This window comes from Aristolochia californica, unplaced genomic scaffold (genome assembly GCF_029961685.1).
Source record: "Aristolochia californica isolate CCGP_79_NKW_82.1479 unplaced genomic scaffold, dmAriCali1.0.hap1 SCAF_10, whole genome shotgun sequence".
Taxonomy (NCBI): Eukaryota; Viridiplantae; Streptophyta; class Magnoliopsida; order Piperales; family Aristolochiaceae; genus Aristolochia; species Aristolochia californica.
The window spans coordinates 6,782,117-6,854,205 of record NW_027181771.1 but is presented as its reverse complement, the minus strand read 5'-3'; the positions used below and the strand labels follow the sequence as shown (position 1 = coordinate 6,854,205).

At 37.8% G+C, this 72,089-nt stretch overlaps 1 protein-coding gene and 1 non-coding gene across 2 annotated transcripts; one reads left to right on the top strand and one right to left on the bottom strand.

Annotated features, from left to right (window-relative positions):
* Positions 1-25,741: 25,741 nt before the first annotated feature.
* LOC137941076 (uncharacterized) lies at positions 25,742-40,192 on the top strand. The gene is made up of 11 exons (XM_068786331.1): positions 25,742-26,160; positions 26,291-26,371; positions 26,762-26,857; positions 26,980-27,063; positions 27,145-27,214; positions 27,584-27,666; positions 32,606-32,685; positions 32,859-32,957; positions 39,047-39,152; positions 39,538-39,627; positions 39,707-40,192. Exons 1-11 carry the CDS (start codon positions 25,948-25,950, stop codon positions 39,743-39,745), a joined length of 1,041 nt encoding a protein of 346 aa, XP_068642432.1. The 5' UTR covers positions 25,742-25,947; the 3' UTR covers positions 39,746-40,192.
* An 8,549-nt stretch (positions 40,193-48,741) lies between these two features.
* Positions 48,742-48,846, bottom strand: LOC137943307 (small nucleolar RNA R71). Its single transcript, XR_011110643.1, has one exon. It is a non-coding gene; the product is annotated as a small nucleolar RNA R71 (small nucleolar RNA).
* Positions 48,847-72,089: the final 23,243 nt, after the last annotated feature.

The window sequence follows — 72,089 nt, the reverse complement described above, 5'->3', positions numbered from 1 at the left end:
TAGATCATATTGATATAAAAAAAATTTCTTCTGAAATTAGACTTAAATACCTTTCATCCAAGTCTAACTTATCTTCATAAAATATAGTTATCAGAAGATAAATAATTTGATATATTTCGGTATCTGTTATCTGGCCGAACAAAGCATTGTTTTTCCTTTTTTCCAGAATGACCATTGATTCTTCAAAGATCAATATATCCTTATAAAAAAATCAGGCCGAGAATTGGTTGAATAGGTAAGAAAATAGACTTACAGATATTTCTTTTGATATATAATTCTCCATATAAAGTCTCTTTCTTGATAGCATAAAATATCTCGAAATTTGAGGCTTTCTGCTGTCGCTCGAACCTCTTTTTAAATATGACCTTTGATGCTTCAAATATCAATTTCTCTTCGTAGATAACTCAAATAAAAAATTGGTTGAATAGTTAAAAGAATAGACTTAAATATATTTCTTTTGATATATATCTCTCCATATAAAGTCTAGTTTTTGATAGAAAAACATACCTCGGAAGTTGAAGCTTTCTGCAGCTACTGGAACCACTTTTTTAATCTGACCTTTGCTCATTCAAACATCAATATCTCTTTGTATATAACTCCAATTGGAACAAATAGGTTTTCATTGAAAAGTAGACTCAAATATATTTCCGTAAATATATAATTTATAATATAAAAAACTATGTATAGTATCAAAAAAATCAAAGAAATCTATGGGTGTAGGGATTAAAAAAAGATAACTACGAACCTAGACCTAAAGTTTAGGGTTTAGAGAAAAGGATCACATGACCTTGGTGAGTTGACCAAGTCAACTCATAGAACCTGCTCTGATACCATGTTGAATTTATGGAAAAGTGAAATACTTCATTGAGATCAATAACTTGTTGTAATCAAAGTACATGAACCTCTATTTATAATAGAGGAAGGTAGTAGAGTCCAATTACAATAAAACTACCCTTGTCCCAATTACACCCAAACTCTAACAGTTAAGGTAAGTCCTAACATAATTAGGTAACTCAATATTGATAAAAGACAAATATAACTTAAACGAAAACTCTTCTTGGTCGTGACCTTAAGATAAAGATACTTTTGTGAGTCCTTCTTGATCTTCCATCTGATGTGATAAGGATGCCAGCTCTTGGTAATCATTGTGGGTCCTACATCTTATGGGCTTGGGCCCATCTTGTGGGCCTTCCTTGGTCATGTGGCCCATCTTATAATAATCTTACATATGTGGGCCTTCCTTGGTCGTTTGGGCTTGATCTTATCTTCCAACACTCTCATTAGTTTGGAATTAGGGTATCTAATTCCTAACACATTAAAGATAGTAAATATGTCAGTTGTTTCTTTAAATAGATATAACCAAGTAATCCAGATAAAATCATCAACAAAAGAAACAAAATATTTAACTTGAGAAATATTGGAGACACTCAAGGATCCCCATACATCGGAATCTACTTGAGAAAGGAAACAACACTTTCAAAATTTAAAGTAGAAAAAGATTTTAAAGAAAAAAATAAATGTTGAAGAGAAGATGTAGAAGGACGAGCATGCCTGTTGTGCCAAAGTTGTGCCTCAAATGGAGAGGTTGAAAGTGTAGCTAACAGAGGCAGGTCTAAGTAGAGTTAAGTTTAATGGGAATTGAGGAATAAATAGGACATCTCGAAGTGGGATAAAGGGTGTAATAGTAGATGATCCCATGCCAAATACTTTGGTTTGGGTACCATTAGCTATAGTAACAAACTTATCGACAATACATGGAGATAAAAAAATTAGCATATGTTTGTTACCTGAGAGATGTTTGAGGCCCTCTAGTCTATTATCCAAGATGAAGAGGAGGAAGTGGAAGAAAGCATACCTAAAGCAATAGTGGTAGCAGCCATAGGTAAAGATGTAAGTGAATGACTTCATTTTCTGATATATTCCATAGTCTTCATGAGTGAGAGTCATTTTCCCGGTTTGTGATTCTGCCTTTACTTCCAATTTATCATTGGTAACAGAGGCTGGAGCAGTTCGTGGCCCATTCCGGTTTTCCATGAAGCTTCCAACAAGTTTCCACAAGGCGGTTTTGACCACCACAATAAGTGCATATTTGAGGTTATGTGCTAAAGTAGCTAGGACCGGTTCTACCATCTCTTGTTCATCCTCTTAGAGAATTTATGTCATGGCCCCAGTTGGAGGATAATGTATCTCTATTACCTGAACACATAGCAGATGAAGCATCATTATTTGAATTAAGAGATGGATCAGGAATTCGTGTGCGAGCTTCAAATAAACCACATATCATATCATAAGTGGAGTAGATAAATTGCTCACTCAATACCAATTCAAATCTTCCTTTTGGTCTTCAAAAACTCAAGAACTTGTGGTTGGTTCTTAACCCAAGCATGGCTTAACTTTTTCTTATGATAGGTATCATATTTATCACTTAAAAAGACATATTTCCTTTACTCATTTCCAAAAATCCTTTAGGCATTGAAATTGCTCATAAGTCTTAAAGGGTCAGAAAAGGAATTAACAATTCCAAAAAATCACAAATCACCAAAAACCAACTACACTTTGAACTCAGAAAAGTCCCTCAAACAATTTCTATATGCTCGGAGAATCCGAGTACCATAAATCATAAACCAACATGATTTAATCCAAAAAAATCAAGTAAACTACTGGTCTTGATTAATGAGAGATCAAGCTAAGTCTCACACAAGTCTCATATTATTCTTTCATCATATGACCATCAACTTCATAATTAATAGGTCTTCATAACCTTGTTGGCAACCGATCTTGATCAAACTTGCAATATTTGAAAGCAAGAATATCATGGTCGTAATATTCTTTAAACACCAAGTATTAGCTTGCAAAAATTCTCATATGAAATCCATTTGTTTTTTTATTTAATATAGAGATTAAGGGTTCGGTACATTGTTACAAAGTGGGACCCACAAAGATACCACGAGCTGGTATCCTTATCACATGAGATAGAAGATCACATGGGATCCACAATGATAACCACGAGCTGGCATCTCTATCTTATGGTCACATCCTCATAGAAGAGGTTGAATTTGAGTTATGTTAGTCTTCTAATTACGTTGAGTTATTTTATTATGATAGACTTGTCTTTAAGAGTTATAGTTTGAATGTAATTAGGAGAATGATAGTTCAATTGTACTTGGACTCTACTACTTTCGTTTACTATAAATAGAGGTGCTTGTACTCAGATTATGAATAAGAAAGAAGTGGTTCTCCACTTATCTTCACGAAGCTTTCCGCTCTAGTCTAAACTCTTCTCCCTTTTTTTCTCTCTTCTCTCTTCTCTACCCGAGAGCCCTCTCTCTTTCCTTTTCTTTCTCCTTCTCTCACATTGCTCGAAATATCAATAAAGGGGTCCTAAATTTAACATACATAGTATAAATGTAAGGAAATATATAACCAGAAATCACTTATCTTTCCATGGTTGAATCTCTTCCTTCAAGAGCACCTTGAATGAAGCCTTCAAAGGTACTTAAGCATCACTTCAACGTGGGAGTCCTAAATACTTAGTTCTAATACCATGTAGAATTTAGGACCCCTTCATAAAGATCTCGAGCCAAAGAGGGAGACAAGAAAAAGAAGAAGGAGAAGAAGAAGAGAAGAAGAGAGAAAGGAGAGAGAATTTAGAGATCGACTTCCAAGAGAAGAGAGAGCAGAATTTGGACGAATTTGAGAAGAAATGAGAGAACTTAATGCTCTACCTCTTAGCCAATGGCCTCTATTTATAGTTTTTACAATGCTCTTAGGGCTACAACATTACAAGAGAAGAGACATAAATAGACATGTAATTACATCTTCATGCCATCTTTATGAGAAGTCTTCTTATTTACCAATATGCCACCTCTTGGATGTGAGGGCTTTCTTCCTTGGACGTGTGGGCTTGAGCCCATCTTCTAACACTAAGAAAACATTCCAAAATTCCTATTCCTTAAATACATTTGTGGAATCAGAGCATGAGGTTATAAATTGCATATAGACATGTTTAGGGTCACAATAAACATCATTTAGAAAAATGTTAGAGCACTTGAGAGAAAACTTCCCATGCTTTAAAAATTCTACATTGTTAAACTAGCATTGGAATGATCATTCAACCACTGATAATGATCGACCATCTAGAACTGTGCAGGCTTGAAATATAAAGCATGATTGATCAACCATAGTTGATTGATCGATCATCTTGGACATGACCATTTCATGCTATTACAAATGATCAATCATCCCACTTGGATTGATCGATGTTTACTATCCAGGTTAGTAGAATTTTCATGGAATGATCTATCATTCAGAACCATGCTAGTAATATAAAACATGATTGATCATACTTGAATTGCACAACTAGTAGGAAATTCGATTGATCAATCATCCACTGATCATGATCGATCAACTTGACTTTTCTGGACCAATGGTAACATAATGATTGATCAATCCATCAATCAATAAGTCACCGTTTTGGTAAAAAAGTAGTTGTTATGATCGATTGATCAATCAATTACTTAATAGTGATCGATCAATCAAAGTACTAATTTTTTCAAACACGAAAATAACGACTAGTTTGAGTTGGGGAAGCTATGAATACCCCACCAAAGTATGAGTAAATGAGTAAATGAGCATTTATTGACATATCTTCAAGCCACTATTCTTTATCTTGCAAATTTCAATTCAATGTACTTAGAAAGAAAGAGATAGAGCCACAAAGAAATTCCATGATGTAATATTTGTTGAATATGAAACCATGCCGCCAGATGTGAAATTAGCTTTGTTGCATACATATTTAGTGTTGCAAACGAATGAGATATATTTGGCCTAAATCGAGTATGTACTTACAAGTAGGATGTTGAGTCAACTTGTTGCCACATCATTTCAATATTTTTAATATTATGCACTTAATTTTTTTCAGTCGATTAGAACCCCACTATAATTCACATGTAGTTCCTTAATTCCATTCTACCAGCAAATTTAGGCTAGTTACAAAGTTCTTATTCAACAATTTATGAGTCTCTCTTTTTTCTTTTTAAGCGAACAGTTGTGCTCTAAAACTCTTATATGTACCTATTCATGTGGCTAAGACACACTAATATTAGGTCAAATAAGATTTCACACAAATTTTATCATTTCTAACGAAGGAATAAAAGTACGTTGCAAGAAATTAAACTTTTAGGTAGAAATTTTTTCAACTTTCATTATTATAAAATACCTTATTGAGTGATAGTAATTTTTTTTGGAATGGCAATAACTTTTATTGAAAAATAAACACCAAAAACTCCCAAGAAATGCTTCTTTCAATAGAATCAATTTTTTGTCAGGTAACCAAGAAAAAGAATTTCAAAAACTTTTATTATCAAAGAAATTAATTTCACCTACAATTGTTAACTTTTTTACATATAAATTCATTTCTAATAGGGAAGATATCTAATTATTTATATTTTAGTTAAATAAGAAATTATGTATAAAATTTATTATACTGAGGATGTGACCTTCTTCGATGGAAGTCATTTCTATCGAGGAGCGTCTTTTATTTATTTATTATTATTATTTAATGATTTAATTTGTATCTTTATTAAATTTTTATAAAGTAAGTGAGAGAAGTTTTAGCATTAATTAAAATTTGATGTGTTTAAATAATTTATTTAGCATTAATTAAAGATTTATTATTTAAAATATTTTTTTGTAATTTAAATAAATATATTTTATATAATTGAAGTTTAACCTGAGTCCTAAAATAGCTAATGTTGGTAGGCTACCCGTGTACAGCTTATAAGGTGTTTTCTTCACAATAGGTCTAATACTAACTCGGTTAACAATATAACAAGTTATGTTTACGACTTCAACCAAAATCTATAATGGAAGTTGTATGCATGAAACATACTTATTACCATTTCAATTAAAGTTATAATATTTCTCCCAAGAACACCATTTTTTTTAGGAGTTCTAGGAGCTAAGAATGCATGAATCATACCATTTTGGATGCAATAATTCTCAAAGAGAGAATTATAAAATTCCCTTCTATGGCTACTTCTAATTTCGATTGTGCTATAGCTTTGTTCTTTTTTCGATTTTTTACATACCTTAGTGATGAGAATGCAAAATGTCATATTTTCCTCCCTTAATTCTTAGGGTTTTATAATTATTTGGTGCCTAGGTTCCTAAATATATTCATTATTCTTATATTTTGATTTAGGATGCAAATGGAGGCGTTAAGTGTAAAAGGAAGTTAATTGGGCGATTTTGGATATTTTCAATATTACTTCGTAATTTGGGCATAACTCTCTCATCAGAGCTCTGATTGAGATGATTCAAGATGATATGGAACGCCAAGAAAAATTTATACAACTTTAATGTTTTGAATTTTGAGATATACTGGCTGGATCCAGGTCAAAATCGAGCTTGAAACCGCAGCATGACGTCCTATAATGGGAAAAATGGGGGAAATAAAAAGAGGAAAACCCTAAACCTTAAGGGACTAAGAAGAGAAGAGAAGGAAGCACAAGGAGATTTTACCCCCACAACCCCCCCTCCCCCCTTCTAGCCCTCTTTTTCCCTTCTCCAGCTTTTCCTTCAATTTTCTTCATGGCCCTGCGTGCCTAAAATTTCAGACTTGGTCTAAGGAAACTTAAGCCATCAGAATCAATAAAACTGTGAGATCTGATTTATTTTCATTGTTCAATTTATGTTTTGAGTATCAGATGTTCTTCTGTAATTTTTTTTTATGATTGTCTCATTTAATCAATAGGAGGCCTACTAGTTTATTACTGTTTGCAATCTACTGTTTGGTTAGATGTCAAATATGTAATTGTTTGATCCCTCTAACATGTAAAGCAATTGAAATTTGATGATTTTTTGCGTTAGGAATTATTAGATCTTTAGGAGAATGTTGGACTAAATTAAATGCAGCCGCGTGTGCTTGTGTTGTTTAGTTTCATCGATCTCTCTAATTCTTAAGGATGCTTCTAGATTAAACTTTTAGCGCTTGTCTTGGGTTGTTTAGTAGTTAGAGTTAATTGGTTTGCTTGTTTTCTCATTAACTACGACTAAAAAGAGATAGGAAGATAGTTCCAACGGTGAATACTCAAGTGCAAATTGATACATTCTTTCATCGATGATTTGTTGTAAAATTCCGATGGTGGATGTTGACTTAGACCAAGGTTTGTTCTTTTGATTGATTTTGATCCTTTAATTTGAATTGTTTCTTAGTTTTTTTATTAAAAGTGTTTTCGTTATACTCAAACCCCCCTTCCTTGTTAACAGAACATAAAATTAGACTAATCACTCTTCGTGGGAGTGATCCTTACTCTCACTGCTACATATATTTTTAGGAGTACAGGTTTTATTTTTGGTTGCCTGCGACAGGACACCAAATTTTGGCACCGTTACCGGGGAGTGATTCTAGTTGAATTTTTTGCTTCTTGTGATCCTTATTTTGTTATTGAAATTTAAAAAAAAAATCATGTTTTTTTTTCATGTTTTGTTAGAGTTCCCTTGATTGTTTATGATTGCATCTTGATCTTTTAGTCAAGGTGATTTGCAGTGCGAACTAGAAATAGAGAGAACTTGGCACATGTTAAGGAGAAAAACTCTGAGGAATTCTTAAGAGAATGATCTAGCTCTTGATTCCCCATTTGATAGAGAATCTGATTTAGAGGAGGAGGAAGTCATGGCTGGAAATCGAACTTTGAAAGAGCTTGCAACCCCTAATTTGAATCAACAACCCTTATGCATAATGTTCCCTACTTTAGATGCTACTACTATATTTGAATTAAAATATGGACTAATACCTCTCTTGCCCACTTTTCATGGTCTTTCAGGTGAAGATCCTCACAAGCATCTAAAGGAGTTTCATGTGGTATACACGAGTATGAAACCCACGGGGGGTAACTGAAGAGCAAATTAAATTACGAGCCTTTCCATTTTCTTTGAAGGATTCGGCTAAGGATTGGCTCTATTATCTACGGGAGTATTACCACATGGGACGAGATGAAGAGATTGTTTTTGGACAAATATTTCCCAACTTCAAGGGCAGCCAACATTCGGAAAGAAATTTGTGGTGTAAGGCAGCATAACGGAGAGTCCCTACACGAATACTAGTAATGTTTCAAGAAACTATGTACAAGCTGCCCCCATCATCATATTAACGAGCAGCTTCTTATCCAGTATTTCTATGAGGGCCAACTACCCACTAATAGGAGCATAATTGATGTTGCTGGTGAAGGAGCTTTGGTGGATAAAATTCCCGAGCTATCGAGAAACTTGATTGCAAATATGGGGGGGCCAATTCTCAACAATTTGGCACTAGGCTTGACCTTCCATCTAAGAATGTTAATGAGGTAAATATTTCCTCCCTTGAACAACAAATTGCAAGTCTAACTTCTCTTGTTCGTCAAATGGCTATAGGTAATACGCAAACTGTGAAGGCCTGTGGGATTTGTTCAGTAGTATGGTGTTACAATGTGGGACCCACCATGAGCTCTAGAAGTGTCAACAAGAGTCCTCATACAAAGTGGCTCTAGCTAAGAGATAAGGAACATGTGCTGGAATTAAATAGAAGATTTGAAGATCAAGTGGGACCCACAAAGATATCACGAGCTAGTATCTCTATCTACATGAGCTGGAAGATCATGTGGGACCCACAAGATAAGACCAAGAGCAGGCTCTCTAGCTTGATTCACTTCCTTAAAGAAGGTGTTTGTAGTTGAGTTAAATTAGTCTCTTAAATAGATAATGTAATCTTATCATGATAGTTTAGTTGTACATGGACTATATCACCTCCTCAACTATAAATAGGGGTGATTTTAACTCAGAAATATCAAACAAATTTCTAAATTTTTTTCTTCTCTCTCATGTGAAGTGTTTTCTCTCTATTCTCTTTTATTTTCCTTCTCTTCTCTCCCTACCCGAGAGCTCTTCTCTTTTTTCTTTTTTCATTTCTCTCTTCCCTTGCTTGAGGTATTATTCATGAGATCCTAAATTCAATATGGTATTAGAGCTACCAATTTAGGATCCCTATTATGCTCTATGAAGATATGATTAAAAGCTGCTCATAGAAGGCTCCTTATGAAGCAAGATTGAAGCTCAAGAGATAAGTATTTATTTCTGAAATTATTAATTTTATGCTACTAGTTTTTGGTATTAAGCGGTGGTTTAGAGATGTCCTTATGCATGTTTTCATCTTATAAAGTTATGAGAATATATGCATCTTTGATTATCTTTGATTAGAAGAGATTAACAAGGCAGTTTTTTTCGGTTTGCACAATACTTTGACCGAGACCAATGCATATTGGATTTTTTTTTATAAATCTGTGGGAACAAGATTCCCGGATAAATAAGGATGATTTTGAGCCTTTTATGAGTCATCACCCATTAAAATTAATTACTTAGCATTTAAGCTAAGTATCTCCTTTAACCAAGTTGATTAAAGCCTTCCACTGGTCATATTTTGATTACTTTATTGGAGAACTATTTTACTTGATTGCCTAAAATAGCTAAAGATAATATGAGTCACAATAGTGACATACTCAGAATCACCACTGTACCCTTATGGGGTATCAAATTTTTTGTACTGGTCCACATCAGTTCATCGGTTTATTATCACAAAGGACCTAGTTAGTCATCTCACCAACCGTGGACCATATATTGATGAAGATGATATAGTCGATACCAAATGGTTAAAGGAGGATACATTGGTTGTTAGTTAGTTTATCAATAGTATGGAAGAACATGTCTCCAGTAATGTCATTCATTTAGAGACGGCTAAAAAAATTTGAGAGACATGCGCCAAGTTGTATTCAAGCTCCGACAACTTACAAAGGCCATATGATATTTCATAACGGATGCTTACCACCAAACAAGGAGATAATATACATGAATATTTGGCCCGCTTTCAAGGCTTTCTTCAAGAATGGAAACTTGCCTAGCCAACCTCTATAGATATCTTTGTCCAAGATAAACAAAAAGAGGCCTTGATAACTGCCATATGCCTTGCTAACATTAAACCGCATCTTGAAGTTGATAAGACTCACCTTTTTAGCTCTTCCACGGTTCCCACTTTTGATGATGTATGTGCTACACTTCTCCGTATTTTAGACGCTTCTCCCTGTACTACTGAAATATCATCCGCTATGTACTCTGGACATAGGAGAACACCATCTGACCAAGGCCGAGGCCGAGGCAGAATTTATAGAGGAAGAGGAAGAGGTGGAAGGACTGGTTTTGACCGAACAGATGGGAAGGAATGCACCCATTGTAAGGGATATGGCCACACTAGAGACATGTGCTTTCACCTGAAAGAATGCTCTATATGCGGTAGATTAGGCCACTCTCGCCAATGATGTTATAAAGCTAATGAGAATAAGGCTAACCAAGCCTTAGTGAGTGATACAAAGGTAGAACAATCTACCACAACAACTCCAAAGCATACTTTTACTAATGAAGACTATAGACTATTCCAGAAAATGAAGTCCATGATGGGTCCTCCCCATGTACTTCTTCACCAACCGCTGCCACAACCGCTTTAGGAATGTTTTCTGCCTCCTCTTCATCCTGGATAATTGACTCAGGAGCCTCCGAGCATCTTACAGGTAACAAACATCTTCTATACTTAGTTTCTCCATGTCTTTCATATAAATTTGTACCATTGCTGATGGGTCACAAAATAAAGTTCAAGGGAAATGATCCACTTCTGTTACACCATCACTTCCACTCACTGATATCCTTTTCGTTCCTACTGTCCCTTTGAATCTTTTATCGGTTAGTCAGCTCACCAAAAATTTTAATTTCTCTATCACTTTCTCACCCACTTCATGAGTGTTTCAAGATCTTACAATGAAGCGAGTGATTGGTGGAGGCCATGAACAAGGGGAACTCTACTACCTGGATGTACCACAAATAAATATTGCATCCACTTGTGACACTGAAACCAGGTTATAGCACAACCTGTTGGGACATTCGTCCACCCAATCTCTTCCCCATTTTTTCCTAAAGTGCGATCGGACCTTCATTGTGAAGCATGTCGAATGAGTAAACATTAGAGGTCTAAATACTCACCTCATCTAGAAATTAAAAGTGTCTCTCCTTTTTTGTTAATTCATAGTGATGTATGGGGACCCCTGAGTGTCTCCAACATTTCTCACGTGAAATATTTTATTACATTCATTGATGACATCACTCGTATCACTTGGTTATTTTTGTTTAAAGAGCGTTCTGAAATACCATTGATATTTAAATCTTTTCATGCAATGGTACTCACTCAGTTTGGGTAGAAAATAAAAGTCTTTCAGTCGGATAATGCCAAAGAATACACATCCAAAGATCTTGACTTGTTTTGTCAAGAAAATGGCATTATTCATCAAACATCATGTGCCTACACCCCTCAACAAAATGGTGTAGCCGAATGGAAGAACCGTCATATTTTTTAGGTAGCTCACGTTTTACTATATGCCATGAAAGTTCCATATTTTTATTGGCCACTTGCAGTTTTTGCCGCATGTTTTCTTATAAACCAGTTACCCTCTTCCATTCTTGGTAAAAAATCTTCATACTCTCTATTATTACCTGATGATAATCCTTGTTCACTGCCTTTGAGAGTCTTCATTTGTCAATGTTTTGTCCATAATTCCTCCCAAAAACACAGTAAACTTGATCCCAAATCTGTTAAGTGTATCTTCTTAGGATACTCTCGCACACAAAAGGGTTACGTTTGCTATAATCCTTCTCTCTTGCATTTACTTGTGTCTCTGGATGTCACATTTTTTGAAGACTCTCCATATTATTCTGATAACGCTCCTCCAGGTTTATCTTCTGTACCAGGTTCTCCTCGATTGGTTGTGCCCCATGCTGCAGAAACTACTCAGCCCCCAAAAACACTGGCTGACACCACACCTACTGAGTTTTCGGATCCTGTCGAGGTTAGTCCATCTTCTCCGATTATTTTTGGCCCAGAATATGATACTCATCCTATTGCTGTTAGCAAAGAGCCCAAATCATGCACCATGCCTTCTACTTCTCATTCCATAACAAACTTTGTGTCTCATCATCATCTATCATCTGTTTGTTGTCAATTTCTATCGGTTATTTCCTCTGTACATGTACCCCAGTCCTATCGGGAGGCTCTCAAACATCCATGGTGGAAGGCACCTATGGATGAAGAAATACTGGCTCTTTATGAAAATCAAACATGGGCTCTAGTTCCCCTTCCTTCAGATAAAAAACTCGTCGGTTGCAAATGGGTATTTACGGTGAAACACAATTCGGATGGGTCCGCTGGTCGGTTGAAAGCTCGCCTTGTTGCTAAAGGTTATACACAATGATATGGCATTGATTATGAAGAAACCTTCTCTCTAGTGGCTAAATTAAACTCGGTACGTTTGTTATTATCTCTTGTAACTAACTCTTCCTATCAGGTCTATCAACTTGTTGTAAAAAATAATTTTCTAAATGGGGATATAAAGGAGGACATTTATATGCAACAACCACCTAGGTATGTGGTTGAGGGGGAGTCCGTATGTCGACTAAAAAATTCTATTTATGGTCTCAAATAGTCACCTCGTGAATGATTTAAAGAATTTAGCCAAGCACTCATACAAGCCGGATTTCACATATGCTCGGAGATCACTCCGTCTTTATTAAAGACACATTGAAGTGTAAGATAATTCTAGCCGTATATGTTGATGACATTATTATAACTGGTAGTGATCTCGAGGGCATCCAAAAGACAAAAGAAAGGATATGTACTGAATTCAAGACAAAGGATCTCATACTGCTCAAATAATTTTTTGGTATTGAAGTACTACAATCCAGATATGAAATTATATTATCTCAAAGGAAGTATGTCCTTGACCTACTGGAGGAGACCGGAATGCTGGGATGTAGACCAGCAGAAACTCCTATGGACTGGAATACAATATTATGTGCAAGTAATGGAAAAGAAGTAGATGTCATAAAATATCAAAGATTGGAGTGAATACTTATTTATCTCTTAATGAGGCCAGATATTTCATATGCGGTCAGTGTGGTAAGTAAATATATGCACAAACCACAACTCAATCAATTGCAAGCACTAGAAAGGATATTACGATATCTAAAAGGAGCACCAGGAAGAGGGCTCCTCTATAAAAATTGTTGGTGTTGAATTTATGGAAAAGTGAATTACTTAATTGACATTAATAACTTGTTGTAATCAGAGTACACGAACCTCTATTTATAATGGAGGAAGATAGTAGAGTCCAATTACAATAAAACTACCAATTACACCCAAACTCTAACTCTTAAAGATAAGTCCAAGCATAATTAAATAACTCGATATTGATAAAAAACAGACATAACTCAAACTAAAACTCTTCTTGGTCGTGAGCCTAAGATAAAGATACTTTTGTAAGTCCTTCTTGATTTTCCAAATGATGTGATAAGGATGCCAGCTCTTGGTAATCATTTTGGGTCCTACTTCTTATGGGCTTAGGCCCATCTTGTGTGATCTTACATATATGGGCCTTCCTTGGTCTTTTGGGCTTGAGCTTATCTTCCAACACTCCCCCTCAAGTAGGGGGTGAGAGAACAACATGAACTCCCAACTTGCTGTAAATGATGTATAAAATATTTTTGTATAAAATGGCACATCTTCTAATATGCCTTCATCTTCCAACATTCCCCCTCACGCTGTTGTATCCTTCCATGAGGCCCTACGGCATTATATAAGATAGAGTAAAAATCACTCCTAGCCGGTAAGCCATTGCTTCATAATCCAGTCTTAATGCTGGATGTAGTGTGACTATCGGCATTGCTCTGAAGTGTCCACCACCATGTCCCTCCACAGGACAACGACTCTCAAGTGTTCTCAACCTATCTTTATACAAGACACTTTCGTTGAAGATCACATCCTTTCTCTTGATAACCTTTCGACTTTGGTCATCCCAAAAGCGATAACCAAACTCGATACCACCATAGCCAATAAATAAACATATTTTAGATTTAGCATCAAGTTTGCTTCTAGCAACATAATCAATATGAATATAAAAAACACAACCAAATGCTTTCAAGAAAGAAAGGCTTACCTCTTTGTCGCTCCAAACCTCTTCTGGTATTTTGCAATCCAATGATGTTGAGGGACCTCTGTTGATCAAATACGAGGCGGTGCTAATAGCCTCAAACTAGAACTTCTTGGGAAGTCCTGCATATAATCTCATGCTCCTTGCATGCTCGTTCAAAGTTTTGTTCATCCTCTCAGCCACATCATTTTGTTGAGATTTTTCAGGAATAGTCTTCTTCATCTTGATTCTATTATCAACACAGTATCACTTGAAATCATTATCTGTGTATTCTCCCCCATTATTTGACTATAGACACTTCACTTTAAAATCAGTCTCATTCTCAACCATTGCTCTCCATCTCTTGAAGGTATCAAAGACATCAGATTTCTTTTTAAGGAAATAAACCCATACCTTTATGCTTGCATCATCAATAAATGTCACATAGTAGTTAGTACCACCAAGGGAGGTAACAGTTGAAAGCCCCCACACATCTGTGTGAACCAACTCCAACTTTGTTGTGTTTTGATCCTTTCCAGCATTAGAAAAGCTAACCCTTTTTTGTTTGCCAAAGATATAGCCTTCACACAAACTGTTATTTACAGTTTTCAACCCTGGTAGCTTCCCTTTGGACTGAAGCACTTTCATTCCCTTCTCACTCATGTGACCGAGCCTACAATGCCACAAATCAGAATCAGTAATAGCATCACCAATTGCAACTATGTCTTTGCAACTGGAAGTGATGTACAGAATTCCAATTTTAACTCCTCGTGCAACAACCATGGATCCATTTGTGACTTTCCAGGGAGCACCATTAAAAGACACATTATGACCTTCATCATCAAGTTATCCTACTGAGATCAGATTACACATCAGTTTTGGTACATGTCTCACCTTGTGAATTTTCCACACTGACATGTTTGACATCCTCAAACTGACATTACCAATACCGACAATATCCAAAGGTTCTCCATCAGTAAGATACACCTTCCCATTATCTTCAGCAACATAGCTCTCCATGATCTCACGATGTGCGATGGTGTGAAAAGAAGCTCCTGAATCTAACACCCAAGAGTCAATAGGGCTATCAATCGATAAAAGTAAAGCATCTTGTACCTCTTCAATCACCGTATTTGCAGCATCGCCTTTCTTTTCATCCTTCTGTGGTGCTCTGCAGTTCTTCTTTATGTGACCAGACTTGCCACATTTTCAGCACTCTACATTCCTTCTGAATTTGGACTTGCTTCTTCCATTCCTAGACTTCCCTCTACCACTGCCCTTGTTGGAATTCCTTTTGAAGTTCCTGCCCCTAGTATCAACACTTAGGGTAGAATTAGATGATGATGATTCTCTGGAGTCCTTTTTATGAACTTCCTCTGCAAGAATGGTATCCCGAACATCATTAAAAATCAATTTCTTGTTGTCTACAGAGTTGTTGACGGCAGCCCTCATCCGCTCCCAACAATTTGGCAGAGACCCCAAAAGAATTAAAGCATAAACCTCATCATCAAATTTAATTTGAATAGAGGTCAATTGATTGACAATCGTGCTAAACTTATTCAAATGTGATGTCACTGATGTATTTTCTGTCATCTTTAAATTGAAGAGTTTTTTTCATGAGATGTACCTTATTATTTGTCGAAGGCTTCTCAGACATGTCGGATAGAATCTTCATCATCCCCATTATGTTTTTCTTCGTTGTGAGTATACTCCTAACACCTATCTATTGAGTAGATTCCACTCATCATCTTTCATACCTTCTAATTTCATATTTAGAAGTGGTGCGTGCAACTTTTAATATTACGGATAATCTTTCATTTGTATCCTTCAAAACGCAAAATCCATTCCATCAAACTTATTGATTCCAAGTGTCGATCCTTCTTCACCAGCCATTGCTCTGAATCATGAACCATAGCTCTGATACTAGTTGTTAGGAATTAGATACCCTAATTCCAAACAAATGAGAGCAATAATAATAAACGTGGAAGAAAGAAAAGCAAGCAAAAGAACAATCAACAAGATATATACAGTTTCGCCTCAAGATGAGATATGTCCTGTCTTTCATCATTGTAATAATCCACTATGAAGATGAAATAGTTTACAAGAGAAATCACGCACTTACAAGTGTTTCTCCCTAATCTCTCGGGTTGCAACTTGAGATGCTCATCAGATTTCCAAACTGTCCTGAATGAAACGATAGTCAATATATCGAGGACCGAACGGGGGCTCCACACCCGTACCCCCGGGAGGGTGGCTTCCAACCTCCATGGCGACCTTACCGTGAAGGTCGATCCGCAACCAACTCAGTGTAAGACATTAATTAGGCTCCACAACTTAACGGTTACCTCCAACTAAGGCACAGTACCCAAAAGTGGACTTCCTGTCATCAAGCGATCCAACCCAATCTGCATTAGAAAAACCTTCTATGTTGAAGTGGCCATCATTCTTATAGAATATCTTAGTATCTTCTCCAAGACTTACCAATGGGTAAGTTGTGGTTTGTGCATATACTGACTCGCTACATTTATTGCATATGATATATCTAGTCTGGTCACTATGAGGTAAATAAGTTTTCCCACAAGCCTCTGATATTTACCTAGATCAATATCTTCTCTAGAGTTTGCACATAGCTTTGTATTGGCATCCATAGGAGTGTCTCCTAGTAGATCCAAAATATACTTCCTCTAAGATAATACAATCCTATGTTTTGACAAGAATACCTCAATTCCTATAAAATATTTTAGAAGTCAAAGATTCTTCGTTTTAAATTCTTTGCATAACTTCTCTTTGACTTCTTTTATGTTGTTTGCATCACTACAATTAAGACGATGTTATCCATATAAATTTCTAGTAATATTTTTCCCTTTAAGGTATTCTTGACAAAGATAAAATGATCTATTGAGCACCGGTTGAATCCAAACCACTTACTTGGCTAAATTTGTCAAACCAAACCTGAGGAGATTGTTTAAGCTCATATAACTTTTTCAATTTGCATATTGACTCCCCCTCAACCACAAAACCAGGTGGTTGATGTATATATATCTCTTATTTAATGTACCCATTCAAAAAGGCTTTGTTACGTCCAATTGATACACTGGCCAAGAGGAATTAGCGGCAAGAGATAATAAGATGCCTGACGAGTTTAATTTAGCCATTAGGTAGAATGTGTCCTCACAATCCACTCCATAACATTGAGTATACCCCTTTGCATTGAGTCAAGCTTTGAGGCGAGCAATAGAACTATCTGGATTGTGCTTGTTATTGAAAACCCATTTACAACCCACATGCTTCTTGTTAGGAGGAAGAGAAACTAGAGCCCAAGTTTGATTCGCATATAATGCATGCATTTCTTCTTCTATTGCTGACTTCCATCTTGGATGTCTCATAGCCTCCTGATACAAATGTGAAACAGTGATGGGAGAAATAAATGCAAAAAAAATTGACAACATAAAGAAGACAATAGATTGTGGGAAACAAATTGGATATATGATGAGAAGTGGAGGGCCTAGTGCAAGTTTTGGGCTCCTTCTGTAGAGCTATGGGTCGAGTATCAAATGGTGGGCCAAATACAACATGGGGAGACAAGCTGACCTCAAATAGATTTGGAAAATCCATTGGTGTTGTGTTGGCCGATGCTTTAGGGGACTGAAGTAGATCCGCATCAAGTGACACTATGGGCGTCAGAGCTTATTGAAATGATGAAAGACTCAGAGGAACATATTTTGAGGAATAAAAATATGTGTTCTAAAAAAAGGTGACATTCGTAGAAACAATTAACTTCCAAAGAGAAGGATTATAATAGACATAACTTTTTTTGGTACGAGAATAACCCAAAAAAATACATTTAAGAGACTTAGAGTCAAGCTTACTCTTCTGAGGGGATGTGACATGAACAAAACATGTGCAACTAAAGACCTTCAATGGAAGGGAGAAGGGGTCTTCATCCGGAAATAACAATGAGTATTAGAATTTATGACTAAGTACTGAAAATGGTAGCCTATTAATAAGGAAACATGTAATAAGAATGGCATGAGGCCAATAGAAATATGGCACCTTCATAGAGTTGAGTAGGCCACGACCTACCTCAAGGAGATGTCAATTTTTTTCTTTTGGCTACACCATTTTGTTGAGGTTTGTAGGCACAAGATTTTTGATGGATAATATCATTATCCTGATTAAAGGATTAAAATTCACCAGATAGGCATTCTTTGGCATTATCTTATTAAACCACTTGTATATTTTCCCCAAACTGAGTGTTCACCATGACATGAAAGGATTTAAATATGGAAAAAATTGTAAAGCGGTCTTTGAATAGAAATAGCCATATGACTCGAATGAAGTCATCAACAAATGTACCAAATACTTAATTTGAGATATGTTTGAGACACTTAAGAGTTCTCATACGTCTGAGTGAATTAAGGAATATGAAGCAACACCTTTAAATTCAGGTCAAGGAGAATATGTTGTTCTCTGGTCTTTGATCAACTAACAAACTTCACGATTTAAATCAGACAAGGTTTTCAAAGATGGAAATAAGTGTTGAAGTGATGTTGTTAATAGATGTCCAAACCGGTTATGCCATAATCTTGGCTCTATCTGAGAACTAGAAACCACAGTCACTAGAGGTACGCCCAAATAATAAAGGCCCCCTTGTTCATGGCCTCCACCAATCACTTGTTTCATTGTTAGATCCTAGAAAACACAAGAAGAAGGTGAGAAGGTGTTGGAGTAATTAAACCATTTTGTTAACTGGCTAATATACAATAAATTTAGGGGAGATTGGGAGACAAATAAGACATTTGTAAGTAGAAGTGAGGGTGTAAGAGAGGAGGATCCTTTCCCTGAATTTTTGGTTTGGAATCCGTCGGCTATGGTAACAAACTTGTCTGGTTAACTTGGAGACATGGTAACAAACTTGTCTGGTTAACTTGGAGACATGGTAACAAACTCTTATTACCTGTAAGATGTTCGGAGACCCCTGAGTCAATGATCTAGGGTAAAGAGATCATACCTGAAGCAGTGGTGGCAGCAACAGTTGTAAAAGATGTAGGAGAAGATACCATTCGTGTCTTCATCCATTGCAATAACTCATAATCATCATCAGTTATAGTCTTCTTGCCTTTTTGTAACTCAAATTTGTCTTTTTTCTCATTATTATTAACTAAGGCCTAGTTGGCAATGACCCAGTCTAGTTTGTCATGAAACTTCCAATAGGTGTCTACTAGATGGTTTAATCCACCACAATGAGTGCAAACCCGGTTATCTAACCTTGAAGAATTAGAGCTAGTTCTACCACCTCTCTATCGGACTCCTCTATAATTTCTACCGCGTCCTCGGGTGATAGAAGATGTACCCCTATTACCTGAGTACATAGCATATGATACTTCAATTTGAGAGGTGGAAGAAGGATTTGGTATTTGAATTAATGTTAAACTTATGTCATCTAATGATGGAAATGCAGAGGAGATGAGAAGTTGAGTTTTGGACACTTCAAGATATGGTTTGATATTTGACAAACAAATAGTAGCTTCTAAGGCCCCCCACTGCTTTTCTTGAATTGAGATGTTAGTGGAATAAGGCTGCGCAATCCTCCACTCTTAAATCAGTCCTCTCAATCGAGCCAAATATTCATGTAGATTGTCCCATTGCTTTGTATTGAACATGTTTTGGAACACTTCATATAAATTTTGTAAGTTTTTCATACTAGAGTACAATTTAGCACAAGTATCCCAAATTTGTTTTGCAGCCTCAAGCTGAGCAACATTGTTGGCTACATGCTCCTCCATGCTATTAATTAGCTATCTTCTTCATCAATCAATGGAGCTGGTTTGGTTAAGTTACCTAAGAGGTCTCGAGTAATGATAAACCTCCTAACTGATTGTGACTAACTTAGGTAATTGGACAACCCTCTCAAGGGTATGGTAGTAATTTTGAGGAGGTCACTCTTACTTCCCATGTGGTCTTCGACCATTAAGTTTCACAAAAACACTACTCTTATTCAATGTATGTAAGAAGGAGTTGCAATAATCCAAGTCTTAATGTTCGAGCCTTAGAAAGTCTTAATCAAGCATCAATGCACTCCTTATATGAATAAGTGAAATAACTCCAACAAGCTGACCCAAATATGAAGTAAGCCAAAGGAAGAATAAAACCAATCCGAGATCTCAATCAATTATGCATTATGTAAGGAAACCTTATGCTGGCCGAGATCAAATATGCAACACATGTCTTTCTTAATCAAGAAGGAGTAATATTCAAGGACATAATCAAATCTACTCATACCCTATATCAAATCATGGAAGATCTTCCACTAAATCAGCCACTTCCAAAAATAACCAAGGAAACTTTCCTTTTGAGTTATGGTGCCACTTGACAAAAATATCTCAATTGACTTGCCTTAATTATGTTAGGCAAGAAGATTATTAATCAAGGCAAGTAATAATCATGCCAAAAACAAGGGATCTTGAGCAAGCTAGAGAATTTTTCAAGAGAGGAAACTTTCGTTCTATGATTTAGGTGCCAACTATCATCCAAAAGACGTCCTTTTATTTCTTTTTTTCCCTTGAAACTTTGGGTAAGTCAATCGACCCTTTATCTCAATGTGGAATACTTCCCAATGAGAGTAAAAATACCAACATGTATCCTCTATTAATCAAAACAAATTCAGTACTTCCAAAAAAAAAAACTTTACAAGTTCAATTTTGAATATAAAGTTATTATCATCAAACAATGAAACTTCAAGAGATCTTAATCACGTATGCATGACTTCTTTAAATCATATATTCATGAAACCATTGATAAAAAAGCCTAACTTCAATCAAATATCATTCAGCATTCCATAATCATGAAACAAAAAATGATATCAACCTTTGAAGATGTTGACATCCTCATTTTTTAGCAAACCGAGTTCTTCATGGATGAGCAACATATAACAAAATCAACAATCCAAAAACACACCAGATCAATGAGATTTGATTATGTTAATCATAAGAGCTCGTTCACATGTATTTTCCAAGCAACCAAATCAAATTTTCATGCACAAAAACAACAACATAACTGAGTTTGATCAATTGAACCAAATTTTGCATACCAAGTATGAAAAAGCCAAGAAATAGTTACCATCAAAGAAAGAGATGTAACTTTCAAGGTTTATGTCTAGATTAAACGAGAATCATCATCCCTTGCTCAAATTTTAGAGATCAAAGCCTAGGTGCCAATGATATTAGAGAAAAAAAATAACAAGGATGAAAAACTTATCTCTGCCGCTGCCTAATCCTTGCTTCTTCAAAGAACTTTACAGGAAACTTGATAATCTTAATCACCATCTTAATGTTGGGATCATAAATCCACTACTCTGATACCATGTTGGATTTAGAATCCCATGACAAGGTCCTCGACCAAGGTGATGAGAGATGAGAGGAAGAAGAAGAGGAGAAGAAAGGAAGAGGAAGAAAGAAGAAGAGAAGTAAAGGGAAGAGAGTGCTAGAGAGATGGAGAGAGAGGTTGGGAGAAGAGAGAAAGGGACAAATTTGAGAGAAATGGGAGAAACTTAATGATCTACCCCATGCCTTAAGCCTCTATTTATAGTTGTGTAAGGAGGTTCACAATGACTTTAATGTCTTTAGGGCTACACGTTTTGAAAAAGAAAAGACACAAGTAGACATACATCATCTTCCTTAATTATACCCTTGTCATTCATATGAGAGACCTTTTAATTACCTCCTTTGTCATCTCTTTGACGTGGAAGAGGTATTTAATTTAATGCTACTTTGAGATGTCTTCCAACAATAAACATCATTTAAAAATAAGTTAGAACACTTAGAGAAAAAATTTCATGCTTTAAAAAGTCTACCTTTTAACTGACGTTGGAATGATCAATAAACCATTGGCAATGATCAGTTATCTAGAATTGTTCATGCTAGGAATATAAAGCAAGGTTGATCAACCATAATTGATGCATCGATCATCCAGGACATGGCCATTTCATGCTATAATGTGTGATCAATCATCCCACTTAGATTGATCAATCATTACTATCTGTAGGAAGATGGGCTCAAGCCCATACAACCAAGGAAGACCCACATATCTAAGAGTGTTGGAAGATAGGCCCAAACCCAGAAGATATGGACTCACAGAAGAGTTTCAGTTTAAAGGTGTTTTAGTTATGTTAATCTTCTATTTATTTTGAGTTATTTAATTATGCTAAGACTTATCTTTAAATGTTAGATTTTGGGTATAATTGGGATAAAAGTAGTTTATTCTAATTGGACTCTACAACCTTCCTCTATTATAAATAGAGGTTCATGTACTCTGATTATAATAAGTCAATAAAGTATTTATCTTTTTCATAAATTCAACATGGTATTAGAGCAAGTTCCATGAGTTGACTTGGTCAATCCACAGAGATAATGAGATCCTTTTCTCTAAACCCTAAGTCTAGTTCGTATTTTTTTTCTTTTTAATCCCTACACTTGTTAGTTTTCTTTGCGTTTTCACCTCTATACTAAGATTTTCATATTACAAATTACATATTGACAAAAATATATTCGAGTCTACTTTCCAAGAAAGAATGATTTTTTCCAATCGGAGTTATCTACAAAGATAAATCATATTTGAAGCAGTGAAGGTCAAATTGCAAAAGAGGCTCAAGTAGCAACAAAAAACTTCAACTTCCGAGGTATTTTATGCTATCAAGAATGAGACTTTATATGGAGAATTATATATCAAAAGAAATATTTGTAACTTTATTTTCTTACCTATTTAACCAATTCTCTATTTGGGTTTTTTATAAGGAGATATTGATATTGGAAGAGTCAATGGTCATGCTGGCAAAAGGAGAAACAATACTTAGTTCGGCTAGATGACGGAGACCAAAATCTATCAGATTATTTATCTTCTGATAATTATATTTTATGAAGAGAAGTTATACTTGGTTGAAAGAAATTTAAGTATAGTTTCAGAAGGAGAAAATTTCATATCATTCTAATCTATATTTAAAGATATATTCGCATTGGAAGAATCAAAGGTCATGTTGATATTATGTTGCATTGGAAAATCCGAATTTAAGCTCATTGTTTTGCGTCACTTTTTGAGTTGCTATATCAGCAAAATATCTCACTTCTCCCTGGCTTGAGGGTTTATTTATACATCTCTGTTATTTTGGCTTATTGCTACATCTATGATATTCAGTTCAAGCTAGGATCACTGCCATTACCTCCAAACTTGAGGGGGAGAAGTAGAAGAAAGATGTATTTTATTCCATATGTTGTGAATAAGTTTTATGTGACCAAAATATTCCAGAAAGGGGGGGGCGGGGGGGGGGGGGGGGGGGGGGGGGGGGGGGGGGGGGAGGGCACAAATGAAGCTTAAGCATCTAAGAAAAAAAATTTATATCAGATTATTTCATGTGTCCTTTTACAAGGTTTATTATTTTGGTTCGTGTTATATGTTGAAAAATGGTCATGTTATATTCACCTGCAGCTATTGTGTCTCTTTGGATGAGACATTATTATTGAATAAGAGGTGGCCTCAGTATATGTTACATCACCGTGATGGAGGAGTTTATTACTACATCCACTACCTGTAAGGACATCTATGTTATTTCACCGTGATGGAAGAGTTTATTACTAACTCTATGTTATACCCTCATGAATTGGCATTTTTTACTCTTACGACTTGAGAGTCATTGTCCTGTGAAGGGACACGGTGATGGATGAGTTTTTTTTATTACACTTCCGAATAACGTATAGACCCACTACCTACATTAATCGGAGTGACACTACCTATAGAAGATAGGAGTATGCCAAACATCTAGCATGAGTTATTTGACTGGATTATGGAGCAATGTCATACGGCTTGAAGTGATTTTACTCTCACTTATCTTATGCGAGTTGGACCTCATGAACGAGAGCACCAACGTGAGGGGGAGTGTTGGAAGATATGGAGGACTGCCATTTTATACAAAAAGATTCTATATGTCATTTGCAGCAAACTAGGAGTTCATGATGTTCTCTCACCCCCAGCTTGAGGGGGAGTGTTGGAAGATGGGCCCAAATCCATAAAATATGGACCTACGGAAGAGTTTCAGTTTAAAGGTGTTTTAGTCATGTTAATCTTCTATTTATTTTGGGTTATTTTATTATGCTATGACTTATCTTTAAGTGTTAGAGTTTGGGTGTAATTGGGACAAATATAGTTTTATTGTAATTGGACTCTACAACCTTCCTCTATTATAAATAGAGGTTCATATACTCTGATTATAATAAGTCAATGAAGTATTTCTCTTTTCCATAAATTTAACACTATCCAGGCATGTAGAATTTTCATGGAATGATCGATCATCCATTTTGATTGATTGATTATTCAGAACCTTGCCACTAAGGTGCATAAAGCATGATCGATCAAGAAAATATGTTGATCAATCATAATTGCATGACATAGCTAGTGGGAATCTCGATTGATCAATCATCCACTGATAATGATCGATCAACTTGACTTTTCTGGACTAATAGTAACATATTGATCGATCATCCATCAATTAATAAGTCACTATCTAATAGAAAAGTAGTATTTATGATTTATTGATCAAGCAAAGTACTGATTTTTTTCAAATGTGCAAATAACAACTAGTTTGAGTTAGGGAAGCTATAAATATACCACCAAACTGTGAGTAAAATAGTGAATGACCATTTATTGGCATATCTTCAAACCTCTATCCTTTATCTTGCAAATTTCCATAAAAAATGCTTTAGAGATAAATAGAGAGAGCCACACACTTTAAAAACCTTATTCTCTTTCAATTATCATTGTATCCATCATAGTACAAGTTCCTTGATCATTTCACAACGTGCTACCAAGGAGGCAACTTGAATCTCTAACATCTCTCTAAGGGTGTAACTTTTTCCCTTTCTTTTTATGTAATTGTGAAAGGTTCATCTAGAACCTATTAATTGAGACAGAAAGACTTAGATAAAACTAGAATCTACCAACAATCTATTGTGGAGATTAATATTGTGTATTAAGTTACACGTGGCTAAAGAAAGCCTAAGTCTTTTTTTTTCCAACTATTAGAGTTCAATAATGAAATTTTTCCAAACAAGGGTTCTTGTACGATGATTACTACTAGGGGAACATCGATAAAAAAAATCTATTTATCCCTGTAGTGTTTACATGTTGTTCTTTCCATTGATTTTTTTTATATTTTTAATTTTCAATCACACAGAAACAAAATTAATTTGAATATCTTAATTCACTCCCATCTTGATAAGTCACCTTGACTAACATAGTTCAGTTAGGATTTTATAATCTGAAGTATAAATTTAATGAACCTACAATAATAAAAATAATAAAATAATAAAAATTATCCGTTTATTGTTTAGACATTATTTTTAAAATATGAGAAGTACCTATATAATTAGATCTCGTGGGTCGGGCTTATTTTTTATCTCCATCTTAACCGACGCGAGTTTTTTTCCTTTCTTTGTTATCGCCAAAATCAAGTGAGGTTCTATTCCTGACCTATGCGACTTGTAGCGCGGTTGAAGAGTGTGAGAAACCGGGCTGGTTAGGGTAACTGTTTTGTTTTCTACTACGGGTTTAAGGGACAGGTCCAGTTGAACCCTAAATACCCAGACCATTCGGTCAGGTCTGACAATCGTTGAATCAAGTCATGTTTGATCCTACGGCCAATAGAACATGATCGCAACTTTCCTGGTCCTCCGTCGCCGCTTCTCTGACGTCCCCTCGGAAACCTTTCAAGTTTCACGCCTCTCGCGCCAGCCAGGAGCCCTTTTCTCGCCTCTGCCCCATCAGCTCCCTTTCCGCCCCCTCGTCTGAAACGCTTGGTGACTTGCAGTACAAAAACCCTTATCAACTTCTTCGACTGGTCTTGGTTTTTCTCACCGAATCCAGTATGCAGAAAATGGGTGGTACAAGAAACAGGCTTGAGGATGGCGCTTCTACGTCTAACTCTAAAAAGCGCGTTGTGTTACCTGCTATGATCAAGAACAAGGAAAAGAGATCTGCTGTTCATGCCAAGCTAAAACAGGAGAAGAAGGTCGAGAAGAAGAAAAGGGCTAAACTTCGTGAATTCGCCGAGAAGAAGGCTCTCGAGCTTGGGGAAGAGGTGAGTTTTTAAATTCTTCTATTTTCGGTTTCCGTACTACATACCATTCTGTTTCTCTTCGATTTTTTAATTTTATTATTATTATTATTATTATTATTATTTTGTTCCTCATATTCGATGTTCCTGACAGCCTCCTCCAAGGAAGACCCCCCATACGATAGAGAACACAAGGGAGCTGGATGAGACTGTGTGTAAACCAGATGACGAAGAGGTATTAAACTATGCATCGTCTAATTTAGTCGGATAGCAAAGGATTCTAAATTTGACTAGAAACATTGTAATTTTTCGAACGCACTGTTCTTTTTAAAAAAAGCTAGTTACTTTTCTTGATCTTTGTGATGATGTTATGATAGTTCAAATGGTGAATGAGCAATATATATTAAAAACTATGTAGATGTTGGCGGGATGTTAATGATACTTTATGTTATTTTTGTGTATTTTTTAATGTAGTCAAAGTAAGCATGAAATGATTGCTCAAGTAAAACGAAGTAAATAAATTATTTAACAAATGCTACTGAAAATCATGTAGCATAAGTGGGTCAAGGCACTGTTTTTTTTTATTGAAAGTTTTTTTTATGCCTTTTTACCATTTATTGTGCAGTTATTTGCAGGAAATGATGCTGATGAGTTCAGTTCTATTCTTAAACAAGAGAAAACTCCAAAAGTTTTGATCACGACATGTCGTTTCAATTCTACTGTATGTTTTGTGAAGTTTCTTCATCTAAAAAAAATTGAACTCTACTAAAATTTACTTCATTATATATATATTTTTATTGTTATGTTTATATGATTTTGACTTTTTTTTTGCCATATTTACAGAGAGGGCCAGCCTTTATTGCAGAACTCTTGGCTGTGATCCCAAATGCTCACTACTACAAAAGAGGAACCTATGAGTTGAAGAAGGTCTGTTCTTTGTTTTCCATATCCAGATCATTTTATGATTAAAATATCACAAATTGAGGGCAGATGTTGTCTTTTTCACAGATTGTGGAATATGCAAACAACAAAGACTTCACTTCTATGATTGTTGTCCACACAAACCGTCGAGTACCAGGTTTGTTAAAACTTCTTTTTTGCCTAAAGAAACTGCATGCTGATTTAGTTATCCCCAGGTAATGATGCCGAGGAACTTGCACGGGGAATCAATGGTGTTTCTGGATTAAGAATGTATAAGTACAAATGCTAGGCTGAAGTCAATATCTGCATATATTGTTGATATAATTCTGTCTTCATATGGCCTCTGTTTTTTTTATTCTGTGTGGATTTCTGTTTTTGAAAATTTCATCTTTTTTCTTATTTTTTAGAATTGTTGAGAAAAACTAATCTTTTCATGCAATTGATTCCTCAACTTATGCTTAGCTGTTTGTGTTGATTTTTTGCTAATCATTAGTTTAAGCCCTTTTTTCTGGTTTCCTCTCTGTAGATGCCTTGTTAATTATAGGTTTACCATGTGGGCCTACAGCACATTTCAAGCTCTCAAGACTTGTCCTTCGCAAGGATATTAAGGTAACTACTTGAAAAGCATTTACTTTTTCAAGTTTTGTTTTTGCTTTGTGTTCTGAATGAGAAATTCTTCCCAGAATTAAAAAAAAGGGATATTTACAGTGGTACTGTGAGAAAAAAAAGTTTAAAACATAAACCACCCAATAGAATCCTTGGAGGTATCATTTAGGTCTACTCATAATAATTTCTTGTTGTCTACTCCTGTGTTTTTATTACTTTTCTTCTCTTGATGAAGTCTTACTTTTTGCCATTTCAAAAAGTTGATCTCTTTTTTATTTTTTTTGAAAAAGATGTATATATATAAACAAGAAAAATACAAAAATTACATAGAGGGGAGCATCTCCTTGACAACCAGCGATTGTAGGGTAGTTCTGTGCTTAGCAAGCGCATTGGCTGCCGAATTTGCGAATCTTGGAATGTGAGACCAAATACAAGATAAAAATGAACAAATTTCAATAATCTCCCAAAAAATGTCCCAATGGCGCCACGGGGGAGGGGATGCACACTCATACCATCCAATGACCACCTTCGAGTCCCCTTCAATATGGAGGGGACCTGTGCACTTATCTCTGAAAACGCGGAGCTCATTGAGGAGACCATGAAGCTCCGCAGACGTAGAGTCGGTGATTCCTAAAGGGCCGACATATGAGTAAAGTTGGTTGCCTAGGTAATTCGAGATAACCCCGCCGAATCCAGAGAGCCCGGGATTACTAAGGGAAAAATCGTCAAAGTTCAACTTAAGGTAACCAGGATCAGGAGGGGTCCATTCCTGCATAGTTCGGACCTTTGATCTCGAGTGCATCCTAGCCAAATTAAACCAGTTCTCACGGATAGGGGTCCCCACTAATGAGGAGAAAGACTTCTTCGTTAGAAGCCAAGAAGAAATATGCCCCACCACTCGGTCCGTTGATTCGATTTTACCTTTGAACCTTCTACGGTTGCACTCATTCCATAGACCCCATGACATGAAACTAGCACAAGCCGAGAGCATTACCTTTCCGAAACTAGGAAGGGACATACCAAGTAGCAACTGACTGAATGAAAGCAAATCGGCCGCCATACAGAATTGAATCCCCAACATGTTAAGTATGGATGTCCACACCTTCCATGAGAAGATGCATTGAAGCAAAATGTGACTTGTGGACTCAGCTTCTATATTGCAAAGAGGACATAAGGGGTCTACTGAGGGGTGACCTCCTCTTCTAAGCACGTCTGCCTAGAGAATCTTGCCTTGACAAGCACTCCACATAAAAAATTTAATCTTAGGAGGAGCACATAGATGCCATACAAAAAAGATCTCATGATCCTAATGAGGTGCATTCCAGTCGTTGATGAAACTGGATGCAGATGATATTGAGAAAATGCATTTTTTCTCCGGCCACCAAACGAGCTTGTCTGCCACCAAAGGACGAATTTTTACCTCAGTTACAGAGTCCATCAATTGACTGGCCTCTAGCGCCTCAGTGTCCGAAAGACCACTTCTAGGATGAAGGTTCATATCATCCCCTTGGAAAGCATCTGCTACTGATATATTTCTATGGTGGATAGGAGAAACAAGTTTCTGAAGGCATTCTGTAGCGGCTCCTGCCCCATCCATAGATCATCCCAAAATTTGAGGGACCTACCGTTTCCAACATAGAATCTGCAAGCAGCTGAAAATTTTGGAAGAAGTAGGTATAGTGCTCTCCAAATTGAAGATAAACCTCTCCGATTTCCCCCTGACATCCACCAATGAGTAATACCCCCATGCTTGGACATAACCATTTCCTTCCAAAGATTTGAGGAATGAGTATTGATTTTCCATAACCATTTAAGGAGCAGAGCTTGGTTCATTTCTTTAGATTTCCGAATCCCGAGGTCACCCAAATTTTTTCGCAGACAGACTTCATCCCATTTGACAAGGTGATATTTAAAAGTATTGCTCGATCCTCTCCATAAAAATCTTCTTTTGAGTTTATCCATTGTCTTACATATAGATGCAGGACATAGCATAAAAGATAGTGAATAATTTGGAATACCTACAATGCAAGATTTGAGAAGGGTGAGCCTCCTTGCCTTACTATGTAACTGCTCTTTCCAGGTTGCCAACCGGGATTCAATCCTCTCAACCATTGGATTCCAAAAACTTTTACAGATGCGGGTGTTGAATAATGGCAAGCCAAGATATGTGGTCGGTAATTGGCTTGTTGTACAACCAAATAGACTAGCCATCTCTGTAAGAAGCTCAGGGCTAACATTAAACCCCATTAGAGAGGTCTTTCCCCAATTGACTTTCTGGCCTGATGCTAACTCGAAAAGACCCAAAACCGCTTTGATCTTTCTGACACCCTCAATGTTACTGATCCCAAATATGATAGTATCGTCAGCATACTGAAGGATGGGGATATTAAAAGCTTCTTGAGGGCTGATATGAGGAAGCCATCCGAGATTGACTGCTGAGTAAAACATAGTAGAGAGAAATTCACCAACCATGTTGAAAAGAAGAGGGGAGAGTGGATCATCTTGTCTAATTCCTCTAGACCCTTTGAAGTACCCGCAGATTGTGCCATTTAGGAGGAGAGAATATGAGGCCGAGCCCACACAACTCCTGATCCAAAATCTCTATTTATCTCTGAAACCCATTTTTTCCATGATCTCGTCGAGGAGGATCCAATTAACTCTATCAAAAGCCTTTTTTAAATCAAGTTTCAGAGCAATTCTAGGATCTTCTTTATGCCGAAAATGATCAATAAGCTCATGTGCAGCCATAGTGGATTCTAAAATCTCTCTTCCTTTGAGGAAAACACCTTGCCTTCTGTCTATGACAGTTGGAAGAAGAACTTTTAGACGATGAGCCAGAATTCTAGCAATGATTTTGTAGGCGCTTGTAACGAGACTGATTGATCGAAAATCTTCTGGGCTCTCAACACTAGCCTTCTTCGGGACCAAGGCAATGAATGATGCGCTAATACTGCGGAAAGTGACCCCATTTTTGAAGAAAGCATGAATCATTTATGAGATGTCCTCCTTGAGCTGGGGCCAAAATCTTTTTAGAAAATCTCCATTGAAGTCATCAGGGCCTGACACTCTATCACTTTCCATGCCTAAAACAGCACGCTCAATTGCCTTGGCCGAGAAAGGCAACTCTAATAGAGAAGCGGCGACAGGAGATAGCCGAACGAATTTGATGCGCTGCCATTTAGGCCTATTGAAGCATTCCTCCGAATATAGGTCTGTAAAATACTTAAGCAACACATTAGTAATCGAGGTCTGCCACGACGTTACCTCATTATTAATACATAATGAGGTAATTCGATTGGACCTACGTTTTGCCGATGCCACGACATGAAAGAATTTTGTATTGACATCTTCTTCCTTCAGTCATTTAAATCTAGCACGTTGCTTCGATCGGATTTTCTCTTGATGAAGGATAGAATTGAGGTTAGAGTTGAGAGAGACTCGGAAAGAATATTCCTCCGAAGTCAAGTACCTTTGTTCCTCCGCAAGGTCTAAATCCACAATCTGAGCAAGGAGAGAGGACTTCTCAGCAGCCAACGTGGTATGGTGGCAGGTGGCCCATTCCTTGATTTTGGCTTTTAAGAATCGAAGCTTTAGAGGAAAAGCCCATTCTTGTCTGCCCAAACTTGGGCCTTCCGACCACCAACCATCAATAAGGGTAGCAAAATTTTTCACAGACAACCATGAGTTCTCGAACCTGAAGGGAGAAAGTTCCCATTTCTCAAAAGTAGTTACCATGATTGGCCAGCGATCTGACCCCACCTTGTTGAGAACGCGACCCGAGACATTTCCAAAGAGCTGCAACCAATCAGGGCATGCCAGGAAACAATCCAGCTTTGATAAAATCAATTGCTGTTGACTATTTGACCGCGTGTAATTTTTCCCAGATAATGAGATCTTGTCCAATCCACAACTGCCAATGAAATCTGAGAAACCCCTCATAGAAGCAGATATGCGGATGGCCGGGGGTTTCTTCTCATTACAATATCGGATTGCATTGAAGTCACCGACAAAAAGCCATGGGGGCCTCTAAGATTGATGTAATTCACATAATTCTTCCCAAAAAAGAGCCCGCTCTCGATATCTGGTTGGGCCGTACACTCCCCCTACACACCACATTCTACCGGAAGAGAGATCCCTGAACTGGATGCGCAGGGAGAAATGACCTTCAGTCACATGGAGGGAGTCCAAAAGAGAAGAGTCCCAGGCATCAAGGATGCCCCCGGAATGGCCTACTGCGTTAACAGTCGCCCATTTAATTGAAGGATTCGACCAGATCTCCTTAACAATAAGATTAGACATCTCCTGACATTTTGTCTCTTGTAAAATAACCACAAAGGGTTTGAACTGGGAGAGAAAATTTGAAACCATTTCCTTCTTTCGAAAGCCACCAATACCCCTTACATTCTAGGATAACACAATCATCTGGAATCGAGTGTTGGATCTCCCGACGAGGTGTTGTCTCCAGGCAACTGACCTCTGTAAACTGCTCCCAAAAGACAAGGGGGTCTGTTGTCATTTATGTCCCATGGGTTTTGGTTTGCAGTGTCTGTTTCTGCAATAGATATTTAACAAAAAAATGTTTTTTCTTTAAAATTTACTTTTGGGAAGGTATTTTCATAATAAAAAGCAGTTGATTTCATAAAAGAGAAGTAAAGTGCAGCAGATACATGTCATCAAGAATAGTTTACCTTCTTCTTATTATTTGAAACATGAATTCTTTTGAGCTAGTCAATATTTTATACTTGTTAGTCATGACTATCAGGCTTTGATTGCTACTACTTTTTCCTCTCCCATTTCCCCCCTCTGCTTAGCTGCATGATTTGTTTAACCTTGGAGTTCACGTTTAGGTTTTAGTATGAAAAGCTTTGACGACATTTATGATTTATTGATAACTTGGAAGAAAACTTTTGACTTGTTTATTTTATAATTAAATCAAATGCAGAATCACGGCAATCCAACAAGCCATATGCCTGAGCTTGTATTAAACAACTTCACCACAAGTGTGGGGCATCGTATTGGAAGGTAGCTGTGGTCATTTATATCTTATTTAATTTATGCTTTTTGGTTTCAATTAGTCATGAAATTTTTTATAATAGAAATTTGTTATCATACATTATTGCCTTGCTTTCATAATATGAAACTTCTATCTATTCATGGAGCACAATTGATTTTTTTTGTTGGACAATTATGACTAGGTTGATACAATCACTTTTCCCTCAAAGTCCAAACTTCCATGGGAGGCGAGTTGTAACCTTCCACAATCAGCGAGACTTTATCTTTTTTCGCCATCATAGGTTTGACTCTATTGTCCTGAACCATTGAAGATCTACATGCTTTTTAAATTTATGATATCTGCTTTAACTGGTATATCAAGCATATCTGAACTTTGTTTTTTTTTCCTATTTTAATTAGTTATTTTTACTTGTGTAACCATTAGAGTCTGGTGCAAATCCTCGTCATTTTACTATGGCAAGTATATTATTGTTACCTCATAAGTAAGTTGTGATAAATCAAAATTTGGGTAGAATGGTTCTCTGGTTCAATGGTCACATGTGGTGGTCTTTGGTGTTAAGGTCTTAGTTCAAGCTCATCAGCTAAGGTGTTCAACATTCAAAAAGTAAATCAAAATTTTGTGATGGTCGAAATTAGAAATGGCTTATCTGTAAGGACTGCTAGGCTACAGTGGTTGAACTTAGTTGGCTACAATAATTTCCACACACAATTTTTTGTTATTTATTATTTTTTTTGGGAAAAAGGGTGCATTTCATTACAAGTCCGTTGAGCTATAGCAAAGAAGAGGGTTTCTTACAGTCAGGGATTGGAGTTTAACCCCCTCTTTGGCAAAGAGTTAGCGAGACTATTAGCTGATGTTAAAAAGTGAGACCAACAAATTATATTTTCAGCAAGATCCAAAATTTCTATTGGATATATTGTTAAATTCACATATATATATATATATATATATATATTAATTCATATATATTGTTAAAAAAATTCATTTATATTAATGAAATGTGTTAAATCTAGTCAGGAAGAAGTTTAGAAGAGAAGGAATGAAGAAAAGAAGAGGCAATGAGAAGAGAAAGAGAAGAACTGCTGCAGATGTCTGGCAGTCTCTTTGGGAGTCAAAACTCGACTCCTAGCACATCAGCACTTCAAGGGAAGACGAGCTTAATACCTGGGACACCCCTCACCAGCTATGCTTCGTCAAGGTCTTCCTTTCTTGCCTTCAGTCTTCCCTTTGAATGTGAATCGTGTAATCTTGGAAAATCCATAGGAAGTGATTTCCATCAAGTAGTAGTCAAAAGAGTTCAAGTGTATTTGGGTTAGTATATTTATATGTACAGAGTCCAACTTAAGCACGACCCTAGTTTTCTTTGGCCATTTGAAGTAGTCAACCATTTCATGGGTGGCCTTTGCTGAGTCTCGGATGTTTCTTCCCTTGACAAAAACACTCTGCCCTCGGTGAATTACCAAGGGAATAACTGCCTTGAGTCTATGGGCCAACAACTTTGCATGATTTTGTAAGGGGTGGCAATGAGACTAATCGATCTGAAGTCTCGTGGGTGCTCTGCATCTTTCTTCTTCAGAATGAGGGCAATGAACGAGGCCCCAATAGTATTGCATTTGATCCCATGGTGATAGAAACTTCTGATTAGAGAATGGATATCATGCGGTATTGTTTAACCAACAAGTCTTGTAAAACTCCCTATTGTACCCATCTGGCCCAGAGGCCCCATCACTGGCCATGCCCATAACAGCTCTTTCAACCTCCTTATCCGAGAAAGGGAGCTTCAAGAGAATTGCAGCACTAGAAGGAATCGATTTTAGGTGGATGTTTTACACTCTAGGTCAATCATTACACTCCTTCGTGTATAGAACGCAAAAAAAACTCAGGAGCTTGTTAGTTATGGAGGCCTTTTCTGAACTTATATCGCCATTAATGCACAGTGGGGTAACTAGGTTAGTCCTCTATCTGGCTGAGGCAATGGCATGAAAAACTGTGTTTCCATCACATTCAGCCAGCCATTTAAAGTATACTTGTTACTTCCATTGAACATGCTCTTAGTATGAAAATTTCTGGAATTTGATTTAGAAAGAACTACAATTAGAGGATTTGGATTGTGAGAGGAACTTGTGCTCCTCAGCTTTTTCTAGAGTGGCAAGTTTGGCTAAAAGAGTATCCTTATGGGTAGAGGCAGCATTGAGACGACCTTTTCCAGGATTTTAATTTTAGCATATATCTTTGAGCTGCATCAGTAGTTTCCATCCTGTTGCGCCAGTGACAAGCAAGGTGTCCACCATTCATCAATTTGCTGAGCAAATTTGTCCTGAAGTAGCCAAACGTTTTCAAATCTGAATGGTTTGACTTCCATCTTCCAAACTTGGTATCAAATTAGATGGGCCTGTGGTATGATCTGGCCCTATTAAGAGCTTTGCCAGTTGCATCAGCAAATAGACGAAGCCTATTGTTGGTGGCAAGAAATCGGTCCAGCTTGGAAAGAACCGGTCTTTGCTGACCGTTAGACCATGTGAAAGACTTGCCAGAGAGGTTAATTTCATAAAGCTCACAACCCCCATAGAAGAAGTAATTCGGGTAGCAGGGGGAATTTTTCATGACAATATCTCATTGTATTGTATTGAAATCCCTTGCCACAACCCATGGGAGGGACCTTTGCTGGATTGTGGATAGCAGTTTATCTCAAAATTTAGCCCGCTCTCTGTACCGGGTTGGGCCATAAACTCCTGCAAGGCACCACTGATTGCCCAAGTCTCGATCAATTAGTTTCAGGTTTGATAACAACATCAATAACATCCACCAATTTTGGGTCCTAGAGCTTCAATATTCCACCTGAGTGACCAAGAGTGTTGACTGCCTTCCACTCCAAATACGCACAATTCCAAAGGTCTTTGGCTATCAAATCCTGCATAGCTTGAATTTTTCTCTCTTGCAATATCATTAGGCTGATTGACTAGTTGCCAAGAGATTTCAGGTAGTGGCTCTCTTCTTCTTTGAGCCTCCTCCTCTAACATTTCAAGAGAATAATCATTTCTTCTTTCCTTTTGGCTAGGCAATTTTCCTTTATACTACACCCATAATTTTGGCCAGTTCCATCATTTAGGCCCAGGTCTTGTCATCATATTTGTGTTTGTCAAATTGAAGCTCCGCAAGCTGCTTTCTTGATTGCTCAACTGAGGGAGGAAACTGAAGTGTTCCAGTCAGTGGGTCCTTTGGGTATTCGGCCTGTCATCTGGATTCCCTTTGTTGAAGATTTCTTGCCCTGCCCCTACTCTGTAAGTTTCAACTTTGGGGGTTGAAGGTGAAACTCTGGCAGTGATGGACTCTGTAATTGATGGGGTTCGTCTAGTTCGGTTGGTAGTGGGTGTGGCTGATCCAGAGTTGGAATGGGCCTCAGCTTAGTATGAGGGAGGTGTTTGATTCTCGTCTTCCATGCGATTGCCGGAAGAGGAAGGGGCGAGAGAGGTTGATGTCTGGTGCTTGTCCGAACCAGAATTAGCAAGTTTTGGGTGCATCTGGGGAGAGTTATCAGGGCTGTCATCAGCGGGTGTCAGAGAAGAATGCTAGTGAGGCTTTAGGGTGGTACTGGGCTTCACTCGCAGTTACGTTAGCCATTTGGCACTGTTTGACTGATGAGAGGCTTTTTGAGTGGTTGACATTAAAGTGAGAGTCAGGGTGCTAGGTTAGAAAAAGATGGTGATGTGGAGTTGTTGATCGGCTTTCAAGAAGGTGACAGATTTGGTCAATGTGAGGTGAGACGGTTTCAATGTCTGGATTAGGTGGGGTTTTCCAGGCTTAGCAAGAAGCTTGGTGAGGGGGTGAGGGTGTCATGGCTTTTGATAGATTGTCACTGGCAGAGTTGCAGGCGGCAAGGGAAGCATCAGACAGAAGGTTGAATTTGAACTTGAATTTGAATTTGAATTGGGGAGCGAGGTGGATGAGTCACTGGAGCCCAAATTCTTTTCTGAGTTAGTATGCATGTTTGAACACGAGTCTGGGTGGGCTTGCAGTTTGTTGCAGGACTCACCAGCAACCGAGTCACTAACTCGCCTTTGTCTTCCTCCTTCCACATTCATCTCGGATCCACCAGGAGCAGTTTCCTCACCAAGCTTTTTGAAGAGAACTTTGATCGAAAAAACTCCTTTTCAACAGTGATTTTGACAAGTTTCTGATCCTTCCAGTGCTGTGCTGGGATGATAAAAATTTGAGCTAAGGCAAGTCCAGTCATATTGATTGTTATTGTGTTCAGTTTCACCATTCTTCTGAAGGTGTCAGCAGTGCTTTGAATGACTGACTGCTGCCAACTCAACAGGGACGATACGTTGGCCGAAGAAAAGAAGCTCAGGTTCAGAGCTCGAGTCACAAATAGATGTTAGGGGATCATAGGGTGGGGAGAATTGAAGCTTTTTCTTCAGGAGTGTCGAGACGAATCAGCCAACCATTCTGTCCTAGATAGGAGCAATGGGGTTCCTTTGAAAGACAACCATTCTCAGTGATCCAGTTGACTAACTTGTCGTTGGTGATGTTTGCAGTTGTTGCAGTGGTACCACACAAAGTGAGAGACTTTTTTCCATCAACCAAAGGTCGGGTGGGTAATGTTATAGTGAGGGGTTCGTTGCTTGGATCAGTAATTGGATGAGGAAGAGAGAGAGAGAGAGATGAAAGAAGGGCGCGGGGGGGGGGGGGGGGGGGGGGGGGGGGTGGGCTGGCTTGGTCAAGAAGGTTTTGTTGGAAGTTGGGGAAACTGGTTGCACTAGTAGTTTTCTAGGGTGTTTTAGAGTTCGAGTTTTGGGGTGAGGGTGGAGAGGAGGTCTTTGAACAAATTCCAATTGAGCCAAGCCGTTGCGATCTCAGAGATATAGACTCCATGATCATGTCCCGGCATTGGACTATCGTGCATTCCCATTGCTCTCTAAATTTGAAAACTGAGAAGTAGAAGACTAGTTTCCCTGTTCATAGCTCCTTAGTGTGTGCTCTGATTCTACGATGGATGGAGGTGCTCTCAAACTGTTTATGAAGTTGGCACATGCAATGGTCGGAATACTGATGAAGGATCACTTTTCGCTGTTCTTAACTATGATTCGGATTGTCTTCCCCGATTGCGACGAATTCTCAATGGTGGTGACAGTTCCTCCGTATCTGTGTGAGGAGTGGTGCTTGTGACTGGTTTTCTTGCTGGTATTTTGTCTTCAAACTTCTTGCCAATCTCCATTGTTCTTGGGGTCTGGTTTGTCTGTCTGTCATCCGCCATTCACATCTCTTCATCCTCTGCTCTCTTTACAGCTCTACCCTTTCTCACTCTCTCCATTCCTCTCTCTGTTGCTCTCTTCATCATGTCTCCATCCTACACCATCTTCAGATATTGGGGAATTGAAAGTGTTGATTTAGCGGCATTGGGCTGTGGAGGAGTTATTGTTGGGTGCAGATATTGCATTCTCTTCACCTTGTTGTCTAGAGGGACATATCCAGTACCAATCTGATTTTCCAACTATTTGCTTCATGGGGGGTGAAGGTGGTTTTTGTAAATATTTTAAATTGTTTCTCCCTTTGTGCACTCTTTGCCTCTTTATGTTGGCTTCACCGACAAACTGAGACACATGGCTTGAACTGTCGACAAACAAAAGTTTACAGCAATCAGCATTTGCAGAATCATTTAAAAAAAATCAGCATTTGGAGAATCCATACAAACACACTGTGAACAGGTCACCATAGTTCATTTTGTTTGTTCACCAAAGTAATAAACTAGCAAAGGGTAAGATGAGCCTGGTTCTTAGTGAACAAAATTACAACATTCATTACATTTCAAGGCTTCACTGGAGAAACCCATCAAAATTGAATAAAATAAGTTGGATCTGGTTGGCTGTTAAGTGTTTGGAATTGAATTAAGAGTTAGGACAGGTGGGAATGCTTTTCTTTTCCCCTGTTTATGATTATTATTGCAAATATGGCCTAATTATCAGCCAACGGAAATGGAGCTGTGAAGAGGGCCTCCCTGTGCATTTTTATGTGAATAATTAAGATTAGTTTATTTAAATACAAAGCTGTTAAATTGATTAAAAATAATTAAAAAGATAATTCTGTTATTCACTTGACATTTAACTGCTAACTTCTTACTATTTTGTGATCGTATTTGTCCACTAAAATTTGATTATAAGGTCATACTTTGAAAACTTCTAGATGGCCGTATTCTGAAATATGCCATCTTAAAGGGTTAGCCAAAATTTGAAATTACCCTAAAAAATAACAGTGTAATGTGGTAACAAAGTCTATTTTCACACTGGAGTGTTATTTTCTATTTTTGAAAACTAGGGTGTTTTTCTTTTTATTCGTGAAGTTTTTTTAATCAGAATCTTTCTTTTGTAGGTATATCTTTGAAACAAAAGAAGTAAAAGAAAGTGATAGCCAGGATAAAAGTTTGAAGGGGACTAAGGGCAAAAGTTCTCAGGAGAAAGTGATAGCACGCCTCCAGGTATTTTCTTGAGCATTTATGTTTTCAGAAGAGTTAGATGAAATTTTGTTGCTGAGGAGATAATTTTGTAACATATGACTTAAAGGTATCAAGAGATTAAGAATCTGCAGGGCTTTACCTCTGCTTTGCTATCCAGCAAATTGCTTCTTGATTCTCTTTTCTTGAGGGTCCAGCTGCGTTCTCTGTTTTTTGTCCTGCTGTGTTTGGAATGTCTAACCCCTTGAATTCACCTGTGGATTCTCTCTCTCTCTCTCTCTCTCTCTCTTTGTATAAAATTATTTGTTTTTTTTTTAAACTGTTCTATTTAAGTTACTTCTTTAGTGTTGCACATCTCTGAAATTCTTTCATGACACGATTACTGTTTTGATATTTCCCTTTCTTATAGGAGTGTGGGCCTCGCTTCACTCTCAAATTGATCAGTCTTCAGCATGGAGCATTTGATACAAAAGGTGGTGATTATGAATGGGTGCACAAGGTAGGTAATTTTTCTTCATTTATTGACTTAGTTGTCCCTTCATTTTGGGATTTTGCTTGATTTTGTTTCTGGATATCAGGCCGATATGGATACAAGCCGCAGGAGATTCTTCTTATGAGGTGCTCAGGGTATTTTGCAATTGCAGTATTGGTGCTTTCAAACAATTTTATGAGAGAATATCCATCAGTTTCTACACGAGCCAAAGAGAAAGATGCCATTTTTTATTATTCGGCCTTTTGAAACTTGATAGTGGAAGTTGGCTTTAACTGCAGTATTAGTTTTGTCTTTTAATTCCATGGCTTTCTTACTTTTGCAAGATCGCCTGTCGTGGAACCCTCCCTCTCTTTTCACTGTATCTCTTCTCATTTAGGAAACGAATAGACTGCATCATGGGGATTATATGGTTCATGTGCGATTTAAGGGTTACAGTAAGGAAAATGTGACTCTTTATTGCAGATAGGATTAGTTGGATGAATTGATGTTTTTAATTCACCTATACATGTTGCAGACAAAATTCACATGCAATTCAATTTTGTCGAAGCAGAATAGAACGAATTATTTTGCAGTTTCCAGTGCATTTTGTCAGATTATCTGGTTTATTTTCTTTTTAAGTTGGCTTATTATAAAATGTTACACAATTTAACTTTTGGAGGTGAATTTATTCTTCTTGGAGTGGTCAGCACTAAGGGTGGAATATATGTATTCTAAACCTTTGGGGCTGTGTTTGGAGCACGGAAAGTGGAGAGAAGAAATAGGAAGAAAAAGAAAAGAAGAGAGTTTTCTTTTTCTCTTGTTTGGATGCTTATGAAAAAGCAGAAGAGAAATATAGTTTTTCTTCCTAGAAATAACAGTGATTATCGTTTCAATGATTCTCTGTTACAAAACAACATAAAATACATTTTTTTCTTTTCTGTCGGTTCCATTCAGGCCTTACGGTTTGATATATTAAGTACTCGTTCATGTTCAAATTATTTTTATTCACAGGCTAATCTAATTCATTAATTGACGGATTAGATTGAGGGGTTATGGATTAACCCGATCCACACTACAAACAATTAATAGCCACGAGTATCAGGAGTGGAGGCCCAACTATTATCCATTTTCCCGTGTATCTCCGGTGTTTCCCAATCTCATATTATACTGAATATGAGATTATCAACAATATTCATCAAGTGCTCCAAAATATGTTAAGGACTGCTAGGAAAATTGACCACATGATTAAAAATGCGTATCGCGTGTTCTTGGGTCTGCCTCTCTATTTCTTGGAAAGTGATATTCAAAGACAATCTTCTTAGAGATTTTGTATGGAGAGATATCTAACTACGAGAGGCCGAAAACCAGCACGCCGAGGCCCCCTATTAACAATTTTTTTCATTTATCTTACATATTTTAGCATTATTTTATATATTATATAGGGTCCTTTATCCAATATGTATTTAAACTATGAATAATTATGGATATTTTTATATATTATATCTTATTATATTACATTTTACATATTTTAATTTGTATTTGTATTATATCACTATAGTGGGACATCTAAGTACATAGTCAAGACATTTTATCTAAATCAAATGAAATAACATGTCTCATTACTTAAGACAAGACATGGTCTAACTAATCCAACTTGAGTCCTTATATGATATAACATCTAATCAAGCTTATTGCATTACCTATGTTTTCCATGTCAAAATTCAGGTAGATTTGGTGATACACAACGTTATTCTTCTGTCAACTTCTTGGAAATTATATTAAAGAGTTTTTTTTTTAAAGATTTTTAGGTTATTTCTTAGTAAGGCTCTATAACCTTTTTAAATTATGAATTTATAAGAAACTTAAGCTTGTTAGTGTCCTAGTTGGAAATTTATATCCCAAGAAAAGGTAAAAGTGCTTTTCCTAGGATATACATTTCCAAGAAACCTTTACTACAAAATCCTATTAGTGCCTTACTAGACAATTACATGAAAATTTTTAAAATTTTCTTATAGGCTTTGTTAGTGCATTTTTTAAAGAAAATATATAGAAATTATTAATCAGTCTCATACATTACTATACTTATTCAATAAAATTTCTATAAAATAAGATGTCAAATACAAAATTTAAAATATTTATATAAAAATAAATTTGTTATATTACATGAGCTATTTTACTCTACATTGTCCCACAATCTGCTATATTATGAAAACAATGATTAGCTAATTTAGTTTTTTTTTTATTTCTTCTTCTCTCTGATATTGAGACAATAGGCTAGTAATTACTTCATCCCAATCATCTTCATGTTCTTCTTGATCTTGTCCAAACTCTACATCATCCTCAATAACTTGTACTGGTTCCTCTCCTTCAATCGCTTCATCACTGTGACATGATATCCATATAAATTTGTGAACAATATAACATGTAATGAATAATAATAATGAATAACCATATGGACGAGGGAGTAGTTTACACTACGACTAGCTTTAGCAGCCAAAGCCTCCACTTTGAGATAATGAATTATAATAAAAGCAACGCAAGCATTTGAGACATTCTCTCTTACAAAGACATCTAATATTACAAGAATAATAGGTATTGAGAACAACCATCTAGAATGGTAAAAAAATTAAAAAGAATATACTCTTTTAACACTTGAGGAATGGATGAAAAGAAGATAAAAACCCAAAAAAGATCCAAAGTTTTTAAAAATCATAAGGACAAAGATCCTAACTTAGCCCTACCTCCAATGCTCAAAGTGACACAAAACAACTCTAACAACATCTATCACCATTCAACTTTCAAAATCATTTCATACCGACTATGTCGGAAGATATGATGTAATTAGAGTGACATTGATGTAATTATTAGGATTTATGTGCCTTATTTACTCTTATTAGGGTGAAGGGTATTTTTATAATATTAGTACTTTTGATATCTATAAATACAACTTAAGGGGGGAGGATTTGGAAATGTCCATTACCCTGTTCTTCTTCCTCTTTTCTCCAAATTCGTCACTCTTCTTATTCTCCTCCTAAATCCTTCTCTCCACTATTCTTCTTCTTCTTCTTCTTCTTCTTCTTCTTTTTCTTGTTAGCCCTTGATCCTCCTCTGCTAAGATTATATATCATAGATTCCTAAGTTTCAACATAGTATCAGAGCATGGAAAAATCTAAGATGGAAAAGGAGAAGTTGGAGAAGACAAAAAAAAAAAAGAAATATTTCTCATTTTTCCTTTAGTCTTCATTCCAAATTCCTATTTTTCATTGGATGTTTTACTCCCTTGCCTATTTTTCATATAAAAAATTATATACCATTAGAAATATCTTTTAGTCCAGTTTTCAACTCAAAATGAATCGTTGAAGTCAGATTTTTATAGAAAGAGAAATCAACATCTGAAGCAGCAGAAAAGTTTCGTGCAATAGCAGAAAGCTTCAAATTTTGAGCCATTTTATGCCATTAAAAATGAGATTTTATATGGATAATTATATATCATAATCAATATCTGTAAGTATATTTTCTTACCTATACAACTAATTTTCAATCTGACTTTTTTTATATAGATATATTGATCTCGGAAGAGTCAATGATCATGCTAGCCAAAGAAGAAAGAGTACTCAGTTCGTCTAGTTTACAGAGAAGAAAATCTATCAAATTATTTATCTCAAAATAAGTATATTTCATGAAGAGAAGTTATACTTGGATGAAAGGTATTTAAGTCTAGTTTCATAAGGAGAAAATTTCATATCAATCTGATTCATTTTAAAGAAGATATTCACTTTCGAAGAAGAAAAGATCATGCTAGTATATTGTTGTATACGAAGATCCGAATTTAAGCCGATTTTTTTGCTTAACTTTTTGAGTTGCTGTTATTGATCAACAATAGAAGGAAAATATCTCATGATCTACCCTTAGAAAGTTTCTGTTTGTTAACTAATAATATCTGGAAAGAATCTTTAGAAGATCATCTTATTTTTAAAAACTTTCCTTGATTTATTTTTCAAATAGTAGAAGTGTTCCTATTTTGAATTATGGCAACTTCCCAAAAAAAGTAGTTACTTGATTTAATGCTCCAAATTACAAAATTATCTATGTGAAGAGATTCTTATGTAGAATCAGATTCCAAACGTGTATTTCTTCTTTGGTTATGAGAAATCCTTGCAACTTAACAACATGTTGAAGCAGCACTTGCTGTACTTATCCCCTTATGAATGATCAACCCTGCTTAGGCTATTACTCGGTGAAATCCTTTAAAGCTATAATTTTTCTAGCCTCAAGCTTTGGTCTTAGAGCAAATGACTTTTTAGGAATTCCATCCTACAAGAAAAATCATACTCCACGAGAGAAAAAAGGAAAAATGTGTTGTAGTAGCAGTCATAGAGTGAATGTGGCAATAACCACATTGAAGTCCTCTTATAATGTCTCATGTTACTATTGTGAATGCCATGGTCACTATGTGCTTGAATTCTTAGTTAGGAGGTCTGAGCTAAAGGAGGTGAAGCAATTTTTCCTACCCCAAAGAAAGACCAAAATTGACTTCAAATATGAGGACAGTGGACCCAAAATAATTTGGGTACCGATGGTCACTTGGCTACCACGAATGGTTATCATAAATCCAACACAAGATAATTTTGAAATTATTTACTAGATTGAGGTGTTTGACTTGTAATAATTAAAAGAGGATGATAAATCAATTAATGAGACATTGATTATGTCCATAAGGCATAGATCATAGACCAAAGTGATAATTAGGGGAGTGAGTACTTAGACTTGATAATCATTAAAATCTCCTAAAAATAATGCATATAATCTATCCTCTACTTATGTTGATTTGCATAGCCAAATCAATGAGCCATATAATTTTGATAACGGTGTTGGAGAAGATGAATTAAGATAGTGTAGTGTCATAACTTGTAATTTGTGAGTTTCTTTAGCCCTTTATTTTTTATCATATGCAAGGGAAGTTTAGTCTCTTTTTGTATCCTACTTTCATTATAAATAAGAGTAGAGAGGGCTCAAGACATAATTTGATCTCCTCACTTTTTTTTGCTCTAGGCTCCTTCTTCTTTACTCGAACTCTTTATCTCTCTTGTCAAGGCTTCTTATTTCTTCTCATTTTATTTCTCTTCTTCAACTCTTCATCCTAAAATATTTTAAGTACGAAACCCCAATCTAATATGGTATCAAAGTAGGGGTTCTAGGGTTTCATGTAAGCTGCTCTAAGAAGAAAAAAAATAACAAGAGAGGTGTATGAAGGTGGGTGTCCAAGACAACCATTGTAAGTGAAAAATGAAGGAAAATTTCTAGAAATTTCAGCAAGGTGTCTTGTTCAGATAAGTGTATTATTTATCAGCCCCCTAAGTATTATTTTAATAAAAAAAATCCGGTTCTCACTACAAGAAAATGACCTATTGCCAGTGCATTTTTCTCCTGTAGAAGTTCAAAATTTCTCCCAAAAAAAAAATGCAGTGGCAGAATTTGCTAGTGCATTTTGCTGGTAGAACTTCTACCAATGAATCACTGGCAGAGGGTATTCTATTAATGTTATACGACAATGTTGTTTTCATTTTAAAAAATAAAAAATATAAATTATTATTTTTATGACACTGATTTAATTTTTCCTAATTTAGGAAAAATTAAACTTAGTCTTCCTCATGGTGCGTGTCGTCTTCCTTAGCGGCAGGAGACTACGGCGGGCCAGCGGGCAACAACGACGGAGGTGGCGCTCCCACGGTACGTCGAGATGAAGAAGAGAGGGAGGCCGAGAAGCCGAGAGGCTCTGCGACAGAGGCTCAGCCTCCCGTGCTCTGCGACGGAGGTCGAGAGGGAGAGGAGAGGGAGGCCGAGAGGGAGAAGAGAAAAAAAAAATTGGGGGAGGAAAGCAGAGCGGAAGGAATTTTTCATGGTGGGGGGCGGGGGGGAACGTGCATCCCGCGCTTCTTGTGAATGATTCGGAAAAAAGGTCTGAATCAACTTTTCCCATTTTTTGCCTGAGTCTATGAACTGACGTGATTCAAAAGAAGTGTAATGCATTCTACACTAACAACTTAATCTAATGAACTAAGTAATGCGGGAGTAATTCATTCTGGTTCATTTTGGATTAACCCCCCCTTAGCTTCTATGCTAAGCCTCTCCATTAACCGAGTTGGTTGAAGAACTCTACTTAGTTTTTTTATTATTATTTGTTGGAGATTTTTTTTACATTGAATTGCCTATTATGGCTGAAGAAAACATGGTTAAATAGAGTGTCAAATTTCATGAACTAGTCCACATTGATTCACCGGTTTCTTATAACAAATGACCTACTTAGTCACCTCACCAAACTTGGACCACCTATTGATGAAGAAGATATTTCTTATAATAAGTGGTTAAAAAAAGATACTTTGGGCATTAGTTGGATCATCAACAACATGGAAGAACATGTCTCCAACAATGTTATTCATCTTGATACCGCTAAACAAATTTGGGAGACATGTGCTAAGTTGTACTCTAGCTCCGACAACTTACACAGGCCATATGATATTCTCTGAAGAATGTTTAACACTAAACAATGAGAAAATATTCATGAATATTTGGCTCGTTTTAGAGGCCTTCTTCAAGAATGGAAAATAGCTCTAGAGGATGACTAGCCATGAACTTGTAATTCTTTGGTTCAATAGGTGGGTTCTTCTTGGTTATTCAGTCATTTGGATTCTTTTCAAGATTTTGTTATTAAGGTTGAGATCCCAGGGATGAATCAATGAGGTTTCCCTTTTTGTCATCAGAAATTGGAGTTGGATTTGGTAAATTGGACTTGTCAAACTCAACGTAAACCAACTCCGCTACTCTCATAGATGTTTTTTTATAGATTCTATATGCTTTTCTATGAGTAGAATAACCCAAGAAAATACCTATATAATCTCTAAAGTCAAACTTCCCTTGTTTTTCCTTTGGTTCTTTCTATATGAACACCTTGCATCCAAAGGTTCTAAAGTAAGTAATCTTGGGAAGGGTGGCCATATACAAATCATATGGAATTTATAACTTCGGCCCAAAACTGGTGTAGCATGTTCGTTTGCATGAAGCATAGTGATAGATGCTAGATTCTGACATGAGAACTAGGTTAATTATAATAGAATAACCCTTATAATTGTGTTATAGGTGGTTATTTATCGGTTTTCAAATGAAACATGCATTTATTGAATTTGGCATTAATCACTGTTTATATTGCATATTTTTCTCTCCTGAATTATATTTCATTGCTTTTAGGGTTTATTTATTCTTGAAATGAGTTTTATGGATCCAATTATGGAATTTCAGGAAAATTTTGGTGGAGAAGGAGATATTTACAAAAATGCCACTAGTGAAAGAGAGGGATTTTTAGGGCAAAATCGATCAATAGAAAAATAGAGATGGGAGGAGGGGGGGGGGGGGGGGGGGGGGGGGGGAGGAGAAAGGGAGGCAGCCGTCGACCGAGAGAAGAGAGACCTGAGAGGATTTTGCTTCCATCCGTCGTTCGCCGTGTGCCACCTTCGTCCACCGCCGTCCGGCAACCGAGAACAGACCCGAGGAGAGCTCGAGAGAGTCTCCATCATGGCGAGTTTGACACTGCCATTTTCTACTTGCCAGGTCGAGAGGTGACTCGAGAGGGCTCCTCCGGTGCCGATTCCGCATTCCGACCATCCTCCGGCGTCAATTATGCATTTTCGACTACTTCCCGAGCCTAGTCCGATTCCGACCGAGACTCGAGAGAGCCAGTCAGAGGATTTCGCTTCCATCTCGTCTTCTGCCGCACCACCTCCTCTGGTGCCGATTTCGATTCCTGTTCGCCGGCGTCGCCTCAACTTCCGACCGCTCACTCCTGCAACCCGAAGCCCTTAATTTCTAAAAATTGCAACAACCGTGAGAACAGAATTGCTGCCTGAGCGAGAGGAAGAAGAAGGGGAGTAATCCATCATTTTTTAATTTAATTAGTTTCCTATAGTTTGAAATTAGGTTTGAATATTTATTAAATTTGATTTGAGAATTAATGTTTATCAAATATTTGTTTTTCGATTTTTTTGAGTAATTAGCTAGTTAGGGTAGGATTATAATTTAGGTTGGATTCTGGTATTATAATTCGATCTTTTTCTTTAACTCTAGGCGCCCAAGAGGGGCTAGACGCAAGGATTGAGAATCCGGATTCATGGTTACGTGACACTCGAGAGAGGCACGAATCATGATAAAATCCAGAGTTGACGTTTCCTGTTGTGCAAGTAGTTAATTAGATCATTGCTTAATAATTTAGGATATAATCAGTGTTTAGTTCAGATTAATTCATCATATTTGGTTAGGCTAGTTGACTGAAGAATATATTAAATTCAGTCCTCCCTGTTGATATGACCCTCGCTTCTCGCTAGATTACATGAACAATTCGTACACTTGCGAGGTATAAAAGCCGATGTAATTAAATTTCACATCAATTTTTTGGCGCCACTGCCGGGGAGGTATGTATTAAGTGTATTTCTTTGTTCTCCATGGTCTTAGGTTAGATTTATTTTTCTGCTTTCATAATTTTATGTTTTTGTTTTATCTTGATGATTTTGTATGGAGTTATTTTTATTTCTTCTAGTTAGTTCGTATTTTCAGTGGTCAGTTTGTTAGCATAATTTGATAGTTAGTTTTGTTTCTTTTTGTGTTTTTATGCACGGGCGCTGCTCCCTTTGTTGAAGAGGTAGAACATATTTGTAGGAAAACACCAGAAGTCAAGTTAGGAGCTACCATGGCCAATCAGGGTGAACCATTACAGTTACCTACAACAAGTGACCGTAGAGCCGTGAGGGATTATTTTATCCCATCCAACTTCACATTACCTTCTTGCATTATATTGCCACCCACTACTGCTGCCAGTTATGAGTTGAAACGGGTGTGATCCAACTCCTCCCTACATTCTATGGGTTGGAGAAGGAGGACCCTTATTACCACATCAAGGAATTCTTAGACATCTGTGCAACTTTCAAATTCCAGAATTTCTCAGATGACTCTCTCCGGTTAAGATTTTTTCCATTTTCACTTAAGGATAAGGCCAAGTCTTGGCTTAATTCCTTAGAGGTGGGCAACATTACTTCATGGGATACATTAGTCACGAAATTTTTGTCCAAGTACTTTCCCATTCAGAGAACTACAACCCTCAGGAGAGAAATCTCCAACTCTATGTAGCAGGAGGGTGAACACTTTTACAAGGCTTGAGAAATGGAAGGATTTGATCCGTAGGTGTTTGCATCATGGGTTTAAGAAATGACATTTAGTGTAATACTTTTATCAAGGTCTTACACCCCAGGTTAGATCCATGGTAGATGCAACGAGTGGTGGGAGTTTGATGGGTAATAGTGCTAGTGAGGCGTGGGACTTCTTTGAAACGTTGAGTGATCAATCTCAGCAATGGGGTTCGTCATTTAATGTTGATAGGAGATCCCACAGCCAAAAGAGGGGGTCTCTACGAGGTTAGTGAAACACCCATGCTCATGGCCAAGATTGAGGGGTTGACTAGAAAAATTGATGCCCTTATGGTGTCCAAGAGTTCAACTGCTCCTAACCCATCTACTGTCTGTGCCATATGCTCTAATTCATCTCATCCCACACAAATGTGTCCATCTAGTTCATCCCACCCGGAGCTCATTGAGGACTTGAATGCAGTCCATAATTTTCATAGACCAAACTGGAACGATCCTTTTTTGGAAACATATAATCCAAGTTGGGTTAGGCACCCAAATTTCTCATGGTCCAAGGGCCCACAGATTGGGGGTCCTCCAGGGTTTACTCAACCCCAAGCTCCGCGCCCACACTTCACTCAATAGCCATTGATTCCACAAAAACCTTCACTTGAGGATATACTTCAATTATTCATGCATAATACACAGTCCTCCATTGCTAAACTTGAAATGCAAGTGAGTCAGTTGGCCAGCCACATGAGTGAACAGGCACAAAATAGACTCCCGAGTCAAACCATTCCTAACCCCAAAAGCACACATGAGAGTGGGTCGAGTTCCAATCCCCACCACGAGCAAGCCAAAGCCATAACCACCCTTAGGAGTGGTCGTGAGTTGAACAATGGGGTAGGGACCACTAAGTCTAAGGAGTCAAAGGATGACAATGGGGACACATCATTGAGTGAAGAACCTCCAAGTTCTCCACCAACAGCCAGGCAGATCCCTAACCAAGTCCCACTAGCTCCTTATCCACAGAGGTTATTGGGCCCACCTAGGAAAGGAGACAACATGCATGAAACGTTGGAACTGTTTAGTAAGGTTCACATTAACATTCCACTTCTTGATGATATTAGGCAAGTCCCTGCTTATGCCCGATTTTTGAAAGACCTTTGTACACAGAAGAGAAAACAACATGTTAACAAAAAAGTCTTTCTTACTGAGAATGTAAGCTCAATTCTGAAGCACAACACTCCTCCTAAAGTTAAAGATCTTGGATGCCCCACAATTTCATGTGTCATTGGTGAACATACCATCCAGAGAGCTCTTCTTGACTTAGGGGCAAGTGTGAATTTGCTTCCTTTCTTTGTGTACCAGCAATTAGGTTTGGAGGAATTGAAGCCTACCCACATCACACTTCAACTAGCTGACCGTTCTGTCAAGATACCATGAGGAATAGTTGAAGATGTTTTGATAAAAGTGGACAAATTTTTGTTCCCGATTGATTTCATTGTTCTTGATACAGAACCAGTAGTCAATGTGACCAACCAAATTCCTGTCATCCTAGGATGTCCCTTCTTAGCCACATCTAATGTTGTCATTCATTGTAAAAGTGGTGAGTTGGAGTTGTCTTTTGGAAATTTTAAGGTCTCGTTGAATGTGTTTAATGCCGGGCACCATCCACTTGAGTCTAATGATCTGAGTCCTGCATTTAAGATAGAGACTGTTATGCTTGATGACGAATCCACTCTTGAATCTTTTAAGTCTTACATAACATCTTTAGACATGGACTATTTTGATGAGGAAACATATTTTTGAGAGGTTGACTCTTTACTAAGTTTTGTTCCTCTGTTGGAGGAAGCTTATGAGGTTGTCACAACTGATCATCCACAGGATCTTCATCTTGACTTGGACAAACCTCTTGAAACTTCCAAGCTAGATCTTAAGCCACTTCCTCCCACATTGAAGTATGAATTCTTGGGGCCCATGAACTCATTGCCAGTCATTATTGCCTCTGATTTGAGTACTGAGCAGGAGGAACAATTGACTGAAGTTTTACAAGCACACAGAGATGCATTGGGATGGACTCTTGGTGCCTTAAAAGGGATTAGCCCCTCCATATGCATGCATCGTATTCATTTGGAGGGGACTAATGCCTCCCGTGAGATGCAACGTAGGTTAAATCCCCATATGCAGGAGGTTGTGAGAGAAGAAGTCATCAGGTTGCTTGTGTCAGGCATCATTTACCCTATTTCTGATAGCACCTGGGTGAGTCCAATTCAAGTTTTCCCTAAGAAAGGGGGGATAACGATAATGAAAAATGAGAGTGGTGAATTGATTCCCACAAGAACTACCACCAAGTGGCGTGTCTACATTGACTATAGAAAACTTAATTCCGCCACTAGGAAGGATCACTTCCCACTACCTTTCATTGATCCGGTGCTAGAGCGATTGGTCGGCCACAATTTTTATTGCTTCTTAAATTGATACTCCGGCTACAATCAAATTCCCATTGCTCTAGAAGACCAGGAAAAAACCACATTCATGTGTCCGTTTGGCACCTTTGCTTACAGACGCATTCCTTTTGGTTTATGCAATGCGCCCACCACTTTCCAACTGTGCATGATGAGTATCTTTTCTGACATGATTGGTGACTTTTTAGAGGTCTTTATGGATGACTTTTTTGTGTTTGGCTCTAGCTTTGAGACATGTCTGTACAATCTTTCACTCGTATTGTCCCGTTGCATTAAGTCCAATTTAGTCTTGAATTGGGAGAAATGTCACTTCATGGTAAAAGAAGTAATTATTTTAGGACATGTAGTGTCTGAGCGGGGTATAGAAGTAGACAAAGCCAAGGTTGACCTAATTGCCAATCTGCCATCACCTACTTCTATGAAGGGGGTGCATTCTTTCCTTGGCCATGCTGGGTTCTATAGGCGGGTCATTAAGGACTTTAGCAAAATTTCTCATCCTTTGACGAATTTGCTTGCTCAAGATGTTGCTTTTGCCTTTGATGATGCCTGTATTCATGCTTTTGAGACACTGAAGAAATGTTTGTCCATTGAACCCATTGTCCAACCCCCTACTTGGTCTTTGCCTTTTGAGTTGATGTGATGCCTCTAATTATGCATTGGGGGCTGTTTTGGGGCAAAAGGCGGATAAAATTCCCTGTGTCATTCAGTATGCTAGCCGCACTCTTCATGATGCTCAATTGAATTAAACTACCACAGAGAAGGAGTTGTTAGCTATTGTGTTTGCCTTGAACAAATTTAGATCATATCTGTTAGGGTCAAAGGTTATAGTATTCACTGATCATTCTGCTTTGAAGTACTTATTATCCATCAAGGACACTAAACCTCGCTTGATTAGATGGATCTTGCAATTGAAAGAATTTGACCTTGAGATTCGAGATAAAAAGGGTTGTGAGAATGTTGTTGCTGATCATCTATCTAGGATCTGTGTAGCACCTCAGGAAGGATCCCTTCCTTTAAATGATTCCTTCCCTGATGAACAACTTCTCCAAGTATCCCAATTGCCTTGGTTTGCTGACATAGTCAACTATCTTGTAACTCGTAAGATTCTTGATTATTGGAGTAAACCAGATCGGTTGAAATTCTTTTCCCAAGTCAAACATTTTTTTTGGGATGACCCTTATTTGTTCAAGGTGTGTCCTGACCAAGTCATTAGGCGTTGCGTACCTGATCAAGACTTTGCCAACATTCTTGAATTTTGTCTTTCCCACGCATGTGGTGGACATTTTGGTGCTAGAAAGACCGCGGCTAAAGTCTTGCAATGTGGTTTCTATTGGCCTTCATTATTTAGAGATGCCCATGAGTTTTGTCGTGTGTGTGATAGATGCCAACAAACTGGTTGTTTGTCTAAGAAGAACATGATGCCTCTTAACCCCATTCTTATTGTTGAATTGTTTGATGTGTGGGGTATTAGCTTCATGGGTCCTTTTCCTGTCTCTTTCGGCTATCAATACATCCTTATTGCTGTTGAATATGTCTCTAGATGGATTGAAGCTATTGCATGTAAGACAAATGATCACAGAGTGGTGGTAAAGTTTTTAAAAGAAAACATATTTAATCGGTTTGGTACCCCGAGAGCGATCATCAGTGATGGGGGATCTCATTTTTGTAATAGAGCATTTAAGACCTTGTTGAAGAAATACTCCATCATCAGGTGTCCACTCCGTACCACCCGAAAACTTGTGGTCAAGTGGAAATCTCTAATAGGGAGATCAAACGGATTTTGGAGAAGTCAGTTCTCTTTATAGGAAAGATTGGTCCACTCGATTGGACGATGCTTTATGGGCCTATCAAACCGCTTATAAGACTCCTATTGGGATGTCTCCATTTCTCCTAGTGTTCGGCAAAACATGTCATCTACCTGTTGAGCTTGAGCATAGAGCTTATTGGGCCATTAAGGCTTTGAATTTTGATTTGACTCAAGCGGGTGAGGAGAGGAAATTGCAATTGAATGAGTTAGAGGAGATACATCATGATGCTTATGAGAATGCCAAACTGTATAAGGAGCGAACTAAGCTTTTACATGACAAATCTATTTTTTGCAAGTCTTTTACTAGTGGGCATAATGTTTTACTTTCTAACTCACGATTGCATTTGTTTCCAGGGAAGTTGAGATCCAGGTGGTCAGGTCCATTTGAGGTTACACAGGTGTTTCCTCATGGCGTTGTTGATATCCGCAATCACAGAGATGGGTCGGTCTTCAAAGTTAACGGTCAGAGGCTCAAACCATATCTTGAGAATGTCCGCACACCAGAGGAGGTGATGGTAATTTTCTTGGAGGAACTTGTCCATTCATCTTGACTGCGTCAGAGTCTTGCTTATCACTATAAAGTTAGCACACAGTGGGCAATCCCCATGTTTCTATCCCTTTGTACATTACCGTTTTTATTTTTGGTTTATTCATTCTTATTGGGATAACCTTTGGTGTACTCTGGTCTTGATTGATTGGAGGTCCCCTGGCGATGCCGGCCTCGTCATGGACTCGGGGTACTCTCTTGCCGGCAGAGAGCGTAAATGGTTTCGGTAGTCGATGACTAGACTTTTGGTCCCTAGTTGAGGTCTGTACTCAAACAACCATTTTGGGATTGACCAGTTCGAACTTGAAGTATTGAATGAAAACCTTATGGTGAGTAACTCAAGGACTTGTGTTCAATGCATGTTGCTACTGCCTTCAGTGGCCAATCACACATAGATTTCTTCAAAGTGTGACATGGGATAGAGGTTTCATCTACGGATGATTACCTATGGGTACAACTGATACAAGTAAACCTTCTTCGAGTAAACCTTTATGGATTCAATTATGGAATTTCAGGAGAATTTTGGTGGAGAAGGAGATATTTACAAAAATGCCATTAGTGAAAGAGAGGGATTTTTAGGGCAAAATCGATCAATCGATCAATAGAAAAATAGAGCTCGGGGGGGGGGGGGGGGTGGGGGAGAAAGGGAGGCAACCGCCGACCGAGAGGATTTTGCTTCCATCCGTCGTTTTTCGTGTGCCACCGTCATCCACCGTTGTCCGGCAACCGAGAACAGACTCGAGGAGAGCTCGAGAGAGTCTCCGTTGCGGCTGCTCGCCATGCCCAGAGTTGACTCGAGAGGGCTCCTTCGGCGCCGATTTTGCATTCCAACCATCCTCCAGCGTCGATTACGCATTTCCGACCACTTCCCAAGCCTAGTCTGACTCCGACCAAGACTCGAGAGAGCCGGTCAGAGGATTTTGCTTCCATCTCATCTTCCGCCGCACCACCTCCTCCAGCGCCGATTTCGAGTCCTCTTCGCCGACGTCTCCTCCACTTCCAGCCGCTAGCTTTTGCAACTCGAAGCCCTTAATTTCTGGAAATTACAGCAACCGTGAGAACGGAATTGCTGCCTGAGAGAGAGGAAGAAGAAGGGGAGTAATCAGTCATTTTTTAATTTAATTAGTTTCCTATAGTTTGAACTTAGGTTTGAATGTTTATCAAATTTGATTTGAGAATTAATGTTTATCGAATATTTGTTTTCCGAATTTTTTGAGTAATTAGCTAGTTAGGACAGAGTTATAATTTAGGTTGGATTTTGGTATTATAATCTGATCTTTTCTTGAACTCTAGGCGCCCGAGAGGGGCTAGACGCAAGGATTGAGAATCCGGATTCGTGGTTACGTGACACTCGAGAGAGGCACGAATCACGATAAAATCCAGAGTTGACGTTTCCTGTTGTGCAAGTAATTAATTAGATCATTGCTTGATAATTTAGGATATAATCAGTGTTTAGTTCAGATTAATTCATCATACTTGGTTAGGCTAGTTGACTGAAGAATACATAAAATTCAGTCCCCCATGTGGATATGACCCTCACTTCCCGCTAGATTACATGAACGATTCGTACGCTTATGAGGTATAAAAGCCGATGTAATTAAATTTCACATCACATAGCCCTAGCCATTTCAATTAAGGTTCGGTTTCTTCTCTCAACAACACCATTTTGATGAGAATTTCAAAGAGCAAAAAATGTATGGTCTATACCATGCTTTGTATAGTATTCCTCGAAGTGTGAATTTTTAAATTCTCCTCCATGGTTTCTCCTAATTTTGACAATGCTATAGCCTTTCCCCTTTTGGACTTTCTCTCATAGTTTAGTGAAGGCTGAATAAGCATCATCCTTATGAGCTCGGAAATCTACCCAAGTGAACCTTGAATAGTCATCCACCACCACTAAAGTGAGATGGTTCTCATTTAGGCTTAAGGTTCGAGTAGGTCTAACTAAGTCCATGTGGATTAGTTGAAGAGGATGAGAGGTTGAAACTACATTCTTAGATTTGAAAGAAACTTTGTGTTACTTTCCAAGTTGGCAAGCATCACAAGGTCTTTCTCTTAAAAATTTTTGATCCGAAACATCTCACTAGGTTCTTTTTACTAGTTTGTTCAAGGAATCCATTCCTTAATGTACTAATCTCTTATGCCACAACCAAAATTTGTCAATTTTTTCACCTAAATAGATGGCACTAGTTGAGGGAAAATTGACTATGTTCACTACATAGAGATTCCTATTTCTACGTCCCTTTAGAACTAGTTCATCATTTTCGTTCTTTACTAAGCATTTGTCAATTTCAAATGAAACTTTGTTTCCTTTGTCACAAAATTGATAAATGCTAAATAACTCATGCATCAACCCTTCTAAATATTACACATTAGATATGAAAGAGGTCGAGTGTTGAGGACTCAATAGCTAACTGAGTCATACAAAGGAGGCACCACTGAGTCACTGAGTTAATTGTTTCTAATTTATTTTTTGATTAATTGTTTAACTTAGAATGCCTCAGGGGTGGAAGTGTAATTTTTTAAAAACCCTAAACTCTGTTTGTGTCAACCCTTCTTAGAGAGGAAAGAGAATGAAAGAAAACAAGTCTGATTTTAGGTTAGACAAGGTAGAGAGTTCTCCTTGATGAGCTCTAGGGTTTGGAGTTCTCCTTAACGACCTCTAGGTCCATGTTCCCTCTTGAATTTGATTTCTCTTTTTCCATAATCCCATACCGAGAGCAAAGTGGTCTCTCAACCTCTTTTTCATGAGTAGCAAGAGGTTTCTCAACCTCTCTCTCGTGAGTAGCAAGAGCTTTCTCAACCTCCCTTCCCGTGAGCAGCAAGAGGTTTACTAACTTCTTTTCCGAGTTCCACAAGAGGTTCCTATACCTCTTAACCGAGAGCAGTAACACCTTCCAGTGCTGAATTCGTCCATCAAATTCTGGATTCACCAATCCCATGCCAAGTTACTCGATCCATGGCACGGGACCACAATAATCTGGTATCAGAGCAGGGTAACACTGGGGATTTCAGCAATGACGACTTAAGAGAGTTAGTGGTCAGAGTGTAGAATGCGTAGGCAGATGCACATGCAGAAAATGAGAGAAGGTTTGCTCAAATCATCCAGCAGTTGGAACAAATCCCAAGCCTGAATCTCCAGATCAACAGACTCTCAGGTATGTTGGGAATCTTCTGGCTGGAAGAAACTCAACCCCAGAACCAAGAGGAGAGGAAAACTCGCACAACAGAAGAGGGGGGGGGGGGGGGGTGTGGGAGAGGGCAGTTTGCATGGCGCATTGGTTTCCCTACGCAGACTGGAAATTTCAACCAAGGAGGAGGCACTATACCCACCAGGTATACAAAATTTGATTTTCCTACTTTTACTGGGTCAGACGACCCCATGATTTGGTTACATAGGTGCGAAATTTTTTTATCCATCAATAAATAGCAAAAAAATAAGGTAGGTGCGAAATTTTTTATCCATCAATAAATAGCAAAGAATATAAGGTGGGATTGGCTGCCTTCCACATGCTCGATGAAGCAAAACTTTGGTTTCATCAAGTCGAGCTGGACAGACTGGTGCTGGATTGGAAGGAGTTCAAAGAATTTTTGGTCCTCCAGCACACAACAACCCGTTGGGGGATTTGGTGCTATTAAGACGAACTAGCTCAGTGGAACATATAAAAAATAGTTCCAAGAAAAATTGGCCCGAGCCAGCTGGATGGTTTGCGTAGACCAGCAGGTCAATTTATTTACAGCCAGCCTTAATGAGTCCTTAAGGTTAGAGGTGGAGCTCCATGCACCTGCTGATTTGGCTCGAGCACTAGAAACAAGACAAAAATTTCAAAATTGGAGGACAATTTGGTAAGGGGAACGGAACAATTCTACTGGTTGGCAAGTAAGGCAACACACTTCACCTCAGGTGACCTTTCCAACAGTGCAACCGCCCAAAAATAATCCAATTACTACTTTGGCAACAAATACACGCCCTAGCAACTCACCAACCCAGTATATTAAAAATTAACAAGTTTGGAGATGGCTGACCGCAGGGCAAAAAAACCTGTGTTACAACTGTGATGAACCATACAGGGCAGGCTACCAGTGTAAATAGTTATTTTAGCTAGAAGTCGATGAAGAAGCAGAACCAGAAATGAGTGATGGTCCTATAGAGGAGGACGCACAAGAAATCTCTCTACATGTCATTATAGGGCAGAAATCTGCCAAAACTATGCAAGTCAGGGCACGGGTGATGGACCAGGAACTTGTGGGACTCGTGGATTTAGGAAGTACACACAATTTTCTCAGATTAACGGCTGGTCAACACTTTCAACTAATAATCCTTCCCCACCCACTAGCCACGATCTCGGTTGCCAATGGAGAGAAAGTCCCTAGCTATGAGATCAGCAAAGCGATAAAATTTTCAACTGGTACGAATCCCTTTCATTCATAATTTTTTGTCATACCTTTAGCCGAGTTTTATATGGTACTAGGTATTAAATGGTTGCAAACATTGGGCCCTATTTTGTGAGACTTCTCTGCTTTAACTATGAATTTTGCAATGGGTGGATGCCAAGTGTTGTTACATGGCAGTCAAGTTGACAAGCCACATCACATTCATACCCTCCACAAATAGGACCAATCAGACATCACTTTAGACAAACTCTTAGACTAGTTCTCAGACATGTTCCAAGAGTCCTCAGGGCTGCCTCCTTTGAGGCACTGTGATCATCGGATATGTTTAAAACCTGGCTCAGATGTGGTGGTGGTTAGACCATACCGGTATCCACACCTCCAGAAAGATGAAATAGAAAGGCAGTGCCACACAATGCTGCAACAGGGCCTTATTTGCAGCAGTCGTTCCCCATTCTCTTCACCAGTCCTCCTTCTTAAGAAACATGATGGCACTTGGAGATTTTGTGTCAATTATAGGGAATTGAATGCCCAAACCGTAAAGGATAAATTCCCTATACCTATGGTGTAGGAGCTCCTAGATGAATACCCATAGGAGCTCCTATGGGTATTCACCAAATTGGAGTTGCGCTCAGGGTATCATCAGCATCGTATGAATCCTTCCGACATCGAGAAAACTGTCTTCCGCACTCATCACGGCCATTTTGAATTTGTTGTGATGTCGTTTGGGTTATCAAATGCCCCATCCACTTTTCAGGCATTAATGAATAAGGTATTCAAAAACTATCTCCAAAAGTTTGTGCTTGTATTTTTTGATGAAATACTCATTTATAGCAAGTCCGGGGATCAGCATTTAGAGGATTTACGTTTGGTGTTTCAATTGTTACGAGCCCACTAACTTTATTTAAAGAAATCTAAATGCTCTTTTGCCAAGACCCATGTGGCCTATCTCGACCATATTATTTCATATGAGGGGTCACAATTGATTCTGAGAAGATTCAAGACATTAATGATTGGCCACAACCTTCGAATAACACCGCCTTGAGAGGGTTTTTGGGGTTAGCTGGATACTACAGAAAGTTCATAAAAAATTATGGGTAGTTGGTAGCACCATTGACCAGTCTCGTCAAGAAAAAAATCCTTTTTTTAGATTGAACAGGCCACATAGTCCTTCAAAGATTTCAAAATAGCTCTCGCCTCCACACCAGTTCCGTAACTCGCAAATTTTGAGGAATTATTTGTGGTCGAGTGTGATGCGTCCATAGGGGGCATTGGGGGCAGTCCTACAACAACACTCCCAGCCCATTGCATATTTAAGTAGGCAATTGGCAGCTAGGCCTCACAAATTGACATAATATGAATGGGAATTAATCGGATTGGCCAAGGCTGTAAGGTTGCCAGTGTTGGACAACTTTGGCCAATCCGATTAATTCTTGTTCATACGCTTCTAAATAATACACATTATATATGAAAGAGGTTGAGGTACTGATTTTATCCATTCCTTTTGTGATACCTTTGTCATTCTCTCCAAAAGTTACATGATCTTTCATCTTCAGGATTAACTTCAACGAACTTCTTCTTATCACCGATTAAGTTCCTCGAGCAACCACTATCCAAAATCCACACATTTTTTGGTGCCTTGGCTTTGAGACAACCTACATCAGGAAAAGTTTGACCCTTATAGTTCCATTTTAAGTTGGATCCTGTTATGGATTCAATAAGACTGAGTCATCTACTTTAATTTTATTATTTATGTTGCTTTTAATTTCGAATTTTATTGATTTGTAATAAGACTTAAAGGTAGGGGTAGAATTGGGTTTAATAACCCTAACCTATGTTGATGTTAATTACCCTATTTAAGGGGTAAGGATGGAGAAATAAAGCAAGTTCGGAATTAGCATAAACTAGGGTAATTTAGGTTCTTTCTAGGCTCTCTATTCTAGGGTTCTTGGTGTGAACTCTCTTGGGGGTTTGCTGCATCCATTGGGGAGTCTTTGAGGAGATCTTGGAAGGAAAAGGAGGAGGAATCAACCTTCTCTTCCATGCTGCAATAGTCATCCATCTCTTCCACGAACCAGTAGTGAGGGAAGGAGGATTTGGTTGAGTCTTAGCATCAAGAAAGGGATTTTCGAGTTGCTGAATTGAAGGAGGTCTTCAAGAGGTATTTTTATCTATCTTTTCCGAGTTTAGAAGAGCTAGAGACTGCCCTCTTTACATTCAGCATTGGTAGTTGCATGAATTCAGAAACCCTACTCATTGATGTGAGGTATAAAGTGGGGTTTCATAATTGGATCCTTAAAACAGTCTCTTGCTTGAATTGGTGCATTCATAATTAAGAAAAGGAAACTCCTTTTCAAGGGGAATGAATTCAGTAAAGGAAAAGGGGTTGTTCTTGAGTAATTACAGCAAGTAAAACCCTCTTCACATGAATCATAAAAGAGGGGTTTCATATCTGAGTGCTTAAACAGTCCTTTAACTTGCTGGTTGCATCTATAATTGAGAAAAGGAAACTCCTTTTCAATTATAACGTGTGAGGGAAGAAAAAGATAGTTTCTTTTCACAAAAACGTGTTAAGAAACCCTCTAACAGTGCTGGATTCATATTCAACTCGCCGAGTTACTAGATCCATGGCTAGGGACCATAACAGATCCCATTGGGATGAAATTTGAAGTGATAGGTGATTTGGGCTTCCAAAGTAGTTTGCCCAAGTTCTTTTGGATTACCACAACCCTTTTAGTTGATTTGGCTACCTATGTTTGTTTGATGCCATTTTCATTCTTAACTTTGAAAATGTAGGCATAGTGACCCATGTCATTGCAATAGTGGCATCTAATGTGAGGAATGGAGACAACTTCTTGATTTTCTTTTTCTTGTTCTTCCCAACTTTTGTCTTGCGTGTAGATGAGAGATAGAAGTTTGACTTGTTGTTCTAAATCTAAGATCTTCTTCTCAAATGCAAGTTTATCACATGATAGTTTGTCTATCAATCCACATTGTCTTGAGATATTTTTTTATGATTTTATTAGCCTCCTTCAAGACATTAAGCTCTTCCATGAGCTTTGCAATCTCGTGCAATTGAGCATTACATTTTTCTTTTTATTTGTTTAGACTATGAATAGACTTTTATAAAAGTAATTAAAGTTCAGTTTCATAGTCTGAGTCACTTACCTCTTCAGAAGTGGTAGACTCATCATCATTGTCTTCAATTGCCATGATTCTAACATGGCTTTCTTCTTCCGAATGGCTAGACTCTTCATCCATAGCATCCTGAGATAAGATCAAAACGTTCTTGTTCTTAGGATCTTTGTTTGTGGGTGGTGTTCTTCCTTCAAGGTTTGGACATTTGTTTATTCTATGTCTTGGTTTCCCACACTCAAAATGAACATCAACTTTCTTATGAAATTTGTCACTTTGAGTTTTATATTGGCCTTTTTTGGAATTATTCTTGTTCCTACGAATTCTTCGAAAATGTCTAGTGATGAAACTCACCTCACTGGAGCTTTCTTCGCTAGAGTTACTTTCAAAACTCATCTTGGCCTTAAGAGAAATTGTTTTTCTTTTTGGTTGTTGTTCCTCAACATCTTGAGGTTCCATCTCATATGTGAGAAGGATTCCTAATAGCACTTTTGAGCATATAGTTCTAAAATTCACATTCTCACGAATGGCGGTCTTCCTCATGTCCCATGACTTTGGAAGTGCCTTTAGAAACTTGTCATTTTGTCTATATAAAGAAATCTTTTCTTTTAGGATATTCAAGTCATTAATTTTATGAATGGACCAAGATTTCATCTCAGCTATTGATTCTTCTGGTTTCATTTTGAACTCATCATATTGGGCTATCAACATGCTCATTCTAGAGTCTTTAACTCTAGCGGTCCATTCATGTGTGACCTCTAATTTTTCCCAAATTTCCTGGGCGGTCTTACATGTGGAGACCCTATTTAACTCATTAGATCCTAAGATGCATAACAAAAGATTTTTTTCCTTATAGTTTGATTTGAGATACTCTTTATCTTCTTGAGTCAACTCATTAAATTCCTTTGTAGCCAGAATGCTAATCTCAAGCTTTTGAGGCTCAAAAGGGCTATTATTGGTTACATGTCATATGTCCCAATCCATGGATTGAAGGAATAATTTCATTCTTACCTTCAAATCTCCATAATTTGTTCCTTTGAACGAAGGAGGACAACTGGTGGATTGTCCTTTGGGAAGGAGTAATTTATCTTGAGATTCCATTTAATCTTTTTCAAAATCAAGTGTTTTTTATTTCAATTAAGTGTTTGGCCTGCTCCGATACTAATTGTTGGACCAGATGGCCTCTCAAGGTCAAATTATAAGATATGTCAGGCATATATGTAAAATATCATGCAAATTCATAATTTAGATGAAAATAAAACATTCACACACCATAGCACAAGGAGAATTTTTGCTATCAATGTTCACCTAATGGTATTCACTTGTCAAGAACCCTTTCTAGGGAAATTCCACTATTTTAAAGCTCTAATAGTTGGAATTTACACAAAGAGATTCTAACTCTCTTTAAGCCACATGTAGCTCAATACAAGATTTTACAATAACAATCTTTCCAAGAGATTGGTGCTAGATTCTAGCTCTAGCTAACCCTTTCTATCTTGATTGAATAGGTTCTAGATATACCTTTCACAAATTAAAACAAAAGAAAAGAAAACTTACACCCTTTTCTTGGAGAGTTCCTTCTCCTTGAGAGATCCAAACTTCCACTTCTTTATCAATACAATATGGAGTGAGGAAGCTTGTCTAATATAAAAATTCAAGAAAAGGAATTGAAAGAGTAAAAGATTTTCAAGCTTGAGGTTCTCTCTTTCACTCTAGTGCTCTTGTGAGAAGTTTTGCAAGAATGAGAGTAAATGCTCAATGTATTTGACAATAAGAGCTCATTAAATTCTCTATGTGTGTTTTGGTGGGGTATTTATAACTTCTCCAAGCCAAGTAAGATGTTTTTTGCCCGTTTTAAAAAAATCAGGACAATGATTGATTGCTCAATTGATTATAATGTCTCTTTTGTTTTGGTAAAAAAAGTGACATATTGATCTATGGACTGATCAATCAATATATTATCGTTGATCCTCAAAAGTTAAAGTTGATCGATCATTGACAAGGAATGCTTGATTAATCAAAATTCTCTCTAATTGTGCAATGCAATATGATCGATCAATGAAATTACTATGATCAATCATGCTTTTTGTCCCTAACTGACAAGATTTTTTCTTATTAATCAAATTTAGTGGGACGATTGATCATTCCATGTAAAATTTGTTTGCATGCATAGTATTGATCGATCATGCTTTATAGAATGAAATGGCCATATTCTGGATGGTCGATCAATCAACTAAAGTTGATTGATCATATTTTATAATTTTGGCTTGTACACTTCTAGATGGTCGATCATTCCTGTGACAGATCAACTAAGTTGAATTTAAAAAGCAAGGGAATATTTTTGTTTAATTTCTCTAAGATGTTCTAACTGATGTTTATGTCGTTCCTAACTCGCCTACATGCAATGTATGACCTAAAACTCCATATTCACTATTGTATTCAACTAAGTGAGTTTAGAACTACTCTCTTACATTATGAGTGGGTGTTGAAATATGACTTTTACATTTGAACTCTAGTATTCTGGTTGTCTTTTTCTTCACTGAATGCTTCTTCAAGAGATGCCTTTCAATGATGCTTGAGGTCGTAAGTATGCTTGATCATTTTGAAGCTTTAGACATTTAGATGCATTGACACTTGGAGGAAAAGTATATGAAACACTTTGTTTTAAAATTGTCAGGTTTATAAAGTTTTGTTATCATCAAAAGCAATAAGGGAATTAACCTATGATCAACACAAATAACTTATAACTCAAGGTGATCAAGTTACTCTTTTGGATCACTTTTTTCTACCTCATATATTTGGACCTGGACTGGAAATAGTCAAAGTACCAAAATCTTTGATAAAAAAACTAAGATAACCACTTATATAATATTAAAAGGTAAGGATTCATAGTAAAAGAACTCCATCTATTATGTAACTTACAAGACTCATTTCCAAATACAGTAGTAAGTTGGACCAACTTCTACAACAACAATTTTCAGGATCAAGACCAATTGAAAAAGAGATCTAGTTGGCTCAAACGTGTCATGACTTCTATATCAATCCTTATAATCCCCCATTTTGGCCCATATGGCTTTTCAAGAGGGGATTGAATTTAGATTCTAAGTTAAAAATTTAATTGGATAGAGTACTAATAAAGCATGGCAAATAATAAAACAAGCATACCTGATAAGGAGACAATTATTTTTTGTTCTCGTTGTGGTCATCATCATCTAAGAAGCCTTGCTTGGGAAAATTCCACCCTAATTGCTCTATCGGCTGAAAAGTACAAAGGGCTTCCGGTCTCTCTTTAAGCCATGTGTAATCCCCAATTACACAAATTGATATCTCCCCAAGAGATTCAATACAAACAAGATTTTGCATCTAATGGGCACTCCTTTTCTAGATTCCAGCTTCTAGAATACCAATTTTTCTAGCCTTAAGGTACTAGAAAACCTTTACAAAAGAAAGTTTAAAATAAAAAAGAATAAAACAAACTTACAACTTTCTTTTTAGATAACCTTTCTCCAAGTAAGATCCAAACCTCCAAAACTTTTAAGCACAAGAGATGAAATGTATAAAACTCAATGAGAAGAGGGATAGGAAGATTTGGGTAATTTTGAGGTTTTTCACTTGCAAAAGGTAAAATAATAATTTTAGGCTTAGAAATAATCTTTTGTTTTATAGGCCAATGCAAGCTCAACTATTGATCCTCTATGAGTTTTTGGGCCTATTTATAAGTTTCCTAGCCAAACTAGTCAGTTTAATGTCTGTTATCAGAAAGCTACAAAAAGCGTTGATCGATATGCCATATATAATAGTTATATTATTTGTGTTCACTAAGCCAATTAATTGACCAAGGCATCAATCAATGAGTTTTCAACCTTTTAGAAAATTCATTGGTCAATCAACCCATTTTGATTGATCAATCATGTTGGAAGATAGGGTCCAAACCCACACGACCAAGGAAGACCCACATATCCAAGTGTATTAGAAGATGGGCCCAAGCTCATAAGACCAAGGAAGACCCGTGCAAGCAAGAGATATGGAAGACGGACTCAAGGTCCATAGATCAAGGAGAAGGCCCATAGACCGACATACAAGTTGGTAGGATGTTAAATAAAGGGTCATCTCATAGAGATGACATTGATGTAATTAAGTTAAAGTTCCAGGGTTAAAACCATAAACCCTAAACCCTAAGTTAAGGGGTATTATTTTAATACAGTAGTTTCATAAATCTATAAATAGAGCATTAGGGGGAGGGTTAGGATCATCAAGTCTATAACCCTTCTTCCTCCAGTTTTTTCCCTATGGGTTTCTCTCCTTTTTTCTCCATGAGATAAATTCATGGAAATCAACATAGTTTCAGAGCTTTGATTTTCAGGATTCCTATTATGATTTTTTAGGTTCATTCTCCGTTGTGTTTTTTCTTTTTTTTCATAGTTGATATTTTTTTTTTTATGTTTGATCCCTTTTTTTCTGCTACTACTCTGTCCGTGAACAAGTACTAGTTCGTTAATTTTTTTTCTTCCTGTTCGTTATTATTGTTGTCTTGCGTCCTCTGGTATCTTTGCTCCTCGTTATCTCTGCCGTCAGACCCAGTCATCGATCTTTTGCTTTGTGAAGCTGCCCTCATAGCAGCATAGGTATTGATAAAAGTTTGCCATCTCCTTAATATGGACATTAAGAACTCCTTAATAAAAGAGTCCATGGACGTCACTCCACCTGAGATACCGATATCCTAACAGAAGATGAGACCACCAAGAAGAGGCAACAATACAGGCCCAAAAGATGTAGGAAGTCATCATCTCTGGGTAGCGCTTCTGCTGGCCATCGGGAGCAATTATGACACAGCCCGACACCAGAGAAGGCTAGAGAACACTCGGCATCGTGGGTGTCAATGAGGAGAAGAGGAGATGACTTGATTCGTATAGAGAAGAATTTGCTATCTAGTCGTCTCTATTTATCAATTTCTTCCACTTACAGGAGTTTATCATTGGTCGGAAAGACTGGTATTCAGTCTCTGCTGATCTGCCGTCAATCCAGAAACTCATTTTGGAAAATAATCTTTCTTCTCTCTGGAACTCATCACTGGTTCTCGTCAATCCTCGTCAATCCAAGTTGGAAAGGTTTAGTCATTGCTGCTATTTTTACGGAAGTCACAGAGCAGATTCTACTACTCTGTTAACTTTCAGAAAGTTTCCTTCCACTCCATTGTCGAAATTCACATTCCTATGGCAAGACAAGATTTCATAACTCTGCTGAGAAAAAACGATTGTTGTTGTCCCTCTGTTCAGTCGGCCGACTGTGGGGAGGAAAACGGAAGCTCTGTTTCTGCACTGTTCAACCGAGAGGAAGCAAGGAGGAAGACGAGTTGCAGATTTCAAATTTTCATAAGTTAGGAAAAATTTAATCAATGCCGGTTCAGTCTATCACCGGGCCACACTTGTTCCACCCAATCGGACCGGTCAAGTTCCCAGCAACCCGAGCATGACTTCTGTTCAATACCGAGTCAACCCAGGTCAACTCGGACCAAGTCAACTCTGTCCGGGTCAATCGGACTCGGGCCACTTATTTTCTACCTTGATATACGTGTCTAGACCAAAGCTTATACTTATTTCTACGACGACTCGGATATATTAGTCTACTATTTGACTTGGCACGACTCGATAAATTTTTTTCTGGTTGGACTATTATTTTTGAAGAATTGACAAATTATTCCTTGGTCAATATATTATTTAGAATAGATTGGTGCATTGGATTATTTCATGGGTCATTTTATAAGGATTTTATTTTGGATCATGTTAAATGGGCCCAAGCCCATTTAAGTTGTTGCTATTGTGTCTCTTTTGATGAGACATTATTATTGAAGAAGAGGTAGCCTCATACCATTAATTATTTGTTCCCTTAAAAAATATTTAAATTTTTTTTGGTTGGGAGTCCATGATGGAGGAACTTCATCCCTGTCAAAAAATATCAAAATTATTTGTGGTTGGGAGTCCATGACGGAGGAACTTCATCCCCGTAAAAAATATCAAAAATATTTTTGGTTGGAAGTCCATAATGGAGGAACTTCATCCCCATAAAAAATATTAAAAATATTTGTGGTTGGAAGTCCATGACAGAGGAACTTATTATTATATTTATGTTACTCCCCCCTATTAATGTCATATATTACTCTACAACTTGAGAGTCGTTGTCCTGTGGAGGGACATAGTGGTGGAGGTGGACACTTTAGAACAATGCCGATAGACACACTGCTTACAAAAGACGGAATGTGCCCTACATCCAGCATGAGTTAAGACTGGAGTATGGAGCAATGTCTTAGCCGCTAGGAGTGATTTACTCTAACTGATATATGCTAGCTGAGCCTCATGAACGAGAGCACCAGCGTGAGGGGGAGTGTTGGAAGGTGAAACATATTGGAAGATGTGCCATTTTATACAAAGATTTTATACATCATTTGCAGCAAGCTAGGAGTTCATGCTGTTCTCTTACCCCCAGCTTGAAGATAGGGCCCAAGCCCATACGACCAAGGCCCACATATCCAAGTGTATTAGAAGATGGGCCCAAGTCCATAAGACCAAGGAAGACCCATGCAACCAAGAGATATAAAAGACTAGCTCAAGGCCCATAGATCAAGAAGAAGGCCCATAGGCCCACATACAAGATGGCAGGATGATAAATAAAAGGTCATCTCATAGAGATGGCATTGATGTAATTAAGTTAAAGTTCTAGGGTTAAAACCCTAAACCCTAAACCCTAAGTTCAAGGGTATTATTGTAATACAGTTATTTTAATAAATCTATAAATAGAGCTTCAGAGGGAGGGTTAGGATCATCAAGTACATAACCATTCATCCTCCAATTTTTTCCTAATGGGTTTCTCTCCTTTTTTCTCCACGCTAGACTCAGTTCAAGTTGTTGTTTTGGATGGAAATCAACTCGGTTTGTCTTTACCTTTCCCCAAGAACAGTAAAATTGAGCTACCATGAAGTGGGTGAGAAGGTAATAGAGCAATTAAAATATTTTTTCAGTTGACTAATAGATAATAGATTCAAAGGGAAAGTAGGATCGAAAAGAATATCAGTGAGCGGAAGTGATGGTGTGACAGAAGTGGAACCTTTCCCTTGGATTTTGGTTTGAGAAAAGTCAGCTATGGTAAAAAATTTGTGTGAAAGACTTGGAGATAGGGAATGTAATAATTTTTTGTTACCTGTAAGATGCTCGGAGGCTCCTGAGTCAATTATCCAGGATGAAGATGAGGCAAATAACATACCTGAAGCAGTAGTGGCAATAGTAGTTGCGGAGGAACTAGGAGAAGAACCTAGCATTATCTTCATTTTTTGAAATAGTTCATACTCTTCATCAGTACAAATTTTCTATGCTACTGATTTTGTGGGTTGTTCTTCTTTTTATCACTTATAAAGGCTTGCCCTTGTCAATTCTGACTATCCATTGGCTTTATAGCATATTTCTTTATAATGGCCATATTGTCCATAGTAAGTGCAAGCCCTGTAATAGCAATGATCTATAGTGTGGCCAATTTTTTTACAATGACTACATTCTCTCCCATCTGCTCTGCTAGCACCAATCCTTCCACCTCTTTCTCTGCCTCCTCTATAACCACTACCTCGGCCACAGTCAGATGTTGATCCTCTATGATCGGAATACATAGCGGATGATACTTCAGTAGTGAAGGAAGAAGTATCTGGAATATGAAGTAGTATTGTGCATACATTATCAAACTTGGGGATAGCAGAAGCACTCAAAAGTTGACTCTTGTCAATCTCAAGATGGGGTTTAACATTTGCAAGACAAATAGCAGTAATTAAGGCTTCCTTCTGTTTGTCTTGGATAGAAATATTTGTGGTTGAAGGCTGCGATAACTTCCACTCTTGAAGAAAACCTCTAAAGCGAGCCAAGTACTCATGGATATTTTTTCCTTGTTTAGTATTCAACATTCTTTGGAGAATATCATATGGTCTATGTAGAGTATCCGGGCAAAAGTACAGTTTAGCACATGTCTACCAAATTTGTTTAGCAGTGTCAAGATGAATAACATTGTTGGAGACATATTCTTCCATGCTATTGATTAGCCAACTAATCACCAAAGTATCATTTTTCAACCATTTGTTATAAAAAATATCATCTTCATCAATAGGTGGTCCTCAGGTGGTGTGGTGACAAAGTAGCTTTTTGTTATAAGGAACCTCCGAACCGATGTGGACCAACTCATAAAATTTGATACCCCACGTAAGGGTATGGTGGTATTTCTCAGTATATCACCTTTGATATTCATATTCTCTTCAGCCATGATAGACCCTTCCTAAAAAAAATTCTAATAATAACACCAAGTAGTCCTCTTCAAACAACTTGATGTATGGGGAATTTTAGTATTGATGCAAAATTATTATTCTGATTTTTTCTCTAATACCACTCATAAGAGACTCAATAACAATCTTCTATATCAGGGAACTCTTATCCCACGACAAACAAAATGCCAACAATCTGATCATGGACTGGTCTCGGTAAACAGAATGTCCAAACCGACAAAACTGTTTTAATAACTCCTTCTAGATAGAGAGGCATGCATATCCACAATATAATAAAATGAAAGCATTCACATACTCATCCTTAAATCATCTTCTAAATTCGGAAACCAGTAACATAAAAATAAAAAATTTGAACACTTATCTCGCGGCTTGTGTTCTTCCTTCATAAAAGAGCCTTCTTTGAGTGGTGTTGATCATCACTTCTTTAGAGCATTCATTTTATGAGGGATCCTAAATATAATGCTCTGATACCATGTTAAATTTAGGATCCCTTTTCCATAATTCCGAGCAAGAGAAAGAAGAAAGAAAAAAGAAGAAAAGGGAAGAAGAGCTCTCGTGTAGAGAGAAGAAAAAATAAAAGAGAAAAGAGAGGTGGCACCAAGCAAAGAGAAAGAGAGAGATTAACTCAAGAATGAGATGTGTAACTTGATCAATTCCGAATTACAACACCTCTATTTATAGTAGAGGAAGAGGTAAAGTCCTTATACAATTAGCCTTTCAATCCTAATTACATTCCAACTCTAACTCTCTACGATCAGTCTATTCGAACCAATCTACTAGAAGACTAATATGAGTTGAACTAGAACTCTTTCTTCATTCACGCGAATATAAGCGAATAGGCCAACTTGTGGCCTTATCCTTGTGGGTGCCTCATGATCTTCTAGCTCATCTTGATAAGGTTGCATGCAGGAGAAGCCGAGTCTGATGATGCTGAGTTGTCAGATAGTACGTTGTTGGCATTGAAATACCTCAAGTTGACAAATCAGCACAAAGAGGACAGGTAGTTTGATCTTTTCCCTGAACCCGGATTAGGCCAGAATTTTGAGAGTTTGGGGTTTGCCTTTTTTTTAGCTATGCAGCCCCGGCTTATCAGGGGCATGGATTTTTTTTGTTTAAGGCTATGTTCTGTGAACAGGGGACATCATTATTGACTGAGATATTTTGAATCGAACATCAGAGAGGGTTTCTCTGTGTTTTAGGGGCAAATCTTTTGCGTTCGTCCCGTGAATCATCAGTTGGACTCGCCTGTAGGATAATTGATATCCTATCCGGCGTCAGTTGGTATCAAAGCATCAGACTGGGGGAGAATTGGGTCTCGCCAAAGACGTTGCGGTGAGAAGCAGCTAGAGCAAAGTCGACGCCGTCGTCATTGCCGAGAAACGACACTGCCGTCGAAGGAACTCGACACTTGACCGAAAAAATCTGCTATTCATGGTCGTTGCTGGAAGACAGGGACTCAGAAGGAAGAGGGTTTGAGAAGGACGTCGTCGTTGTTGGAACTGCCGTTCGACGGTACCGTTGCCGGAATTGCCTTTAGACGGTGCCGTTGTCATTGCCGGAACTGTCGTTCGACGGTGCTGCCCGAACAGAAAGGGTTCGGCACTTATAGGGAACAGAGTACCGAAATAGGGGTTTCTTCCGAGCAGAGAGAACCTTGTGCCGTGCGAGACGCCAGAACTGGGAGAGAGGAACCGTCACAGGAGACGACGACTGGAGAGGGCCACCGGAGATGCCTCAATTTCGGGAAAGACGGTTTTGAAATCTCGATTTCGGGAGGTCTCGATTTCTGAAATTTAAATTTCGGGAGATCTCATTTCCAGAAGAAATGAGATTGACGTGTGCCGCGTCTACTATACCTAACCCTCAGTATCTTCCTGGGGTGAAATTTTGCTAGTTTCCATGGCTGGTGGTCGTGGTCGTGGTCGTCGCGGGCTGGGTCTGAACAAGGAAGTCCCACACATGGCCATAATGTTCAGGATGTGATGATTGAAGATTTATAGAGGTAAGTTGTAGAGTTAACCCAGCATCTAACAATGCAGAATTTCGATGATCGTGAGAGGGAAGATCACGATTCCGATGCCAGTTTCGAAAACCCATATCGCAATCATGCTCGATGCTAGGAGCACCGCGATCGGAGGGATTGATCTGGAGACCTTGGTTTCAGAGTGACGCTACCCGAGTTTTTGGTATGTTACAGGCCAAAGGATTCGTCAACTGGTTGAATGAAATAGAGCGTATTTTTGAGTATAAGGAAGTCCCAGATTGTGTCAAAGTGAAACTGGTTGCTATCAAACTCAAGGGCAGAGCCTCTGCATGGTGGGAGTAGTTGAGCCGATCACGAGACCGGCAGGGCAAGGCCAAGATCATTGATTGGGAGAAGATGAAGATGAAGGGTCACTTCCTTCCTTTTGGCTACACTCAAACCTTGTTTCAGTGACTTCATTCGTTGAGGCAAGGCCTGAGATCGGTTGATGATTACACGGAGGAGTTCTATCAATTGATAAAATGGAATGATTTATCTGAGATGGAAGAGAAGATGATGGCACGTTATTTGGGGGGGGGGGGGGGGGGGGGGGGGAGGAGATTACTACTGCCCTTGCAGGACGTCCTCAGTCTTCACTCGTTGTGGACCGTTTCTGAAGCATACCAGCGTGCATTG

Excerpts from the sequence above, each read along its gene's own strand:
- LOC137941076 (XM_068786331.1), top strand. The coding sequence starts at position 25,948 with ATGCAGAAAATGGGTGGTACAAGAAACAGGCTTGAGGATGGCGCTTCT. Across the intron at positions 26,372-26,761 it reads GTAAACCAGATGACGAAGAG|TTATTTGCAGGAAATGATGC; the intron begins GTATTAAACTAT and ends TTTATTGTGCAG. Across the intron at positions 39,628-39,706 it reads ATTATGAATGGGTGCACAAG|GCCGATATGGATACAAGCCG; the intron begins GTAGGTAATTTT and ends TCTGGATATCAG.